The sequence below is a fragment of the Octopus sinensis genome, linkage group LG22, assembly GCF_006345805.1.
Source record: "Octopus sinensis linkage group LG22, ASM634580v1, whole genome shotgun sequence".
NCBI classification, from domain to species: Eukaryota; Metazoa; Mollusca; class Cephalopoda; order Octopoda; family Octopodidae; genus Octopus; species Octopus sinensis.
In genome coordinates this window covers 16,116,903-16,188,991 of record NC_043018.1, presented here as the reverse complement: position 1 = coordinate 16,188,991, position 72,089 = coordinate 16,116,903, and the positions used below count along the sequence as shown (strand labels likewise).

The following is a 72,089-nucleotide window of genomic DNA, read 5'->3' as shown; positions in this document are numbered from 1 at the left end:
ACTTAGATCATGTATTAGCGCTTTCTCCCATTCTAGTGGGGTTTTCAAATCAAACTAAGTTCCTGTGTGAGGAGTTTTGACCCTTTTATAGTGGTATTGAGTTTGTGGTGGTGGGGAGGAATATAAGACAGTACAAGAGGGTGTATATATATATATATATATATATATATACACACACACATACAATGGACTCCTTTCAGTTTCTGTCTACCAATTCCACTTACAAGGCTTTGGTTGGCTCAAGGCCATGGTAGAAGGCACTTGCCAAATGTGCCATGCAGTGGACTGAACCTGGAACCATATGGTTAGGATGCAAACTTCTTATGAAACAGCCACATCAATAATGAACACACACACACACACACACACACACACATATACACACATACATGTATGTATATATATATATACATACATGTGTATATATATATAGACACAAACACACACATATACATAAATGAAATCATTAAACTTAAGGAAAAATAATGGCAGAAATTTGAAGTTTGATTTTAATTGAAGCAGCAGCTCCCACTGCAGAGTCAAATCTCATACTACAGCTCAGCTACATCTAGCATCTCCGACTATTTGTTGTTTGTTCCTTCTCGAGCCACACCTGGCTCATAAGGGCCAGTGTTCCGGTTTCCTTAGTGTATTGGTTCTCCACCTGGACAGGACACCGGTCTGTCGCAGGTGAGCTACAAAATGCTGGAGGAAAGAGTGAGAGAAAGTTGTGGCAAAAGAGTCAGCAGAAGTTCACCGTTACCTTCTGCTGGATTCGCGTGGAGCTTAGGTGTTTTGCTCATAAACACACACATCGCCCGGTCTGAGATTCGAACCCGTGACCCCTCGACCACGAGTCCGCTGCTCCGACCACTATACCATGTGCCTCCACATCTCTGACTATCACTCACTCCCACTCCATTTGTCTCATCTCTCTCTTGCTATTGATTTTATTGTAACTTAGAATTTTCAAACAATTAGTAACACCTTCATTATCGACTCAGGTGTCAGCTAATTGCAATTATAACTGCCTTTTAATCTAATGTGTTCTTTTTACTAACTCTTATTTTTTTATTTCATATTTTCTAGGTGTTGCTCAAAGAACTTCCATCTTAAACTCACTCTAGTTCTTCACTCATTTGGAATGGTCACTTGAGACAGAAAGGAACCAAAATATGTATAAGAAAAAAATTAAGATATTAAATTCTTGTCTTTAAAATTATTCTTCAATTTAACGAAAATTTAAAACAAAAAAATGAACACAGCCATTGGAAGAAGAAAACGAAAAAAACCTCAAAATAGTTGAATTCCATTCTTAAAAAAAATAAATACATATATATATATATACTAAGTTGTTTTTAATCAAAGGAAGGAAAACATTCTCAAATATGGATGTTAAGAAGAAATGTTCCATGAAAACTCCACATTCTGAGAAGGATTCCTCAGCTGAAGATCATCTGCAAAAAACTCCAAAAAAATCTGTATCTTCCGAAGGATGTCGTTCTTCGGAACGAAGACGAAACAAGCCAGAATTTTCGATGCCAAAAAGGTCAGATGTCTGGGACAATATTAAAGATGTGCCGTTGAAAGGAATGGGTTCGCTTATTCCACGTAAAATTGTTAATGACTTTGTAGTTAATAATTATCGTTATAATCATGATCCTAATTACACCAGTGGAGAAGAGAGTCCTTTTGTTGAAAGCGCTGAAGAGAGTGACGGTTTTACAAAAGCCAAAACAAAACAACAAAAAGCAATAAAGAAACGAATAAAAAATTCTTCAAAAAGACAACAAAAGGGTTCTGATTCATCAGAATCCTTTGACAGTTCTGAGGAATCGGTAATGAAAGCAAAGAAACTTAATCTAAAAAGTATGTGCAAAAAGGTCCATACTAAGAATTCTGCTAAAAAGCCCTTAAGTGAATCACTAGAATCTTCAGACAATTCTGACAATGCCATTGTGAAATCTGCTCTCAGAATACGGAAGGTGATTAGTTCCGAGTCAGATTCTACAGAAAGCCAAGAGAAAATTTCAAAAGCTGCCCAAATTTCTCTGATTTCTAAACGGAAGAAAGCACCACAGGCACTCCAGAGTAGCAGCAGCAGTGTTTCCGACAGCGAGGTCGCTGGGGGGAGAGGGGATAAGTCTAAAATGGAAAGAGATGAGAAAGCGAAAAGGTTGTCTGTCATGAACAAATCAGTAAAACACAGCCATTTCAAATGGGGGTCCAGTGAAGAAGAGGAGAAGGAAAAGATTGTGAGTATCACAAAAAAGGCTAGAAACGCTGGAACCATTTCAAGCGAATGGAGTGGTTCTGTATCCGATGTTTGTGTGGAGGATTCTTCAGAAAACAGTGTATCTGACCGTGACTTTATTTGCAAAGATCTTCCATCTGCAGCCAGTTCCAGTAAAACCGTAGGCAAGAATTCAGACAAATAGACATTTGATCTCGACCGACTGTTTGGCAATGTTTTGCTCATTGGAAGGTTCGGACCTGATGCTTGTTGAACCAAAATAGAATCGGTTTTACTTGCATATTCTATTAATGTAAAAGTAAAGTCTGCAATTATTTGCAGAATAACAGTAAGACACTGGCAGTGCAAGACATTGATATGGTTTCAGTCTCTGATGGAAGCCATTTCACTTCACTTTTGTTTCTGGGAAATGGCATGAACACCACTACATTACATGACCTCCCAGTTTATAATCCAAGACATATTATCATCTTGCCAAGAACTTTCTATTGTCTTTGGAAATCATTTAGTTCTTGGTTTGCATTTTTTTTTTGTTATGCTTAGTCTAAGACGGAGAAGGGCAGAACCTTCTGTGACCATTTTTTTATATGACATTAAAGACTTGTAGAGATGAATGTTAGGTGGGATTCAATATTTTTGTCATGTTGTCCCCTAGTGTAGAAACCATGCCTCGTGGGCGTAAGCTCTAACCTAGGGGACAATATGCCAAAAACATTGAGTTAACATAAAATTGAACTCTTGATCTGAATGTTTGCAACAGAGTGAACCCAGCAAACGACACACCCAGGCGCCAGATTGTGGGGTACTATGGGTTTAGCCTTGCAAGGGATGAAGCTCACCACACAACCATCACATGATGCTGTAGCATTAAAAGCAGGTCCATAATCCGGTGGCAACATTGACTACTCCTATCACCAGACACACACACATACATAAAGATATATATATATATATTTTTTCATTTAGACATAGTAGGCCCCTTCATCTCACCATATAAAATTTTTTTATTTTAAATACCTACTAGGCGCAGGAGTGGCTGTGTGGTAAGTAGCTTGCTAACCAACCACATGGTTCCGGGTTCAGTCCCACTGCGTGGCATCTTGGGCAAGTGTCTTCTGCTATAGCCCCGGGCCGACCAATGCCTTGTGAGTGGATTTGGTAGACGGAAACTGAAAGAAGCCTGTCGTATATATGTATGTATGTGTATGTGTTTGTGTGTCTGTGTTTGTACCCCTAGCATTGCTTGACAACCGATGCTGGTGTGTTTACGTCCCCGTCACTTAGCGGTTCGGCAAAACAGACCGATAGAATAAGTACTGGGCTTACAAAGAATAAGTCCCGGGGTCGATTTGCTTGACTAAAGGCGGTGCTCCAGCATGGCTGCAGTCAAATGACTGAAACATGTAAAAGAGTAAAGAGTATAAAATAATTATAAAATAGTAGGTATTTAAAATAAAAATTCTTTTTTATATGGTGGGATGAAGGGGCCCTACTATCTCTAAATGAAAATATATATTTCTTCATTGAGAATAATTTGAACCCCTGTTATGCCGGAATTTTTATTCCCTAACAAATAAAATTAAATATATGGTAAGATCAACAAAAAGAGTACTCCATCTGGTGAAGGATATATTTTACCATAAATTTTTAACACTATATTTAATGTTAGATGCCTGTCACTATATATATATGTATATATGTATGTGTGAGTGTGTGTGTGTGTATTATATATATATATATATATATATACACATGTATGTGCACACAGTTAAAGGAATGAAAAGATATCAAGCCAATTGTAATTGTGTACATATATAAACATACTATTATATAATATATATATATGTACATACACATATGAGAGAGAATCCACTAAAGTGGATGCCCTTACGCTAGAGAGAGATCCGCATGAGTCTCAACCACTAAAAATTGTTCTCACAAAAAAAACTTAGCACACTATGAACGTAAGCGAGCAGGACAAATGAAAATAACAAAAATAGTAATATATATACATATATGTATATATATGTATAGTATATATATATAATATAGTATAGATATATATATATATACATATATGTATATATAGTGATAATATATAATATATATATAGATATATATTAATATATATTATATACACACATAATAGTGTAAATGGTGGGGGGCACATACCCCTGGCGCCAATTGAAGGGGTGGGGCACAGAATTGACCGTAATACGATAAGCTTGAACTCCATTTATAAAATTTATGAAAGTAAACATTCATAAAATAGAGTTTTTAATTAGAGGGCTGTACCAAACTGGCAGGTAAATGGACCCTGGTAAAGTATTTGTTTCTAGAATATTGCTTTAAAAAATTAATTACTTGTAAGAAATAAGTACTATATAATATCATGGATTTTGTAATTGGGCTGGGGGCACACTTTTGTAGCATGCCTTGGTTACGGTTTACCCTAGTTACATCACTATATATATATATATATATATATATATATTTATATTAAGGGCATCACTATACTTAAATGCCTCATGCATAAAGGGAATAATTAATAATTTTTCTCTTATGAGGCTTTTTACGCTGACTACTTGATAAATTCTTATAAAGATTTTATCCTATTTTTAAATTGTGTATATATATATATATATATATATGCATGTATATATATATATATATATATATAGGCGCAGGAGTGGCTGTGTGGTAAGTAGTTGTTTACCAACCACATGGTTCCGGGTTCAGTCCCACTGCGTAGCACCTGGGCAAGTGTCTTCTACATAGCTTCAGGCCGACCAAAGCCTTGTGAGGGATTGGTAGACGGAAACTGAAAGAAGCCCGTCGTATAATGTATATATGTGTTGTGTGTCTGTGTTTGTCCCCCTAGCATTGCTTGACAACCGATGCTGGTGTGTTTACGTCCTTGTTACTTAGTGGTTCGGCAAAAGAGACCGATAGAATAAGTACGGCGGGTCGAGTTGCTTGCTTTAAAGGCGTGCTCCAGCATGGCCGCAGTCAACTGACTGAAACAATTAAATGAGTAAAGAGGATAGTATATATCTATATATTATATAGATATAGATAGATATATTAGATTAATATAATAGGTATATTACAGCAATAGTACTACAATTGATCTTGTGCATATTTACTTTTTTTTTTTTGTGTATTTCCTTACAAATGCATTACACACGCATTCACAAACACACATATAACTATTTCCCACTACCACCACAAACCATCATCATGATCATCATCATCATCATCATCCTCATCGTTGCTTTTAATTCTTTTACCATGCTGGCATGGGTTGCACGAGACTTGTCAAAGACTGTATTCTATGGCTGGAGACCCTGCTTGCCTGTCCTCCCTCCCTCCCTCCCTCTTTCCTACTTCCCTAATGCCATCTTGGTTCGTACTTGTATTCTAAAAATAACGTACTTTATTCTGCTGGTCTTTGCGCATCATACCACCGAACTGTTTATATGGAACGTTGTTGACATCACTGAAAAGAAATGCGGAAACGAAGGCAAGCAGACACATATGAATACACACCCATGCTCTTCAGGCTCTGATGACACCGACCAAAGGCAGACATTATTCAGTCTTTAATGATAACAATATTTATTGCATTTTAAGGCAGCGAGCTGGCAGAAACGTTAGCACACCGGGTGAAATGCTTAGTGGTATTTTGTCTTGTCTTTACGTTCTGAGTTCAAATTCCGCCAAGGTCGACTTTGCCTTTCATCCTTTCGGGGTCGATAAATTAAGTACCAGTTGTGCACTGGAGTCGATTTAATTGACTGGCCCCTTTCCCCTAAAAATTTTGGGCCTTGTGCCTAGAGTAGAGAAGAATATTTATTGCATTTTTGGAGTTTCACTTACAAAACATTGGGTTTACTAATGTCATGTATTAACACACACACACACATACATACACAGGGTGTCCATAAATTATCTTTACAGAGTTGACTGGAAATCGTAGGCAAAGAAATAAAGTTTTATTAGATACATGAGAACATTTCCTCACGGATTCCATTGGTTGCAGGTAATGAAGTCCATAACAAATTGTGGAAGTTGTAAAGATAATTTATGAACACCCTGGACATACATACATACATACAGATATGAATTTCTATACATACGTATCTGTAAACCACACACACACACACACACACATACATACATACATACATATATATATATATATATTTATATTTATATGTATGTATGTATGGATGGATGTCTATGGATATACGTGTATATATAAATATATGTGTGTGTGTGTATAGATGTTGCAAATAAGAAAGAAATTGTGTTCATCAAAAATCAATCAATCATGTATTATACTTTGACTTTGATGCATTAAAAATTAGAATTTTTATAAAAAATAAATTTGGAATTTTCTTTTTTATTTCAATTACCATTTATACTTATAGACATTAGGCAGCACCTAACTGTTGTTTGTCCAAAGAAAACATCCCTAACACACACTCACACATTGTGTGTATGTATGTATATGTATACACACATACATATTTTAGACCACACACACCCAGTGTATAAGCACTATGCATGTTTGCCTGTAGGCTGTGGTGTAGCATGGTGGAGAGGACTCCTTCAAGGTGCTGGGTATAAGAATATTTGAAAATCGTGGACAGGTGAGACAACTCACCCCAAGTCCCATTCAGGAGTGATAGGCATCGATGTATTGCTATTTTTTTGTGGCTTATCAACATCACATTTTTGAGTCAAATCAGATGCAAACTGACTCACCTGTTTATGATTATACACAAATAAGGTAAAAGAAAAACATTTGCTGGTATGCCATGGTGATGTAGACATCATCATCATCATTTAATGTCTGTCTTCCATGCAGGCATGGATGGGACGGTTTGATGGAGCTGGCCTGATAGAAGACTACTGTAGGCCACTGTGTCTGTTTTCACATGGTTTTTACATCTGGATGCCCTTCCAAATGCCAACCACTTCACAGTGTGGACTAGGTGCTTTTTATGTGGCACCAGCACAGGTGAGATCAGTTTTGGCATGGCTTTTTATATCTGGATATATATATATGCCTATACCATCATCCCTCTCTACTCTACTTCTGCCAACCCCATCTTGAATACTGTTGCCAACTGCCCCCCCCCCCCTATATGAAGCAACTCATTATGAAAGTAGAAGCATTCCAGAAGTCAATAACAAGAAAGATAGATGGTATGAGAGGCATTGACTATGGGGTCAACTAAAAATAACTCAATCTCTACTCTCTCCAACGCCACCTGGAGCGCTACATCAGTTGTGTTATGTGGAAAATTTTCCATCAATATTGCACAAATGATGTTGGCATCAATTTTAAAATCCATCCAAGACTTGGCCTCCATGCTATCCGCCCACTACAAAAATTGAACTCCGTACACATAGCAACATTACGTCACAACTACTTTACCTCAACCGTTCCAGCTCTCTTTAATACCATACCAAAATACGTGAAAACGGAAACAGATCCCATAAAATTCAAATGTTCACTGGACAATTTCCTTCAAAGAATCCCAGACCAACCTCCTACACTTGGATGTGTCTCCAACAATAAAAACTCCTTGTTAGAGTAGGCTATGGTGCTCCATATATGACTAAAAGACTTCACCAGGTGGTGGTATTAAGTCAGATATAGCCTGGGCATATACTGGCCGAAACCTATCAAAGTTTTATATATATGTGTGTGTGTGTGTATATATATATATATATATATATCATCATCATCATCATCATCATTTAGCGTCCGCTTTCCATGCTAGCATGGGTTGGACGGTTCAACTGGGGTCTGTGAAGCTGGAAGGCTTCGTCAGGCCCAGTCAGATCTGGCAGTGTTTCTACGGCTGGATGCCCTTCCTAACGCCAACCACTCCGTGAATGTAGTGGGTGCTTTTTTACGTGCCACCTGCACAGGTGCCAGACGAGCTGGCAAACGCCACGAACGGATGGTGCTTTTACGTGTCACCAGCACGGGGCCAGGCGATGCTGGCAACGGACACGAACGGATGGTGCTTTTACGTGCCACCGACACGGGGCCAGACATACATATATATATATATATGTATATACACATACACACACACAACACACACATATATATATATAATATACACATACATGTATATATATATATATATATAAACGACGGGGTTCTTTCAGTTTCCGTCTACCAGATCCCCTCAAGGCTTTGGTCGGCCCGATGTTAAAGTAGAGGACATTTGCCTAAGGTGCCACGCTATGGGACTGAACCTAGAACCATGTAGTTAGGAAGCAATTATCAAATAAGGGAGATGCAGGAATCTGTCTGCTCTCGAATCACGTTTGTAAATTTCTCCCTATTTCAAATAATACATTATCCGTTATACTGGGTGCGGCAAAAAAAAAGTCAGATTCACCAGTCATATTAACTCTTCCAACAATAAACGCAAAATATGCAACAATCTAAAATATCATAGCCACTACTCCCAAAACAGTAAAACATTAGCTACACGACAGTACCAATACCATTTAGCTAACTTTATTAGCGCTGCTGTAACGTAGGTATAAAATGTGGAAGTTTTTTCTGCCGTATGCGGTGCAATTTCCGAGTCAACGTTCTGAGTTGAAATTAGCGAATTTCCTAGCCCAGGGGAGATAATTCTGATTGTCAATATAAATATAAGGAATTTAGTGATTGACAAATATTTTCTTTGATACTTTTTAAATTTTCAGAAAAGCCTGAACGTCAGAAATCTCATTTATTTTCCTTGAGGAAACGGTAGCCCTTTGTTTAAATGAGTTACCAATTTGTTAGGTCAAGATGGTAAAAGACCAGACTGAGATAGAATTAACTAAGTTTTGGTACTCTGGGTTTTGAACAAGCTCTATTTTCCTTGATGATGTGTTTTATCGCCCAGTGTGGGTGGGTGTGTATGTAGATCATGTGTGTGTTTGTACATGTTTTGTGTGTTTGTGGATATTTATATGTATGTGTGTACTTGTGCCTCTGTACTTGTGTATGTATGTGTGTCTCTGTACTTACCTATGTGTATGTGTGTGTGACTGGTACTCAGGATCTTATAATTAAATGCATGTTACAACTAACGTATTTTGCTGTGATTTGACTGGTGTAAATGAAAGAATTCGAAATTACAGGGGTTTTGGGCAATAAACAGTCATGAAATGAAAAAAAACACAAACAAACAAAAAAATCTGGTGACAATTTTTATCATTATAATAATAATAATAATCCTTTCTACAATAGGCTCAAAGTCTGACATTTTTGGGGAGGGGACCAGTTGATTACATCGACCCTAGTGTGTAATTGGTACTCAATTTATCGATCCCGAAAGGATGAAAGGTAAAGTCGATCCCTAAAGGATGAAAGGTAAAGTCGATCCCGGCGGTATTTGAACTCAGAACACGATGACAGACGAAATAGCGCAAAGCATTTCGTCCGGGTGGGTAACGATTTTGCCAGCTCATCGCCTTATATTATAATAACGATGATGATGATTTATTAAGGCGGCGAGCTGGCTTAATCATCAGGCAAAATGCTTGCCTTTCATCCTTTCGGAGTCGATAAAATAAGTATTAGTTGGGCATTGAGGTTGATGTAATCGACTTGCCTGCTCTCCAGAAATTGCTGGCTTCCCGCCAAAATTTAAACCATTATTATAGTTGTTGCTGTTCCTATTATTACTATTCTGATCCAAGCTTGCTGGATCAGAAATGATCTGGCGCGACAGCAACAACAATTAGCGACATACGAAGAACCCTCCATGTGGACAGTCAATCTGCTAGAAAGAGCTACAACCTCTGCATAATATTTAGGCTTTAATAGATTATTGCAGGCGTGGCTGAGTGGTAAGAAGCTTGCTTCCCAACCACATAGTTCGAGATTCAGTTTCACTGCGTGGACACTTGGGTAACCAAAGCCTTGTGAGTGAATTTGGTAGACAGACTGAAAGAAGCCGTCATAACCCAATACAACCTGTTGCACGGTCGGGTCGTGGGCGACTAAACTGGCAACCCCGTCAAGCTTGCTTGGTGAGGAGGGTGGTTGTTAGTTACCCAGCAGAAAGAAGAATAAGACCTGCTCATGAACAGTCAACGGCCACCCAACAATATGTGTACCTGTGTATGTTATGCGCGGGAATGTGAAAATACCAGCGTTAGTGTCAAGGCGCGCGGGTGGCCCGCTGCGAACGAGCAGTCCTTCTGTTGCTGTCACATCTCTCAGGAAAAGGGAAACCCCGAGAGAAAACCTGCGATACTAACAATATTCGACAATGTAGACTAGTTCTTCTTTTCGAGTTTATGTTGTCCATGTTCAAGGAGTGGGAATAGATTGGTGCAAATCCTTTCCCCACTGTAAAAAGATCATCATGCACAGGTATCGCTTGAAAAAATTACCTCTCACAAAAATGGCTGGTCGTAACCTTCGCATGTGTGGGACTTTCGATCAGGCGATGGCAATACTCGAACACGAGTCTGTAGCCATCGTTAATATATATATATTATATATATATATATTATATATATATATATACACAAGAAATAAGATAACAACTAATCCATTCTTGTTTATAATCACCCCACATTATTTTATGGTTAATACCATATAGATTTCTGGTGCATCTAAGTTAAGTACCGCATTCATGTGAATTCATCGGAACTCACTTGAATCTTAATTGCTTTTACTGAATATATATATATATATATATATATATATATATATATATATCATACAGGGCCGGATTAAGACCCTAAGCACTTAGAAGATTTTGGTGCCCCCATAAAAGATTATGTAATTCGAAATATAAGTAATAAAGCATAAAATAAATTTTTAGTTTTCAGAACGAACCAAAACAGAGGGAAAATAATGTTTATTTTTGTATCTTTCCACTTAATTTATATTTGAAAAGTTTCCTCCAACTTTTTTGAATTGCAAAGTCTTTGAATCAGATCCTCAAAATTAATCTTAGGTAACACATCTGCATCTTTACTTAGTAGAGACAAAGGCATCCCGAATATTATTTTAGCGAGTTTAAAGTGATTTTTTTCGTGCCGTAAACCATTTGCCATTTCTGTGGTGCCCCCCTTGATATCCTAAGCACGTGCTTATTTTGCTTAATGGTTAATCCATCTCTGTCTGTCTGTCTTTATGTATGTATGTATGTACGTACGTATTGCATGTATGAAGCGTATTTGTATGTTATGATTGTTGTAAATGAGTGTCAACGTTTCTAGTGTTCTGTAGAAACATGTCTTGCCATGGCGATATATTTTGCTTAGAAGCAGGTGAGGTTTGGCGACGGTAAGGTCATCCGGCCGTAGAATAGTTGCCTCCACTGCCCTTGACTACGTTTCAGATTCTCCCAGCTTCAACAGCCGAAAGGCGATGTTAACGTTTCAAAAGGGCGATGCAAAACCTGCAATTGTAATAGTTTCAAACAGGGAGAGGAAAAAATAACGAGAAATCAGAAATTACTTATTTTGCTCCCCAAATCCTAACCCTAACCCTAACTCTAACTCCTTCTTTCACAAATACATTCGCGACCATTCCAGTTTTTGTTATTTTCCTAAACTAATGCGTCTTAAAATATAGTAAGGTAGCAGAGATGGTCAAATTTGGAACGCGGGAAGGTTACGATTGGAATGATTAAAAACAACAAAAAAGATGGGATGGTGTCGCTCGAAAGCTTTTGAGAGACGGGATGATCACGTCTGGAACGCCTTTAAAAGGCCACATGTTTTCGCGTGTCTGCGTATACGACTGTTACACATGGCACAGAATCCAGACTGGTTCTTTCCAGCTTTGTAATTTTTTTTTTTTCGGTAAGCGGCACATTTTCAAAGGCATCCGGCTACTCGAGAAACGAAAAGATTTTGCGGCAAATATTTTAAAGAAATGATTTTTAAAATCTTGGTATTTGTGTAAAGATACGATATAATTATATACAACCTGTCTTATGTAATAAAAAAAAAATTTACACACACACACAACAAAAGAGAATATAATAATAATTAATTAATCGAAATCGTTAATAATAAAAGATAAGCACTATTTTATTTCCCGCGAATTTTCTTTATTTAAATGTCACATAATGAAACTAAATGAATATATTGTTAATCAAAGTAAAGAATAATTAGCTACGAATAAAAGATGTGAAAAACATCCAACCGTTTTAGGCGCTCCCGCCAGGTTTTTCGTGATACCTGAATATGCCATCCCATAATTATTTTTCTGCAAATCCATGTGCTTCAGTTTGCTGTCTTCTTTCAAAGACATCACATCTCGCTCTCTGATCGTCCACACAGACCACGCAAATAATTGCTTCACACTCACATATAACAAGGTAGAATCATCTTATTTATTTCTTACATTCCTTTATTTATTTATACTACTTTCTTTTAATACCATTCTTTCGTCCTTTCCCCCTATTTTAATTAATTTTTATACACATATTTTTTTGCGGTTGAGAATCTTCTTAGACGTTGGTGTTTAAAACGTGGTCCCAAGTACCACAGAATCTCTATCGTTATGGATATTGGGAAGAATGTTTGTTTGACTATTTGATATACTTGTACCGTTTCCAGACATAATTCCACACTTCGAGCATTCACAGCATGTTGGGCCAGATGGAAAATTAACCGGAAAAGCGAAATTTTCCATAAGCCGCTTCACTTGAGGAAAGATTCATTTCATTGTGCGGTGAATAAAATGGCGCGAAGTTGCCGTGGGATAGTTTAGTTCTGTTTCGTGTCGATTTCTATTGAAAATTATGAAAATTATGAACCTTTTGTAGAATAGTAGGGGGGAAACTATAATAACCAATTTAGTTAATTTAGTGGTGAATCGATTGAGATGCAATTAGGTAAGCTCTGTTCTGTGTAATGCTGTACGTAACGTGAAGATAATCGTTACGAAATAAATCCTACATTTACTTCACTTTGTTTTATTAGAAAAAGAATTTTAAGAGAAAAGAATTACTTCTATTAAAAATGGTTCTTAATTTTCCTTGTTAAATTAAAAATATATTTGAAGTTGAAAGATTTATTTTATCATTATTCATTCCGTCGCATCCACATACCACCAACCAACCATCAATGGTTGGCGGGGAAGAAAAAAGTCTTATTAATTCCTGCTTTCGATATGGAAACCTTTTGAATCTGTTAAAATATCGTATTTAGATATTTTTTCACTTTTGTTTAGGATTTCGGAAAAAAACTAAGGATCAATTATTATTTTAAGCAACAATGAATCGAATCAGTCGAAAAAGGTCGGTTCTTTTGGACCACGTGTCAATCGGTGATCTTCCTACACACTCACAAATGCTTCATAGAACTTGGTTAATGGCAAAAGGAATCATTTCTCATTCCTCTCTCGTTATCTTCTCAAACCATTGCAAGTTTCGCATCACTATTTTGTACTCTTGCATTATCTTTGGGGGGTAAAAATTGATCGGCACAGTAGTTGTGTAACGATTTTTTCAACTTTGACCCAATTCGTTCTTCTTTCTCACACTAATTTGATAATTTCGAAAAAAAGTGATAAATCTAAATTGTGGCAAAAATTAATAATTAATGTCTAGTTTCAATACTTTCGTCTCTTCCACTGCATGGTGCGCAATTATATCAGGAAGAGAGCCATTCAAGCAGATCGTGAAAAAAAGCTGTTGAGAAGATATTTAGGCTGATATTTTATTAATTTCATATGATTCTCTTTCATCTGACATAACCAAAAACGAAAGAAAGTCGTTATAATAAAAATTTCTGCAGCATTCCTGATCTAATTGCGGTGCATGAGTTTAAAAAAAATTTTTTTTTTACCAAATATAATTCTGCAGAATTGAAAAATTAAAATTTACCTTATCTCTGCCGTATCTAAATTTGCCTTTGATACATTCAGAGACAACGGAGATAATTACCTGAAATCGTTTTCAGGTTATATTAGTATTTTATTGTATTTTTAATGCATTTAGGGACAAGCATTTGCTTTACGGATGTAATTTTTGTAAAGATGTGAACATCTGTACAAAAGATATATATTTTATTTGCAGTAATATACTCCACCGATATATTTTTTCTCTCCATGCAATAAACCTTACTCTGCTCTCATACCCGTCTGTAATACATAATATATAAAATATCGGCATTCGCCACCAAAATATATTAAAGAAAAAGGTACTTGTATCGCAGAGGAGTAGTACCAAAGAAAAAAGACTAATTTAATATACATTTGTTAAAGATCTGTGTATATTATATTTCGGTTGAGTCGGTGCCTTGCCCCTCTTTCTGCCTTAGAATGCTGAAAGTCTTGAGGCAAGTTGATAGTATCGATTGCCTTCAGACAGTCGACACTAAACTTAGATATAGTCGATCGTCGGAATGGTAAGCTCGCCATATATAATGGTCTGGTTTGTACGTAACAGCCTCTTATAGAAATTAATGGCTTAATGCCAAACACAATGCTTGTATCTGATTAAGTGCCTCTTAACTGAATTAAAATCTTATCTGGTTTACTCTACTGCTTTTCTTTCTCCTCCCCTCTGAAGTCCTAGATGTGTATTAACCGTTGATGTTCCTTACTCTAAAATTATGGTCAATTAGTCCAAGAACGAAATAAAAATAATTAAAAGGTCCTCTGCTGAGACGCGAACTCTAATATCGCTTGCTTGCTAACGTTTTTGTGTTTAGTTTCGGTGGTGGTTGTCACCTTTGGCAGTTTTTTTAGAAATCAATTTAGTGGCAGAGTATTTGGAATAACTGTTTCGAAGTCTTGTACTTCACAAGGAAGAAAAAGACATGAAAATGTGATTAGAAGGGAAAAAAAATCTTTCCCTTTCGTCAGTCGTTAGATTGCGGCCATGCTGGAGCACTTACCTTGAACTTTATTATTATTATTTTTTTTTTAAAGCTTGGTATTTATTCTAGCGTTCACTTTATCCGAACTGCCAAATCAAGGGAACGTAAACACACCACCACCGATTGTCAAGCGAGAGTTGGGGTACCAGACACAAAGATACAATAAAACTCCTTTCAGCTCCCACCTATCAAATCCACTCCCAAGTCCTTGGTCGGCCCGAGGCAATAAGACACTTGCCGAAGGTTCCACGTAGTGGGTATAATAAACCCGGAACTATGCACACAGCCACACCTATGAAAAAAAATTTAATCTTTTTTTTTTTTTTTTCAAGGAAAACAAACAAGGTCTTTCAGAAATAGTATTTCTGTTGTATGGAACAGGAATATTAAAAAAAAAAATGCAAAACCCAAATTCTGCTATTTTTCTTTCCTGCGGAGATTTTGCAATCCCCCCAAAAACGGCATTTTAAAATTTTAATTCCTCACCAATTTTTCGATTTTAATTTTTTTCAGTAATTTTTTTTTTTTGCGAAATACGTAGGAAAAAACGAAGAGTGTGGTCCACATTCTTTACGTTTGCCAAAAGAAAATTTTTTCAAAAAAATTTATCAGCACAAGGAATCTACCCCATCGAAAGCTTTTCAGCTAATTAACCAAAAAAAAAAAGCCCTTACGCTCGAGATGCACTTAGGCACTTTTTAGTGTGTCAGTGTGTCCATGCTTTAAGATGGTACAGAGGACTGGTCTTGTTCTCTTAGTTTGCTACGAGATTCTCTTTTTTTCTCTTTCTCTTTTTCTTGTTTCAGTCATTTGACTGCGGCCATGCTGGAGCACCGCCTTTAGTCGAGCAAATCGACCCCGGGACTTATTCTTTGTAAGCCCAGTACTTATTCTATCGGTCTCTTTTTCCGAACCGCTAAGTGACGGGGACGTAAACACACCAGCATCGGTTGTCAAGCAATGATAGGGGGACAGACACAAACACACACACACATATATATATATATACATATATACGACAGGCTTCTTTCAGTTTCCGTCTACCAAATCCACTCACAAGGCATTGGTCGGCCCGGGGCTATAGCAGAAGACACTTGCCCAAGATGTCACGCAGTGGGACTGAACCCGGAACCATGTGGTTGGTTAGCAAGCTACTCACCACACAGCCACTCCTGCGCCTATAATGTTAAGCTTTTTTATTCGAAGAGGAGTCCTGCCCTATTCTAAAAGTGCGTGTTCTTTGAGAGAGAGTTCATTTGCCCTCAGCTGTGTGTGTTTTAATCCGAAGCAATGGGCTTATCTCTCTCTCTGCCGTTTATATAACAACAAACAAACAAAGCAGGCTGCTGGATTGCTAAACAACCCACATGTGGATCCATGTGTCTCTCGAGCACAATAACCCACCGACGTTGGCTGCGGTTACACAATAATTCGTGCTAGAAAAAAAAAACAAGTAATGTAGGTTGACAAAGATCCACCATTATATTATATATAATAGAACTTGAGCAATTAGAATGAAACGATTTGGATGTGTTCCGTTTCTTTTTTTCTTTTTAAACAATGGCCATATTTACTGTGTCCTTCCTATTATATCAGACTGGTGGTCGTTTGGTTTGATCTCCATTAAGTCTAAGCTTGCTTTTTTTTTAATTAATATCTTCCGCAATCTATATTTTAATTAAAGTTGCGCTTTCTCCCCCCCCCTCCACTCCTCTCCTTATGTATGTTTCTTCTCCACGCTTTTCTCTTCTTTTCTTTATCTCTCTCTTCTCTCTTCCTTCTCTCTTCTCTCTCTTCTCTCTTCTCTCTCCTCTCTCTGTCCTCTCTTCTCTCTCCTCTCTCTGTCCTCTCTTCTCTCTCCTCTCTCTGTCCTCTCTTCTCTCTCTCTCTCTCTTCTCTCTCCTCTCTCTCTCTTCTCTCTCTCTCTCTCTCTCTCTTCTCTCTCTCTTCTCTCTCTCTCTTCTCTCTCTCTTCTCTCTCTCTTCTCTCTCTTCTCTCTCTCTCTCTTCTCTCTCTCTTCTCTCTCTCTCTCTTTCTCTCTCTTCTCTCTCTCTTTCTCTCTCTTCTCTCTCTCTTTCTCTCTTTCTCTCTCTCTCCTCTCTCCTCTCTCTCGCCTGTTTCTTTCTCCCAGATTTCTGCTTCAGTGGATCAAATTGTTCAGTGTTTTGTGTGTTGAGCATGAACAATGCATTCTGCATAAATCCCAGACGCATCAGACATGCTCCAGTAGCGACCATCATGCCTTTTGTTCTTAATTTTTTTGTTTTCAAACTTGATATGTAGGTGTAGGGACAGGTAGAGTACTCAATTTACACAAGGCGTAAATATAGCTTTAGAAAAAATAATAAAAATGGCTGTGTTAAGCAAGTGTCTTCTGCTATAGCTTTCGACTGACCAAAGCTTTGTGAATGGATTTGGTTGATAGAATTTGAAAGAAGCCTGTCGTCTGTGTGTGTGTGTGTGTATTTGTCCCACCATCACTGCTTGACAGTCGGTGTTGGTGTGTTTGCATCCCTGTAACTTGGAAGTTTGTCGAAAAGAGACTGATAGAATAAGTACTAGGCTGAAGAAATAGTCTTGGGGTCGATTTGCCCGGCTAAAAACTCAAGGTGCTGCACCAGCATGGCCACAGTAACAAAAAAAAAAATGCATAAGATGTAAATTGTTTCACCATCATCACCTGTAATCGTATATGTCGTGGGATTGGCCTTAATCAGTCGGCACTTTTAGTTGCTGCTGTTGTTGTTACCTGTACCTGTGGCAATGCCATGTGATCACTGACTGCACCAATCAGCTGGGAACTGGTCAATTGGTGCATTCAATACTTTGGATGTGGAGAGATAAGAGTACTGAATACACTGTGTGTGTGTGTGTATTATATATATATATATATATATATATATATATACACACACACACCTTTCTTTCTTGGGACACAAAACTCTGCTTGTGAAGACCTGTTGAGGCAAGTGAAATCAAAATCGATCAAAAATCAATGGAAATTGTAGTTGTGATACCAGTGCCGGTGGCACGTAAAAAGCACCAACCGATCATGGCCGTTGCCAGCCTCGCCTGGCTCCTGTGCCAGTGGCACTTAAAAAGCACCCACTACACTCACGGAGTGGTTGGCGTTAGGAAGGGCATCCAGCCGTAGAAACACTGCCAGATCAGACTGGGCCTGGTGCAGCCTCCTGGCTTTCCAGACCCCGGTCCAACCCATGCTAGCATGGAAAGTGGACGTTAAATGATGATAGATAGGAACACAGACATGATGTATATGCAATATGTGTATATATAATATATATCATCATTTAACGTCTGCTTTCCATGCTAGCATGATATATATATATATATATATATACACACACATATATATATACACACATATATATATATACACATATATATCATTCAACTTTGGTAGTAGTTGAATATTAAGGCTGCAATTTACTCACGTGCAGCATCTTTCAGAGCTTGTCACTAATTCAGTTCTTAATCAAATGGAAAACCAGTATTTTTAAAGAGGACTGGTCCCTAGCTACATTTTGGTATGAAAAAATTGAGATTTGATCCTGTAGAAAAAAAAGTTTTCATTTCAGAAGATTTTGTAGCAAAGTAACGTCACCAATCAAGTTTAGATCTGAATAACTTTTTTCATTATAAAAGCAAAATTTATTTCTCTTAGCTTCAATGATAGAAGAAAGGATGAAGAATTTCATAGTTTTGGTTCCATGCAACAAAACTTTGTATCAAAAAAGTTGAGGTAAAATATCACGAAAAAAAAAGGCAAAATGTTGGATTTAAGTATGATTAACTTGTTTATTTTAAAAACAACTATATTTTAATTAAGCTTGAATGATGGATCTCAATTAGAAGAATTTCATACAATGAAGTTTTAAAAGGAAAGAGCTATGAATATTTGTTTCTCAAATTTGAGGGTGATAATATAGTTCTAGGGGACTTTTAATATCACTGAAATAAGGAAAAAATTAATAACACTGCTAATTGACACATTTTTAATTAACATCATCATCATTGTTTAACGTCCACTTTCCATGCTAGCATGGGTTGGAAGGTTCAACTGGGGTCTGGGAAGCCAGAAGGCTGCACCAGGCTCTAATCTTGATCTGGCAGTGTTTATACAGCTTGATGCCCTTCCTAACGCCAACCACTCCGTGAGTGTAGTGGGTTCTTTTTACATGCCACCGACACAGGTGCCAGACGAGGCTGGCGAACGGCCATGCTCGGATGGTGCTTTTTACATGCCACCGGCACGGAGGCCAGACGAAGCCTGGAAAAATCATGGATTACATGGTTAAATGTGAGCAAGGAAAATAATATTCTTCTAGAAAAGTACAGGACAAGTTATTACACTTGGAAAAGGGAGTTACCCACATGATGGCTATTTCATTGGATTAATAGGTGTGTGTGTGTATGTGTGTGCATTTATGTATGTAGATGTCTGTGTGGTGTTTGTATATGGAACATGTGTAAGAAAATATGGTTGTATTAGCTCTAGTTGTAAATGTAAACAGGCAGAAGCATTTGTGTACATGGCAGGTGTTACAAGGTAAATATGTGCTAATTAAACCCAGCTGTTGCACACGTATATACACACACACACTCATAATTTAATGGGTTGGAGGATTTGATTGGATCTGATATCCAAGAACTGGATTGTGTTTCAGCATCGTCTTTGGTATAGTTTTTTGCAACGGGAGGCCCTTCCTTAGTGTCACAAACCATTTTATAGTTCGGACTGGATGCTTTTTCTCGTTGCCACTTGCACTGTTGAGATTGGAATGCATGTTTTATCTTTAGAATGGCGTTGTTGGATAAGTGAGAGGTCCAATCTGGCTGCTTTGAACATAAAACGGGTAGAACATTTGGGTCAGATATGGCTAGTTTAAATACTAAACTGTGTGAAGTTTGCAGGATTCAATGGAGTGCCAGAAACTTGATTGACCATTTCCCCTTCATTTGATAGAATCTCAACACCATTTGGAGGCTCATTTTTGCCATCAGAATCCTGTTATTTCCTCTCACCATCTTCTCGGTTCTGTAGTCTCATGTTAATGGTAAGTTTGAGTTTCATAACTTTGTTTGAGAATGAAGAATGGGTCACTATAGCTGTGCTGCTGATTTTCTTTAACTCACAAAGTATTTCCTGAAAGTCACTTAGAAACACCATTGTCTTGCTCCCAAAATGGTAAATAATTCTACTTCAGGTACATGCATGGCAGTGTGGTTTAACCCTTTCGTTACCAACCCGGCCGAAACCGGCTCTGGTTCTGTAGTACAAATGTCTTGTTTTCATAACTTTTGAATTAAAATCTTCCACCAAACCTTAGTCACAATTTATGTTCCTAACACTAGCTGAATGATAACCAAGTTATTTTACTAAATTCTTTTTTATATTTAAACTAATTGAAAGAAACACAGAGCATCTCAAAATATAAAGTAACGAAAGGGTTAACATGAAATATTTCTCAAAATTAATTTAGAAATGTTGTAGTTTACTACCAAAAGGTAAATCGTTTTATATAAGGTGCATAAATAACTGTGTGGTTTAACCGTTTGCTGTTATTAATTAACCTAGTGTTGAAACTTAAATTAACATTTTTTGATTGAAGGTTTTAATTTAACCCCCTTATTACCATATCACCATACATTGGCTTTGTTTGAATTAATTGAGTAAATTAACTTTGTCATTAAGTTGGTGCTTGGAAGATAACCATGGATTTTTAATGGATGGTTTTAATTTAGAATACTTTAAAATGAAGTTTGTGTCATGGAACGAGGGGCTGTTTCAGGTGCTTTGGTATCAAAAGGGGTTAAAACAGAAAGCCTGTTTCATAGGGGCCAGGACAATTTTGGGCAGGTTAGTAACAAAATTCTCGAAGTGCTTCAAAACGAGGACGATTATAACATGTTAAAAGGGTTGACACAGGAAATATTTTTGGGAAACTGTTTAAAAGCACTGAACTTGTTTCCATAAGGTAAACCCTTTTATAAGAGCCCTTTTCTTACTAGATTTCCCTTGAAATGCAATACCGCATCATCATCATCATCATCGTTTAACGTCCGTTCTCCATGCTAGCATGGGTTGGACGGTTCGACCGGGATCTGGGAAGCCAGGAGGCTGCACCAGGCTCCAGTCTTATCTGGCAATGTTTCTACAGCTGGATGCCCTTCCTAACGCCAACCACTCCGTGAGTGTAGTGGGTGCTTTTTACGTGCCACCTGCACAGGTGCCAGGCGAGGCTGGCAACGGCCACGGTCGGATTGGTGTATTTTACGTGCCACCGGCACGGAAGCCAGTCGAGGCGGCGCTGGCATCGGCCACGAGTCGGATAGTGCTTTTTACGTACCACCTTTGTTTCAATTTGAAATTAACAAGGAATTTAATAAGTTTGTACCTTGAAAGGGTCATTATACCATATTTGTTTTTGGTTACCCTTGTGTGAAAGCTGGAAAATGAGCATCACTTCTGTGGAAATGGTATCATTTGTTCTCATCTTCTATGGAAATATATCTAGGCATTGGGGGAAGCTGTGAAAACAATGCATGGTTCATTCAAAATGGTGCGAATAAATAAGCTTTACATTCGACAGTGTGTGGCTTTAGTGGTTTGGATATTCAGTTCATGAGTTCAATTCCTGGCAAAGCGTTTTGTCCTTGAGCAAGACACTTTATTTCACATTGCTGCAGTCCACTCATCTGGCAAAAATGAGTAGTACCTGTATTTCAAAGGGCCAGCTTTGTCACGCTGAATCTCTCTGAGAACTGCATTAAGGGTATTGCATATCTGTGGAATACTCAGCCACTTGCACATTAATTTCATGAGCAGGCTGTTCTGTTAATGGGATCAGCTGGAATCCCTCATTGTTGTAACTGATGGAGTGCCCGTTTTATGTTCAAACTAGCCAGATCTGGCTTTTCACATCTACCCTACAAGGCCATTCTAAAAGTAATTAGACACAAATTTTGAAATCTTTGAACTTTGAAATAAATGCCTGATTAATTCAGAAAAAATATGGATAAATAAGCTTTACATTTGACAGAGGAATCTGAATGTTGAAGGATTTAAAATGATCTAAATTCAATTCTTCCAACAAATCTTAATAAGGACAAAAGTTATTCCACTGAATTCTTCATGATTCTCCCCCCCACCTATCTTCTATCCATTTACACTCTTGTAAACCCCCCCTTCTCACTCCCCCTGTCCATTAATCTGTACCATTCCACTTTAACCTCTTGTACCTTGAAGGTATGCTTTGGCACATCTTCACCTCCACCTTTCCTTTTGTTCTCTTTCTCTCTGTCTCTCTCTGTTCAGCAAAGATAGTCATATACCTACTCTGTAGTAAGACACCTGTCTATATCCCCTTATAGCTTAACTCCACATCACCTGGTACAAATTGACCCCTCTCAATATTACGCTTCCCCCAATCGAGGGGAAGCTTTATCTTTGTCTTGCATATTACTTGGTGACCTCACCAGTGCTGGTGCCACATAAAAAATCACCCACTACACTCTGTAAAGTGGTTGGCATTTAGGAAGGGCATCCAGTCATAAAAAAACCATATTGATGCCAAAGCAGACAGAACTTGGCACGGTCCTCTGACGAGCCAGTGAGGGAAATTGATGATGTTGATGAAAGGCAACAGTTACCAGAGCATCAATTAAAGTCAGTCAGAGCTATTTTTCTCTGTCTGGTTGTCTGCCCAATTACATATGCTATGGTAAGTTCAATTATTTTAGATCTGGTTTTAGGTTGCTCTGACCTCTATACAAACACTTCATAGTTTGTTCACCTGCTTTATCTATATAAATAATCAACCAACTCGTTTACAAGCTTCGTTTGTTTGTCTTCTCTTTTGACTTATTTGCATAATTTCGTGTTCAGTCTCATTGCATAAGGCCCCTTAGTCAAGTGTTCTCTGTGTATGCCTGCAGGTGTGTGTACAAACACATATACATATAATTATATATATATATATATATATATATATATATATATATATATATATATATTGTATTGGCATCCTTTCTGTCTCGGGAGGTTGTGCATGTTTTTTTTTTTTTTTGTAGTCTAGTCCGGCTTTTATATTTCATGTCCTAATACATTTCCTGCTGTGGCTGTGTAGTCCTATCCTGGACAAACACTCCCTCTGGCAGGTACCGCAAATGTAGCGAAGACTGTTCCTGGCTGGTTGTAGTGCCATAGTCTCTTGTTTACGTCTCTTCCTTTCTTTCCATTTCTCCTCTCTCCCTCTGTCACTCTTTTGTATTCCCTCTTTTACTGTACGTCACCATTCTCCACGGTTGCTGTCACTCTTTTGTATTCCCTCTTCTCCTGTACGTCACCATTCTCCACGGTTGCTGTCACTCTTTTGTATTCCCTCTTTTACTGTACGTCGCCATTCTCCACGGTTGCTGTCACTCTTTTGTATTCCCTCTTCTCCTGTACGTCACCATTCTCCACGGTTGCTGTCACTCTTTTGTATTCCCTCTTTTACTGTACGTCGCCATTCTCCACGGTTGCTGTCACTCTTTTGTATTCCCTCTTCTCCTGTACGTCACCATTCTCCACGGTTGCTGTCACTCTTTTGTATTCCTCTTTTACTGTACGTCACCATTCTCCACGGTTGCTGTCACTCTTTTGTATTCCCTCTTCTCCTGTACGTCACCATTCTCCACGGTTGCTGTCACTCTTTTGTATTCCCTCTTTTACTGTACGTCACCATTCTCCACGGTTGCTGTCACTCTTTTGTATTCCCTCTTTTACTGTACGTCGCCATTCTCCACGGTTGCTGTCACTCTTTTGTATTCCCTCTTCTCCTGTACGTCGCCATTCTCCACGGTTGCTGTCACTCTTTTGTATTCCCTCTTTTACTGTACGTCACCATTCTCCACGGTTGCTGTCACTCTTTTGTATTCCCTCTTCTCCTGTACGTCACCATTCTCCACGGTTGCTGTCACTCTTTTGTATTCCCTCTTTTACTGTACGTCACCATTCTCCACGGTTGCTGTCATTCTTTTGTATTCCCTCTTTTACTGTACGTCACCATTCTCCACGGTTGCTGTCACTCTTTTGTATTCCTCTTTTACTGTACGTCACCATTCTCCACGGTTGCTGTCACTCTTTTGTATTCCCTCTTTTACTGTACGTCACCATTTTCCACGGTTGCTGTCACTCTTTTGTATTCCCTCTTTTACTGTACGTCACCATTCTCCACGGTTGCTGTCACTCTTTTGTATTCCCTCTTTTACTGTACGTCACCATTCTCCACGGTTGCTGTCACTCTTTTGTATTCCCTCTTTTACTGTACGTCACCATTTTCCACGGTTGCTGTCACTCTTTTGTATTCCCTCTTTTACTGTACGTCACCATTCTCCACGGTTGCTGTCACTCTTTTGTATTCCCTCTTCTCCTGTACGTCACCATTCTCCACGGTTGCTGTCACTCTTTTGTATTCCCTCTTTTACTGTACGTCACCATTCTCACGGTTGCTGTCACTCTTTTGTATTCCCTCTTTTACTGTACGTCACCATTTTCCACGGTTGCTGTCACTCTTTTGTATTCCCTCTTTTACTGTACGTCCACCATTCTCCACGGTTGCTGTCACTCTTTTGTATTCCCTCTTTTACTGTACGTCACCATTCTCCACGGTTGCTGTCACTCTTTTGTATTCCTCTTTTACTGTACGTCACCATTTTCCACGGTTGCTGTCACTCTTTTGTATTCCCTCTTTTACTGTACGTCACCATTCTCCACGGTTGCTGTCACTCTTTTGTATTCCCTCTTCTCCTGTACGTCACCATTCTCCACGGTTGCTGTCACTCTTTTGTATTCCCTCTTTTACTGTACGTCACCATTCTCCACGGTTGCTGTCACTCTTTTGTATTCCCTCTTTTACTGTACGTCACCATTTTCCACGGTTGCTGTCACTCTTTTGTATTCCCTCTTTTACTGTACGTCACCATTCTCCACGGTTGCTGTCACTTTTTGTATTCCCTCTTCTCCTGTACGTCACCATTCTCCACGGTTGCTGTCACTCTTTTGTATTCCCTCTTTTACTGTACGTCACCATTTTCCACGGTTGCTGTCACTCTTTTGTATTCCCTCTTTTACTGTACATCGCCATTCTCCACGGTTGCCGGCAACTGCCTCCCAACCGCTAATATATATATATCTCTCTCTATATAAACGGCAGTTTGTCTGTGTGTGTTTCTGTGTGTCTGTTTGGTTGTACCCTCACCCTGACCACGGCTTTCAACCGATTCTGATGAAACTTGACACACACATAGCCCAATGTCATAATTCAAAACTAACGCAGCGAAAATTTTGAAAAGTTCCCCCAGTTCTGAAAAAAATCGATAAATTCGACATGGAGTCGAGAATCAGAAACCCAAACCACAGACCGTCTAGGGGACGCAACTCCACCTTTTTTAACTCTCAAAAAAATTTACCATCATTTTCCCCCCATTTTTTTGCTATTTTTTGGCTATCATCATCATCGTCGTTTAACGGCCGTTCTCCATGCTAGCATGGGATGGACGGTTCGACCGGGGTTCTGGGAAGCCAGAAGGCTGCACCAGGCTCCAGTCTAATCTGGCAATGTTTCTACAGCTGGATGCCCTTCCTAACGCCAACCACTCCGTGAGTGTAGTGGCTGCTTTTTACGTGCCACCTGCTATAACTCTCAAAAAATGCTTTATAGTTATTTCCCTTACAAACCTGAGCAACGCCGGGCGATACTGCTAGTATACATATATACACACAGTCTTTTACTCTTTTAGTTGTTTCAGTTGACTGCGGCCATGCTGGAGCACCGCCATGAAGGGTTTTAGTTGAACAAATCAACACCAGGACTTATTTATTAAAGCCTGGGTCTTATTTTATCAGTCCCTTTTGCCGAACTGCTAAGTTATGGGGATGTGAACACAATACTGGCTGTCAAGTGATGGGGGGTGGGGGTCAGACACAGACACACAGATAAATTGAACCTGAAAGTTTGTGATTGGGAACCAAACTGCTCAGCTACGCCACACATAGGTGCATGCATGGCTGTGTGATAATAAGCATGCTTTGCAACCTCATGGTACTGGGTTCAGTCCCACAATGTGGCACCTTGACGAAGTGTCTTATACTTATCTCCCCAGGCTGATCAAAGCCCGATATTGGAGTCGATCTGTTTGTCTAAACCAGTGGTTCTTAAACTTTTTCAGGCTGCATATATGTGTGTTTGTCTATGTGTGTTCTCGTGTGTGTGTACAGAATTTTAATCTGGTGCATGGAAATAGAATAAAAATAATTCCAAAACTTTTGTTCAGTTAATTCATTCGCCCCAATAGACTAATTAAACCATTTCTATAGAGGTGTCTTGTGACAATGATGATCTTTAATCAGTGAACGTATTCTGATTACTGAAGAAATGTTTTATTCTGAGTCACATGTTGTTAACTTCTATCTCTTACATTGTTTGTGTGTGCATGCGTGTGTGCTTTTGTGTTTGTGTGTATGAAGTGGTGCTAAGAAACTTGTGGTCTGAACGGCAGAAGGTTTTTCAAGGAAGAAACCCCACTCGGGCAAGTGTTTTGCCCCTTAACTCCTATGGTAAAACATCGAAGAGGTGTAATGCCTGATGCGTAATGTCTCTATTTGTTATGTAATCATTTTGACGTTTTGCCGAAATGAGTGTATGTCTTATGAATTTTTGACTACCGCATTTTCTACTTGTGTGTGTGTGTGGAACGGTATAGCTGACAACCACAGAGTTCAATCTCACTGTGTGGAATCTTGGGAAAATGTAATTTTCGATGCATACCCTGCGAATGAAATTGGGTGGATAGAAACTGTATTGAAGCTTGTCAGAATGATTGTGTGTGTAATTCAAAGGGTACATTGTTTTGTGCTACATGCATTAAAAAGGTTGTTACTTTTTTTGGCAAGACTTAAAGGTCCCCTCAACCCTATTATTTGAGCGTCCTTGGTGCATTTTATCATGGCTATTGCTAGCTCTGGAGAATGAGAGACAGCAAGCAGTGGATAAAAGGGAGGAGTGAATGATGCATGAATGTAGCAAATAGCTTGTGGCAAGTATAAATGATGTGAATGGAATACATGTGTGGTTGATATGGGCCCTTATGCATTTGTCATCAGAATAGGTGAGAACTAAGGTGATAAGGATGAGAGTTAGGCTCTCTGGAACACACCCAAAACCTATTAGCAGATTGTGAGGCTGAGTGCTCAGTACTGCATTGGTTGGTAGATGTTCTTCATTTGTGGATTTTCAAGGCAACCAATTGTTTCATGTAGAAGAGATTGCCACAATTGTTCAAGCTTGTCACGTCGGAGTCTTCGTACTCATTTCGATTTTGGATGAGGTTATTCAGATCTCTTCCACATGAAACTATTGATTACCTTCTTAATCCATAAATAATTTATACATATTGTTACGAACCACCTGCCGTCGCTCAAACTCTTCGGAAAACCCGGGACCCTACCAAGTCGAGCGACGACGATTTACCGGCCTGATCGATCGGCGCACTCGCCACGGACTCGGGGAGAGAGAGAATTCGGTGGGGGAAGGCGGCAGCGAACCCGGCGACCGGAGATAGCAACAACAACAGGAAGAGATACAGAAGAAGGCAGTAGCTTACATTTAAGAACAGTTTATACAATTATTACAACATAAAATGAAATGTGATTCATAGCAGGTACATTAAAGAAAATACAAGCAACAAAATCAAAGCATTTAAACAGTTCACGTCGTTCTGTTACAATCAAAGGCATGCACAATACAGACCGTCAAAGCCATCAAAACATAATGTTCACATTAACGATACAGTTAACGATACAGTTCACATTAACGATACATTAGTCTCTCTCCTTCCTTTCTTTCTTTTCAACAACTCTTTTCACAATGGCTTTACAATTTTATTTCTTTTTCTCTTTAGCACTGTTCTTTCTGTTTCCTCTTTCCTTCTTTCTCTTTTTTTTTTAACACATCAAAATACAACAACCAAAAGACACAAACAAAACTTTACCGAATGTTCTTTCCAGTCTGCAACAATTTCAGAAACTACTACCGCAATGGCCATGCCCTCTCGCCGCAATCTCTCCCAGTTCCTTCTCAGCTCCTTAATCCTCTCTGCCTGTCTGCCTCTTTCACATTCACTGTCTCCGGCAGAACCACCTGTCACTAACTCGCTCTGTCCCCAACTGTGTAACAGACTCATATCTCCTGCTTTTTAAAGGGGTGCTTCCTCAAACTTTCTTTCACCTGAAAAGGGTCGAAGGTCTCCCCAAAAGCCATCACTCTCTCCAGAATCTGACGGGACAAAGGATTTACTCGCCTGCTTGACGCCAGCTCACAAAAAGTCGGTTGCAAGCACTGTCCTTGAATTGACCTACTCATAACAATATATATATATCATCATCGTTTAACATCTGATTTCCATGGGCTGAACAGTTCGACTGGGGTCTGGGAAGCCAGGAGGCTGCACCAGGCTATTAGACTGCGGCTATGCTGGGGCACTGCCTTAACCCTTTAGTATTTAAACCGGCCATATCCGGCCAAAATAGTTAATCTGTTTTATGTTCAAACTGACCAGATCCAGGCCCTCACACCTACCCTACAATGTTATTCTACATTAAGTAATTACACCATCAAGATCTTGAAGATATGAGATAATGCATGATGAATTCAAATCAATGGGAATCAATAAGCATTATGTTTGATTGAATAATCTGAACACTAAATAAAGGGTTAAACTTTTAGTCGAATGAATTGACTCCATTATTTTTGAAGCCTGCTAATTATTATAGTTAATTTGATCTGAAACAGGTAGAATATTTTCTCCAAATTTGGCCAGTTTAAATGCTAAAAATTAAAATAATGATGATAGTTGTATATTTTCATGTACAATATTTTATTTTTTCTTCCTTTTTCTTTTCCATCTCCAGAACATCAGACATTGTGTTAGGCCAAATCACATTATGAAGTACATTCTTGTGACAGGCGGTGTGATTAGTGGTCTTGGTAAAGGGGTCATTGCCAGCAGCATCGGAACTCTGTTGAAGGCATGCAATATAAAAGTGACATCGATTAAGATTGATCCTTACATTAACATTGATGCCGGAACTTTCTCTCCTTATGAACACGGTACGTAACTATTCTGATTATTATGTTTTAACCTTTTAAGCATTCGTATCACTCAAACGAAACGCTTATTTAATTAAATTGTTCTCAATTAATTATGCATTATCTTGTACCTACGAGATTTCAGTGATGTGGTTACTCTTTACTCTCTTACTTGTTTCAGTCATTTGACTGCGGCCATGCTGGAGCACCGCCTTTAGTCGAGCAAATCGACCCCGGGACTTATTCTTTTTGAAAGCCCAGTACTTATTCTATCGGTCTCTTTTGCCGATCTGCTAAGTGACGGGGACGTAAACACACCAGCATCAGTTGTCAAGCAATGCTACGGGGACAAACAGACACACACACACACAAACATATATACGACAGGCTTCTTTCAGTTTCCGTCTACCAAATCCACTCACAAGGCATTGGTCGGCCTAGGGCTATAGCAGAAGACACTTGCCCAAGATGCCACGCAGTGGGACTGAACCCGGAACCATGTGGTTGGTTAGCAAGCTACTTACCACACAGTCACTCCTGCACCTATTGTTTATTTTTGGAATAACATCGCAGTATGGGTGTCAGCCCAGATCTGGTTGGTTTGAACATTTTAAACAGGTACGATGTTTGGACTGGTTATGGCTGGTTTAACCCTTTAGCATTCAGTAATCTGTGTCAAATCTAATACTTATTTATTCACATTGTTTTGAATTAATCCTGCATTATCCCATAGCTACGAGATTTCAATGATGTGATTGATTAGTTTTAGAATGACATGGCTGGATGGGTGTGAGAGGCTAGACCTGGTCAGTTTGATCATAAAACAGGTAGAGTATTTTGGCCAGATATGGCTAGTTTAAATGCTGATAGGTGAACCCTTTAGCATTCAGTAATCTGTCAAATCTAATGCTTCTTTATTCACATTGTTTTGAATTAATCCAGTATTATCTCGTAGCTTTTGAGATTTGGTGCGAAAGACTGGATCTGGCTGGGTTGAACACAAAACAAGCTGAACATTTAGACTGGATACAACCAGTTGAAATTCTAGAGTTTCAGATGCCGAAGTGGAAACCCCTTTTGGTGTTGGGGATTTCCACTTCGGCATCTGAAACTCAAAACTCCACTGGGCTCCAGCAGGGGTTGGTGGTGAACCCTGCTGTACTCTTTCACCACAACTTTGTTTCACTCTTTCTTCCTGTTTCTGTTGTACCTGTATTTCAAAGGGCCTGCTTTGTCACTTTCTGTCATGCTGAAGACTATTGAGTAATTGTAACATATTATTTTATAGATATAATATATATATATATAATATATATTGGCCCTTAAATACCTGGAAGCTAGCTTTATATACTGGCCCTTAATGAGTGGAAACTCGTTATGGCCACCATTAGTTTGTTGCTAATTTGACCCCCATCTGCTGCGGTTGCTAACTAAACATATATCACAGGTTATCAATCAAGGCAGATCTTGCATTGACCATGGGTTTAAATACCGATGGCCATTGCTGAAGAAACGTCTGGCCGTGATCTGACCTTGACCTGGCCAGTCGAAGCTCTGTTAAACGATGCCAGTCCATTGATACTGCAACTTCAGCAGCCATCCAATAAAGCTGACTTTGTCTCTCCAGCCTAAAAGCGAAAGCTGTCTGTTTTTGTCTGGCCATCTGTTTAACAGCTTGATGCTTTTGTATTGGTACCGTTATGGTACTGCCTTCTTGGCAGTGGTACTCCAACTATCTGCATTGTTCTAAAAAAATCAATATACTATTTACGCATTACTGTGTAAACAGAGGGACTTGACTGGATAATCTAGTTGACATGTGTCTGAGATTACAGGCAGATGCAGCTAAAGATATATGTTGGAATATTTTAGCAGCAGCCAAGTTTGTGTGTGTCTGTGTAGCTAGAAATAAGAGCTAAACTGCTCTAATGCTGTAGTTAATGCACATGAATCAAAACATACCCTAACAGGGATTATAATCGTCCGAAGGGTGCTGCAATCGGCACTTTGAATGATTATGGTCCCAGTTAGGGGATAGGTTTTCATTCATGTGCATTAAACTACAACATTAGAGTGGTTTAGCTCTTATTTCTAGCAATGTAGGTGTTTCCTGACACCCTAATCACATTTAGCGACATTTGTAATTCTCCTTTTTTTGGTGAAACCTTGCAAGCTGCTATTTATTTTATATATATTATATAATATCAGATGTAATATATAATAGTTGTGTATAAATATTGGTCTATATATATACTAGCTGTTTATAATTGCTATATAATTGTAATTAAACTAACAAATTTACTCTTGTACATACATATATACATATATATACATACACACACACACAACGTTATATATATATATGAGTGGCTGTGTGGTAAGTAGCTTGCTTACCAACCACATGGTTCCGGGTTCAGTCCCACTACGTGGCACCTTGGGCAAGTGTCTTCTACTATAACCCCGGGCCGACCAATGCCTTGTGAGTGGATTTGGTTGATGGAAACTGAAAGAAGCCTGTTGTATATATGTGTGTGTGTGTATATATATATATATATATATATATGTGTGTGTATATGTTTGTGTGTGTCTGTGCTTGTCCCCCTAGCATTGCTTGACAACCGATGCTGGTGTGTTTACGTCCCCGTTACTTAGCGGTTCAGCAAAAAGAGACTGATAGAATAAGTACTGGGCTTTACAAAGAATAAGTCCCGGGGTCGATTTGCTCGACTAAAGGCGGTGCTCCAGCATGGCCGCAGTCAAATGACTGAAACAAGTAAAAGATATATATATGTATGTCCAGGAGGGTATGCTAAAAGTTTAAAAATGCCGTAGATGCAACTGAAGCCGGCATCATTTGTCCATAAATTGCAATCAGGCTTTGACTTTTGGCCCACTGTGTGTGTGTGTGTATGTATGTATGTATATATAAATATATAACTACACTCACGGAGTGGTTGGCGTTAGGAAGGGCATCCAGCTGTAGAAACACTGCCAGATTTGACTGGGCCTGGTAAAGCCTTCTGGCTTCACAGACCCCAGTAGAACCGTCTAACCCATGCTAGCATGGAAAACGGACGCTAAACGATGATGATGATGATGATATATATATTTCTTTACTACCCACAAGGGGCTAAACACAGGGGACAAACAAGGACAGACAAACGGATTAAGTCGATTACATCGACCCAAGTGCGTAACTGGTACTTAATTTATCGACCCCGAAAGGATGAAAAGCAAAGTGGACATCGGCAGACGAAATACTGCTAAGCATTTCGCCCGGCATGCTAACGTTTCTGCCAGCTCGTCGCCAAATATATATATGTGTGTGTGTGTGTGTGTGTGTATATATATGTATATATGACTGGCTCCTTTCAGTTTCCATCTACCAAATCCACACTCGCAAGCCTTCGGTTGACCCTGAGGCTATTGTGGAGAACACCTGTCCAAGGTGCTACGCAGTAGGACTGAACCCAAAATCTTGATGTAGGGAAGCAAGCTTCTTCCTACACACCCATGCCTATACATATATATATATATTTGTCTGCCTTCCTGGCTGTGTTTGCCCCCCCCCCCCCCGTCAACCTGGCGACAGGTGTTAGTTTTGTTTTACGACCTTGTAACCTGAAGAGGTGAGGCAAAAAAAAAACAAAATATGTCCCAGACTTTGAAATTGATTTTTATTTGACTAAAAATTTTGCAAGGCAATGCCCCAGCATGGCCGCGCTCTGATGGCTGGGACAAGTAAATTAGAATAGAGAAGAAAAAAAACAAGATTCGATCGATGAAATGGTTGGCAAGATAAAGGTCGTTGTGGGAGGCACAATTAACATGGGTTATCAGACAGCTGTTGTTGTGATCAGGTTCGTTATTGTGTGTGTGTGTGTGTGTGTGTATATAATGCATGTGCCTGTGTGTGTATTTGTGTGCAGGTGTCTGTATGTAGTAGTACTTCTGTAACCTGTGTGTGTGTGTTGTAGAATCTTTATCTGATCTTTTGGTTTTTATGTTTGTGTGTGTGTTGGTGTATGCATATATATTTGTGTGCACGTGCTTACATGTGTATTGGTGGATGTGTGCACATGTATGTGTTGGTGTAGGTGTGAATTTGTGCGTGCCTATGTGTTTTGGTGTATGTGTAGATGTGTGTATTTGTGTGCATGTATATGAGTGTCATTGTGTGTGTGTGTGAGTATTTGTGTATATCGCCGCCTTGACTGGCTTCTGTGCTGGTGGCAAAGTAAAAAGCACCAACCGATCGTGGCCGCTGCCAGCCTCCCCTGGCACGTAAAAAGCACCCACTACACTCATGGAGTGGTTGGTATTAGGAAGGGCATCCAGCTGTAGAAACACTGCAAGATCAGACTGGAACCTGTTGCAGCCTCCTGGCTTCCCAGACCCCGGTTGAACCGTCCAACCCATGCTAGCACGGAAAACAGACGTTAAACAATGATGATGACGATAACTGCTATTTAATTATGTAACCTTTGTTGATTTTCCTTAACCATGTTTTGCTCTTCGTCTAAGACAAATTCTCTCCCTACTGCCAAGGAGGCATGGGGTATCTATAAGGCTTTAGGGGGTGCCGTGAAGTTGCATAACCCACTAAATTTTACCTATAATAGTGGTAATATTACACATGGTCAAACTAGTAAAGGATATTATAATAAAATGGAAGATAGGCACAGGAGTGGCTGTGTGGTAAAGTAGCTTGCTAACCAACCACATGGTTCCGGGTTCAGTCCCACTGTGTGGCATCTTGGGCAAGTGTCTTCTGCTATAGCCCCGGGCCAACCAATGCCTTGTGAGTGGATTTGGTAGACGGAAACTGAAAAGAAGCCTGTCGTATATATATGTGTGTGTGTGTGTGTATATATATATATATATATATATGTTTGTGTGTCTGTGTTTGTCCCCCTAGCGTTGCTTGACAACCAATGCTGGTGTGTTTACGTCCCCGTCACTTAGCAGTTCGGCAAAAGAAACCGATAGAATAAGTACTGGGCTTACAAAGAATAAGTCCTGAGGGCCGATTCGCTCGACTAAAGGCAGTGCTCCAGCATGGCCGCAGTCAAAATGACTGAAACAAGTAAAAGAGTAAAGAGTATGAGTAAATATTGTGCTTAAAAACATGTTTGGACAAGAACAATTAATTTTTAATGTTATATTTTCGGTTTAAATAGTATTTTTTTTAGATGTGCAGTCTTGTTTTCCTATATTTTGATGTCCATTTTGTTTAGTGATGTAATTATATCCGATTGTTGTCTGTCATCCTTTTAAAAATTTAGAACAAGTGGGGAAAATAAAGTGCTTTCAGTTCTCGTGAATACTTGAAATGTAGATTTATTCCATCTCTGAATAACGAGCAATTGCCATTCTGATTAATTTTTTTTTGTCATTGTTTTGCATAACTGCTATTTAATTATGTAACCTTTGTTGATTTTCCTTAACCATGTTTTGCTCTTCGTCTAAGACAAATTCTCTCCCTACTGCCAAGGAGGCATGGGGTGTCTATAAGGCTTTAGGGGGTGCCGTGAAGTCGCATAACCCACTAAATTTTACCTATAATAGTGGTAATATTACACATGGTCAAACTAGTAAAGGATATTATAATAAAATGGAAGATAGGCACAGGAGTGGCTGTGTGGTAAAGTAGCTTGCTAACCAACCACATGGTTCCGGGTTCAGTCCCACTGCGTGGCATCTTGGGCAAGTGTCTTCTGCTATAGCCCCGGGCCAACCAATGCCTTGTGAGTGGATTTGGTAGACGGAAACTGAAAAGAAGCCTGTCGTATATATATGTGTGTGTGTGTGTGTATATATATATATATATATATATATATATATATATATATGTTTGTGTGTCTGTGTTTGTCCCCCTAGCGTTGCTTGACAACCAATGCTGGTGTGTTTACGTCCCCGTCACTTAGCAGTTCGGCAAAAGAAACCGATAGAATAAGTACTGGGCTTACAAAGAATAAGTCCTGGGGGCCGATTCGCTCGACTAAAGGCAGTGCTCCAGCATGGCTGCAGTCAAAATGACTGAAACAAGTAAAAGAGTAAAGAGTATGAGTAAATATTGTGCTTAAAAACATGTTTGGACAAGAACAATTAATTTTTAATGTTATATTTTCGGTTTAAATAGTATTTTTTTTAGATGTGCAGTCTTGTTTTCCTATATTTTGATGTCCATTTTGTTTAGTGATGTAATTATATCCGATTGTTGTCTGTCATCCTTTTAAAAATTTAGAACAAGTGGGGAAAATAAAGTGCTTTCAGTTCTCGTGAATACTTGAAATGTAGATTTATTCCATCTCTGAATAACGAGCAATTGCCATTCTGATTAATTTTTTTTTGTCATTGTTTTGCATAATTGTGCGTTATCTTGTAGCTTCAGTGTTTTTGATGATCATCATCATCGTTTAACGTCCATTCTCCATGGGTTGGACGGTTCGACTGGGCATCTGGGAAGCCAGAAGGCTGCACCAGGCTCCAGTCTTATCTGGCAATGTTTCTACAGCTGGATGCCCTTCCTAACGCCAACCACTCCGTGAGTGTAGTGGGTGCTTTTTACATGCCACCTGCACAGGTGCCAGGCGAGGCTGGCAACGGCCACGGTCGGATTGGTGTATTTTATGTGCTACCGGCACGGAAGCCAGTCGAGGCGGCGCTGGCATCGGCCACGAGTTGGATAGTGCTTTTTATGTACCACCAGACCAGGGATCCTGGCTGGTTCAATTCGATTTCGATGATATGATTGGATATTTTTAGAATGGCAATGTAGGGTAGGTGTGAGAGGTAGGATCTAGCTGATTTGAGTATAAAACTGGGGAGAATATTTGGGCAGGATGTGGTCGGTTTAAATGCTAAAGGGTTAACTTGTGGAAAAAATGGTTAGCAAATGGTACAAGCATGGCTGTGTGGTAAGAAGTTTGCTTCCCAACCACATGGTTCTGGGTTCAATCCCATTGTGTGGTAACTTGGGCAAGTGCCTTCTACTCTAGCTTCAGGCCGATCAAAGTGAGTAGATATGGTAGATGGAAACTGAAAGAAGCCCATCATACATAAATACATATATATCTGTGTGTGTCTGTCTTTGTGTCTCTGTTTATTCCCCCACCCCCATCACTACCTGACAACTGGTGTTGGTGTGTTTATGTCCCTGTAACTTAGCAGTTTGGCAAAGGCGACTGACAGAATAAGTACCAGGCTTTAAAATTATAAGTCCTGGCGGGGTTGATTCCTTTGACTAAAAATTCTTCAAGGCGGTGCCCCAACATGGACGCAGTCCGCTGACTGAAACAGGTGAACAATAAGAAGAAAGGTAAAGTTGAAGTACTCAATACAGAAGTACAGTGTAATGATTCTCTGTTGTAGTTTTACTTCTGTGATTAGGTTTTGTGAATGCTACCAATCGTATCTCTGAAGAGCAGATAAAAATGCTTGAGGTTTAGTGACGTTGGTGATAAGCCTGGCTGTTTATTGATAACAGGAGAGAAATACAGACAGCCATTGAAATTGCTAACAAAAGCATTTAAGGTACCAAACAATAGGGAACAAAGAAAAATAGGCATTGAAGTAGATTGTGTCATTAGAATTTAGAAACCGAAGAGATAGGAAAATAAATTGGAGTTTTGAAGTAGATAAACGTATAATAGCTTGTGGAATATTGGGCTAAACCCTCTTGTTTACTAACCTGTTTGAGGCTATCTCTGGTTCTCGACACAAATGGTCTCATTTTAACCCATTTGTTGCCATATTTCTGTTGAAAAACTCTCCTTGTTTCAATTAATTTTGGAAGGTTCTCGACACAAATGGTCTCATTTTAACCCATTTGTTGCCATATTTCTGTTGAAAAACTCTCCTTGTTTCAATTAATTTTGGAAGGTTCTCGACACAAATGGTCTCATTTTAACCCATTTGTTGCCATATTTCTGTTGAAAAACTCTCCTTGTTTCAATTAATTTTGGAAGGTTCTCGACACAAATGTCTCATTTTAACCCATTTGTTGCCATATTTCTGTTGAAAAACTCCTTGTTTCAATTAATTTTGAAGGTTCTCGACACAAATGGTCTCATTTTAACCCATTGTTGCCATATTTCTGTTGAAAAACTCTCCTTGTTTCAATTAATTTTGGAAGGTTCTCGACACAAATGGTCTCATTTTAACCATTGTTGCCATATTTCTGTTGAAAAACTCTCCTTGTTCAATTAATTTTGGAAGGTTCTCGACACAAATGGTCTCATTTTAACCATTGTTGCCATATTTCTGTTGAAAAACTCTCCTTGTTTCAATTAATTTTGGAAGGTTCTCGACACAAATGGTCTCATTTTAACCCATTTGTTGCCATATTTCTGTTGAAAAACTCTCCTTGTTTCAATTAATTTTGGAAATAACGAAGAATTATTGAAATAACTTTGTCCTAATAGAATTAGTACTAGGCTTTAAGAAAAAAAAAAAAGTCCTGGGGTTGATTAGTATGGCTGAAACCCTTAATCCTTTACCCTGTCAAATGTAATGCTTATTTATTCATAACATTTTGAATGAGTCGGGCATTATCTCATAGCTTTGTGATTGTATATTTATAGAATGACATTGTAGGATAGGTGTGAGAGGTTGGATCTGGCCAGTTTGAACCTAAAACAGATAATATATTATTAGCTTGATATGACTGGTTTAAAAACTCAAGGGTTAAAGCAGGAAGTTTGTATTATAGAACCAAAGGTCTCGTTCAGGTGTGTTTTAAAAGGGTTTAAGCTCTGATTGCAAAATGTCTCATGACAACTGATAAGATAACGAGGTCAATGCCCATTAATTTCAATGATATCTTGTCACTTCACCTATTTTATTGGCCTTTCTGTTAGGTTGCCATGGAAATTTGTTGTTAACCAATTAAAAAAAACCTTTCATGATTATCCATAATTTGCGATGTACATACATCTATGCTGAGCTTCATTCAGTTTCCGTCTACCGCATCCACTCACAAGGCTTTGATTGGCTTGAGGCTATAGTAGATACTTGCCCAAGGTGTCACGGAGTGGGACTGAACCTGGAACCATGTGGTTGAAAAGCAAGCTTCTTGCCACACGGCCACTCTTTTTTTTCGTTTTTTTTTTCCTTAACAGTTAGCCAGTACCGCATTGACTGGCCTCCGTGCTGAGGGCACGTAACAAACACCATCCGAGCGTGGCCGTTCGCCAGCCTCGTCTGGCACCTGTGTCGGTGGCACATAAAAAACACCATCCGTCTGCCAGCCTCGCCTGGCACCTGTGTCAGTGGCACATAAAAGCACCCACTACACTCTTAGAGTGGTTGGCGTTAGGAAGGGCATCCAGCTGTAGAAACACTGCCAGATCTGACTGGCCTGGTGCAGCCTTCGAGCTTGCCAGACCCCAGTTGAACCGTCCAACCCATGCTAGCATGGAAAGCGGATGTTAAACGATGATGATGAGTATATGTCATCAACTTCATTATTGATTAATGTAGTTGATGAGTAAGCAGACTCGTTAGCATGCTGGACAAAATTCTTTGTGTCAATGTTTCTGACTCTTTCTATTCTGAGTTCAAATTTTGTCGAGAAAAGCTTTGCCTCTCATCCTTTTTAGGGATCAATAAATTAATCAGTCAAGTACTGGGGTCCATTCTAGCCCCTTTCGCTCAATTTCTAGCCTTGTGTCTAAAGGAGATTAATTTTTAAATGGATTAGTGTTGATCTTTTAGTGTATACTAGCAGTATCGCCCGGCGTTGCTCGGGTTTGTAAGGGAAATAACTATAAAGCATTTTTAGAGAGTTATAGCCAAAAAAATGGTTAAATTTTTTTGAGAGTTAAAAAGGTGGGGTTGCGTCCCCTAGACAGTCTGTGGTTTGTGTTTCTGATTCTCGACCCCATGTCGAATTAATCGATTTTTTTCAGAACTGGGGGAACTTTTCAAAATTTTCGTTGCGTTAGTTTTGAATTATGACATTGGGCTATGTGTGTGTCAAGTTTCATCAGAATCGGTTGAAAGCCGTGGTCAGGGTGAGGGTACAACCTAACAGACACACAGAAACACACACAGACAAACTGCCGTTTATATAGAGAGAGATTACATCTTTTTTTTTTTTAGAAAAAAGATATGGAGTGATATCTTTTTTCTAAAAAAACAAAAAAATGTGATATATGACAGGGGTTTGAATTGCTTTCTTTGAAAGCCGGTAAGCACCAAACATTTGTCTTGTATCTGAACAACACTGTCTGTTTCTTCCCATTTCACAGAACATAATAAATGCAACAATGCCATAATGACCTTTCTTAATTCTCTGTTTTTTTTTTCTTAATTCAGGTGAAGTGTTTGTCTTGGACGATGGCGGTGAGGTTGATCTTGACTTGGGCAACTATGAACGATTCCTCAACATCACCCTTCACAGGGACAACAACATAACGACTGGAAAGATATACCAGCAAGTTATAAACAGAGAACGCACTGGAGATTATTTAGGGAAAACTGTGCAAGGTAGAAACCGGTTGATTGTTTAATCAATGTATGCAATTGAAATGGACGGCTTGGTCTTTACCTGTCGCTACACTGCCAGTAAAAATATTTGTTAATCATGCATGTACATTGTTTCTACAGACTGTTATATGGTGAAAGTATAAATAGTTACTATGGTGACAACACTACCTATCTTTCACTCATACACACACACACACACACACACACACTCTATCTCTCTTGGAATTTTTCTCTCAGCTACAACAGCAGCTCCCTATAATTATTGTGAAAGTCTTTTTTAAAGCTTGTGTTACCTTGTCTCTGTGTTGAAAGACATACGCACACACAAATGACAAAACAATAAACTATATTGTATAATGGTTTTTTTTTTTTAAAGCTATGTTGCATTGTGTTGACAGAGTTGCACTTAAAACTCCCCTGTTTTTATTTTTTATCAATATTTCTGCTGTGTGTCTCTAGCAGGAACCAGAGACGTGATGTGACAGTGATGACTTTATACCAGTGAACGTATTCTGATATCTGAAGACAAATTTGTACTGAGTCACATCATATGGCAGACATATCTGATAGAATCATTTAACAGGCCACATCCAGCTCAAATATTCTGTCTTATATTCAATCTGGCCAGATCTGACCTTTCACACCTACTTGACAATGTTATTCAAATCCTAAACAATCACATTTTAACAACCAAAATTACATAAAGATATCTTGAAATACTAAAGAGTAAATTTATTCAATAAAATTACCTTTGGCTTTAACTGCACCTTCCACACTACTTCGGAATCTCTTGCAACTCTTTTGGACGGTCTCCTTGTTTAAGTTTGGTTTAAGTTGCTGCCATAATCATTGCCTTCAGTTCATCTTTGGTGTTACAAGGAGTTTTCGTGGTCTCTCGCTCAACTACTCCCCACACATAATAATCAAGGGGCTTGCAGTCTGGGAAGTTAGGTGGCCAGATGTTAAGGGTAGCGTGTTTGCAGAAATTACCAAACAGCCATGACTGGGTTCTCCAGCTTGTGTTGCATGATGCAGAGTCCTGTTGCCAGACATAAGGTCTTCCAGCAGTCACCCTCTTCGCCAGGGCAGCACTACCTCCTCCAGGCACTTGATTTAGGCCTCTGTTGTGTCTGAGTTTGTTCGGTTGTTTCGTATTTGAAATCTCAAAGCATTGAGATAATGCATGATTAATTCGAAACAACATGGATAAGCATCGCACTTGACAGAATAATCTGAATGCTAGACAGTTAAACCGTTAGCACTCGGACCAACCATATCTGGCCAAAATATTGTGTTTTATGTTCAAACCGGCCAGACCCAGCCTCTTACATCTACCCTAGTGTCCTAAAAACTGAACGGTTACATCAGATCTGAGATAATGCAGGATGTCTTTAGCATTGAAACCTGCCTTATCTAGCCCAAAATGTTCAAACCTGCCAAGTCTGACCTTTCACACCTACCTGACAATGTCATTCACATCAGAAACAGTCATCGGAATCTCGCAAGCTGTGAGCTATCTGCATAGTTAATTGAAAACAATGTGAATGAATATGCAGAGCATTTGACAGTAATCTGAATGTTAAAGGGTCAAATCTGTGATTGTCATTTGGGTTACATCGGTTGAAGATCGATCTTTAGTTCATGTTGGGTTACCTCAGGCCTCCGAACCCCACCCCACAATTGCTCCTGGTTCCCTGGTTCAAACTTCCAGTTTTGAAGTAGTCTCAAGGAAAAACCTTTAACTAAAGAAATGGAGTGATAGTTAAACCCCCTCCAAAAAAACCCCTATTTATGTAAGTGCAAGTATGGCCATGTGATTTAGAGGTTCACATTGTAACTATGTTGTCTGAAGGGTGTGTGGATGCATGTGTGTAGTCTGAAGTGTGTGTGGACAGTGGAAATGAGTAGGTGAGTAAAACGTATGGGTCTGTGTGCACGTGTATGAGTGTGTGTGTGTGTATGTCTATTTTTGTGTCGTTCTGTTGCTTTGTGTGTGGTGGAGTGGGGGTGGGGGCAGAGTGAGAATGTGTGTGCACATGTATGGACGTGGGTGTGTGTCTGTGTGTCATTCTGTCATTCTCTCTCTATGAATTGTGTGTGTGTACGTGAATTGCTATGTTACAGGAACATAACACCGGTTGTCAAGCTATGGTGAGAGACAAGCTATAGTGGGGGGGTATACCAACATTGGTTGTCAAGCTATGGTGGGGGGGACAAACACACACACACACACCTATGTATATACGACTGGCTTCATTCAGTTTCCGTCTACCAAATCCACTAACAAGGTTTGGTCAACCTGAAGCTATAGCAGAAGACACTTGCCCAAGGTGCCATGCAGTGGGACTGAACCCAGAACCATGTGGTTGGGAAGCAAGCTTCTTACTGCACAGCTATGCCTCTATTCACATGGTTTTGAATTAATCCTGCATTATCTCACAGCTTTGTGGCTTCGATGATGTGATTGCTTAGTTTTAGAATGGCATTGTATGTTATGCATGAGAGGCAGGATGCGGTCAGTTTGACTGTAAAGCCTCCACGACCATCATCAGGGTGATGAATTAACTAAGAATCTTTAGAACCTTGGAAAAAATGCCTTACTATATTTGATGTTCTTAGTTCAGGTCTAATTTCACATATGTCTTCGTCCTTCTGGGGTTAATAGGTAAAAATACCAGTCAAGTACTCAAATTGATGCTATCAACTAAATGTCCCTCTCTAATTCTTCGCTGTCCTTCCTTTTGTGAATCTCTTGTTTGTTCTGCCACCATTTTTCTGAACTTCCTTTTCTTTTTTTTCCCCCCCAACATCTGGTCTTCTTAAGTCTGTGAATTCTGTCTTACTCTTTCAGTTGTCCCCCACATAACAGATGCCATCCAAGAATGGGTTGAAAGAGTTGCCAAAATTCCTGTCAGTGAAGACAAAGCAGAACCTGATGTTTGTATTATCGAGGTATGTTGTTATTGCTTTTCTGCCTGCCTGTGCTCCCCACCTCTCTCATTTTGCTGCATCTTGGGCAACTGTTGGCCAAAGCCTTGTGAGTTGGGCTTGATAGGAAGAAACTGAAGGAAGCCTCTCTGTGTGAGAGAGTGTGTGTGTGCACATGCATGTGTCTCAAGAATATTGGGAATTGAATCACACTGCTTGCATAACGATGGCACTTGTTTACAACTATCATGCCACGTGGAGACAAGACACACACACACACACACACACAGAAGTTTTCTTCTGTTTCTTTCTATCAAACCCGCTTACAAAGCTTTGGTCAATAGTTGCCTGAGGTGCTGTGAAATAGGACTGAACCTGAAACCATGTGGTCGGGAGGTAAACTTCTTAACCACACGACCACCCCATCGGAACATCATCATCAACATCTAACATCCGTTTTGCATACTGACATAGTTTGGACAGCTTTGACAGGGATTGGCAAGGCCTGGGGCCACACCAAGTTCCATGGCTTGGCCTGGCTTGGTTTACTCTTCTACTTGTTTCAGTCGTTTGACTGTGGCCATGCTGGAGCACTGCCTTTAATCGAGCAACTCGACCCCGGGACTTATTCGTTTTGTAAGCCCAGTACTTATTCTATCGGTCCCTTTTGCCGAACCGCTAAGTTACGGGGACATAAACACGCCAGCATCGGTTGTCAAGCAATGCTAGGGGGACAACACACACACATATATATATATATATATATATATATATATATATACATATATACGACAGGCTTCTTTCAGTTTCCGTCTACCAAATCCACTCACAAGGCTTTGGTCGGCCTGAGGCTATAGACACTTGCCCAAGGTGCCACGCAGTGGGACTGAACCTGGAACCATGTGGTTGGTAAACAAGCTACTTACCACACAGCCACTCCTGCGCCTCTACAGCTGGATGTTATTTAATGCCAACCATTTTATTTAGAAAAAAAAAAACCCCAAAAAGAATCAAGGTTGAAGTTGGTGTTTTGCAATATTTAACAATGTTCTCCTAATTGTGCAGTTCCTGAGGGTCAAGAGGTTTGCTTCCTCATCACATGACTCTGTGTTCAGTGTCACAAGGTTCACAGACAACAGGTGGATCCATGTAGTGGCCAAGTGGTGCCCAAGAGATTAGCAAAGGGCCACTTGGAAGGCCTCCATGGCATTGGGAAGATAATTTGGATCAAGATGGTAAAGAATGGTTGCAAACAAGTCAAAACTGGAAGCGCATTGTGCTCAGCAGTGTATAACGGCACCTGATGGCTTGATCGATACTGTAATTGATTGATTGGAGGCGCAATGGCCCAATGGTTTGGGCAGCGGACTTGCGGTCGTAGGATCGCGGTTTCGATTTCCAGACCGGGCGTTGTGAGTGTTTATTGAGCGAAAACACCTAAAAGCTCCACGAGGCTCCGGCAGGGGATGGTGGTGATCCCTGCTGTACTCTTTCACCACAACTTTCTCTCACTCTTTCTTCCTGTTTCTGTTGTACCTGTATTTCAAAGGGCCAGCCTTGTTACTCTCTGTGTCACGCTAAATATCCCTGAGAACTACGTTAAGGGTGCACGTGTCTGTGGAGTGCTCAGCCACTTACACGTTAATTTCACGAGCAGGCTGTTCCGTTGATCGGATCAACCGGAACCCTCGTCGTCGTAACCGACGGAGTGCTTTCATCCAATTGATTGATTAATTATGAAAATATTATCAGTTGCTGTGAATGTTAAATTGTGCTCCTTGGTATTGCAAGAATTAAACTTTTGATTCGATATGCTTGTTTTTCTTTTTTCCCCTGAAGCTTGGTGGAACCATTGGTGACATTGAAGGTATGCCATTTGTTGAAGCTTTCCGCCAGTTCCAGTTCCGAGTGAAAAGAGAGAACTTCTGCAGTGTCCATGTCAGTTTGATTCCACAGGTAAGTTCTACCCAAACCTATTTTTACCATTTCCTGCCCCTACCATCTTCATAAAGTTTTATCATCATCATTTATCATCCTTCTTCCATGCTGGCATGGGTTGGATGGTTTGACAGGAGCTGGCCAGACAGGGGCCTACACCAGACTTCTTGTTTTGGTATGGTTTTTACAGCTCTTTGCCCTTCCTAAAACCAACCACCCAGCAGAGTGGAATGAGTGCATTTAACGTGGCACAAGCACAGGTGAGGTCAGTTCCTACAGTTGATTTTTTTTTTCTTATTATTTTTATTGTCCTAAAATTTTCGTTGCGTCTTGCAACCTTTTCAATAGTTTTGACTCCATTTTCAAAGCTATTGAAAAGGTTGCAAGTCGCAACGAAAATTTTAGGACAATAAAAATAAAAAAAAAAGTGGAAATTTTACCGGTGAGTGTGTTACATAATAAGGCACAAAAAGGAAATGGTTCTCCCCAGACACAACAGAATATGCTTCAACACAAGAACTCATATAAAGAATCTTTCAAACCAAATCCCAAAACGAAATATCCTACTGCTGGATTCCCTTCCAAATGCCAACCCACATTAGTGTGGACTGGATGCTTTTTACGTGACATCTGCACTGGCAGGGTTGCCAAGCAACTTGCAACACTCTTTAGCATTCAGTTCATTCTCTCAAATTTATTGCTTATTTAACAACATTGTTTTGAATAAATCCTGCATTGTTTCATAACAATGAAATTCCAATGATGTGATTGTTTTATTTTTGGAGTAACATTGTACGGTAGATGTGAGGAGGGCCAGATCTAGCTGATTTGAAAATTAACTCCTTAGATGCCAACCTGCCTGAAACCACCCCTGGTTCTGGCAGGCAGCCCTCTGGTTTTAAAGTAACTTAGGTTTTAAAGTAACTTAAGTTAAAATCTTAAGATTTCAGATTAATTTGTGTTCTAACCACCTGTTTAATAGTGGAGGCGCAATGGCCCAGTGGTTAGGGCAGCGGACTCGCGGTCATAGGATCGCGGTTTCGATTCCCCGACCGGGCGTTGTGAGTGTTTATTGAGCGAAAACACCTAAAAGCTCCACGAGGCTCCGGCAGGGGATGGTGGTGATCCCTGCTGTACTCTTTCACCACAACTTTCTCTCTTACTTCCTGTTTCTGTTGTACCTGTATTTCAAGGGGCCAGCCTTGTCACTCTCTGTGTCACGCTGAATATCCCTGAGAACTACGTTAAGGGTACACGTGTCTGTGGAGTGCTCAGCCACTTACACGTCAATTTCACGAGCAGGCTGTTCCGTTGATTCGGATCAACCGGAACCCTCGTCGTCGTAACCGACGGAGTGCTTCCTCCTCCTTAATAGTGATAGTTATTAGTGTAAATTATTCATTATTTTAAAAATTAATCAAAGCAAAGTTGTTTTATTTCAACACAAATATGGTAATGAATGGGTTTTGATGCAGCTGGTATTAATTGCTAAGGAGTTAAACGGTAATGAGCAAGATATTTTTAGCTTGTTTTGCTTTACCAATTTAAATTTAAAAAGAAGGGGAACAAAGATTGATATTATTTAACCTTTTAGCGTTTAAACAGGTCATATCCGGCCCAAATATTCTTCCCGTTTTATTTTCAAGCTGGCCTAATCTGGCCCCGTACCTTATAAAAAAATAAACTATAGGCGCAGGAGTGGCTGTGTGGTAAGTAGCTTGCTAACCAACCACATGGTTCTGGGTTCAATCCCACTGCGTGGCATCTTGGGCAAGTGTCTTCTGCTATAGCCCCGAGCCGACCAATGCCTTGTGAGTGGATTTGTTAGACAGAAACTGAAAGAAGCCTGTCGTATATATGTATATATATATATATATATATATATATATATATATATATATATATATATATATATATATATATGTGTCTGTGTTTGTCCCCCTAGCATTGCTTGACAACCGATGCTGGTGTGTGTTTACGTCCCCGTCACTTAGCGGTTCGGCAAAAAGAGACCGATAGCATAAGTACTGGGCTTACAAAGAATAAGTCCCGGGGTCGATTTGCTCGACTAAAGGCAGTGCTCCAGCATGGCCGCAGTCAAATGACTGAAACGAGTAAAAGAGAGTATCACATCATCAGAATCTTGAAGCTACGTAATAATCTTAATTTGAAACAATGTGAAAAAAATAAGCATTTCATTTGACAGAATAATCTGAATGCTGACGAGCTTTAAGCCTTTTTTTTTCTTTCCGTTTGTAAGTTTCCTGACGCATTTCTATAAAGCCTGTTGCTATGTTATCAGGAAGTTTAATCTTGTTTGTAACTGTTACTAGGTTAACAGCTTTAAACCCACAACTTACTTGCTGGGATCTTTTAAGATCCTGTTAAACTTTGCAGTAAATGAAATAGTTGTTCGTTTATTTTGTTTTCAAATTTTTGGAAAGGGAAGTAAAAACGAAAACCTGTCTGTCTTATCTAATCTAATATATAAAATAGAGATGTGTGTGTGTTCGCCTTTCACGTGGAAACTGCTTCACTAATTACTTCCATACTTGTGATGCACGAATAATTTGACCTCAGACACATAATTGGGTCTTCATTTGATTTGCAATGTTCTCTCACTCACTCACTCACTCTCTCACTCTCTCTCACAGTCACTCTCGATCACTTGCTCACACTCACTCTCTCACGCTCACTCACTCTCACACTCTTGCTCACTCTCACTCACTCACTCTCACACTCACTCACTCACTCTCACACTCACTCTTGCTCACTCACTCACTCTCACACTCACTCACACACTCTCCCACTCACTCACTCACTCTCTTTCACATACACACTCACACACCAGGTTTGATTTCGTTCTAAGCTCGCACACTTCGTTAATTTCTGTAAAAAAAATTTCATTTTCTTTTCGCGAGCAGTGTTCAGCTCTATGTATTTGTAGTCAGTCACACACACATACACACACAGGGGTTTTTGTATGTACGTTTGTATACATTTAAGTATGTGTGTGTGTATGTCAGTGGAGGGGTGTGTTGTCATGAATAATACATTCATACATAAATACATATGCATTCATCTATTTTTATGTATGTGAGAGAGTGTGATGTCTCAAAGATAATGAAGAGGTAAAATTATTTTGTTCATTTATTTTCTTTTTTAGCCTCATGCTACAGGAGAACAGAAAACCAAGCCAACCCAGGCCAGTGTCAGGGAACTTCGTGGACTAGGACTGTCCCCAGATTTGGTAAGTAAAAAGGGATCAGCATTTTATCATGTGTGATATTGTTTTTTGAAAATGTCTGCTCTAAATTTTGGAATAAAAACTAGTTCAAGACATTAGAAAAGTTTTGAATGGCCATTCCTGACACATGCCTGGCTGGGTGGTTTAGAAGCTTGCTTCCCAACCGTGGGTTCAGTCCTGCTTCGTGCCAACCAAAATCTTGTATGTGGATTTTGGAAACTGCTAAATATGCCTGATGTGTGTGTGTGTGTGTGTAGACATGATGTGATGATTGTGAAGTAGTGCCGCTGTCATGTAAGCAGTGTAATCCATTTTCCAAATATTATGGAAACCTGCCTTCGAGCATATTTGATTTTGGCCAGAGAGAAGTGAAAAGCAATAACCCATCTCAGTAATACATACCGTGTGTGTGTATGTATATATATATATATATAATATAAAATCCTCATAATTTAATGTCTGCTTTCCATGCTAGCATGGGTTGGACGATTTGACTGAGGGCTGGCGAACCAGATGGCTGCACCAGGCTCCAATCTGATCTGGCAGAGTTTCTACAGCTGGATGCCCTTCGTAACGCCAACCATTCCGAGAGTGTAGCGGGTGCTTTTACGTGCCACCGGCACGAGGGCCAATCAGGTGACACTGGCAACGGCTACGCTCAAATGTTTTTTACGTGCCACCTGCACAGGAGCCAATCCAGTGGCACTGGTGACGACCTCGCTCGAGTGGTGCTTTTTACCTGCCACCATAAAAAGCATCATGTCACTACTGGGCGACTAAAGGGTCCAGGTAATACCTGTATTGCTAGAAATGAGTTAGAAAATCCTTAGAGCCACAAGAAAGCACACATTTTCATGTACTGACAGGGGAAGTAACTCCTGTCAGTCTATATATCAAGATGTGCTTTTTTGTGACTCAAATGGCTTTTAACTCTTTATTTGTAGTAACATAGGTGCTGTCTGGTACAATTAGTAACAATTGAATTTTTCCTTTTTTATATTGCTTTCAGCTGCCTTCGTTATTTTATAATTGTCACACATACTCTTTCACACCTGTTTTTTTCAGTCTATGGAGGAATGGTTAAATTTGCTTTGATTGTATGCCTGTTGTGTAGGTTTACATATATCGTACCTTGATACTGTATGGACTGAGATCCCCATCGGATAGGCAGCTGATATTAAAGTGATAAACACTTGTATGCAAAGCAGTTGCTCCACTTCTCTGTAGCCACAGGTTTATGCTGTGTACATGAACAGACGAATTTCTCTGGGATTCATCAAGTGATGTAGATAGCTTATCGGAGCCCAACAGGGTTTGAAAACCAATTAAGGCTGCTAGTTTTTTTCTTTCAGTCTATTGAGGAATAGTTGAATTTGCCTTGTTTGTATGGCTGTTTCATAGGTTTACCATAGATTTTTAAAAATGACGCAGTAGGATGAGAAAGGAACATATGGAAAAATTGCACCCAAGACGCGGGGTATACTTTCTTTGTCAGAATCTGTCCTGAAGTCATCACAGTTTCATGCCTTTAAAAAGATTGTCCATTTTGGTGGTGTCAGCAGCAAAAAGCTGCTGCAAATGAATGAGTGAACGTGGAGTCAGTGACTAATGAGTGAATGTAACGAATGATAAACGATGACAGAACAAGATAACAGGAACTGATAAACAGAAAATAACACCAGTAGTTGGTACATATATAATATACTAGCAGCATAGCCCGGCATTGCCCGGGTATGTAAGAGCCCCTGGAGCAGACATAATGCTCGCTGTGAATTTAAAAAAAATTCCTGCCAATTTGTGAAAGATATTGTTGAAAATATGTCCTCTTGAATTTGAACGCGATTTCCCAAAATGGCATGATTTTTTCTGATGGTAAGGTATTGCATGGAAAACTAACGTCAGAATTAAGTTTCTTAGGGTAACATTAAGCTTCACCTTGAGTTTGGTGAAAATCGATTGAAAGTTGCTAAAACTATAACAGAAAATGTGTTGCAAATAAAAAGCTTAGATTCTCGACCCCATGCCGAATTTATCAATTTTTTTCAGAACTGGGGGAACTTTTCAAAATTTTTGCTGCGTTAGTTTTGAATTATGACATTGGGCTATGTGTGTGTCAAGTTTCATCAGAATCGGTTGAAAGCCGTGGTCAGGGTGAGGGTACAACCTGACAGACACACAGACAAACTTCCGTTTATATAGAGAGAGATACACAAAGGCTTTATGGCTTTGAGACAATATTTGAGATGTGACGTGTATAAGCAAGGCTAATCGAAAATGATATCCAAAGTAACGAGATATTAAGAAAGGTGGAGGGAAAGCGAGAGAGAGAGAGAGAGAGAGAGCAAGGGAAAGACCCTTGTCTGGACATCGTGGGATGGTTGTAAATGAGCGACATCGTATGAGCAATGTTTATTTGCAATATTTCGTTCGGAGCGCAAAATCGGTTTTAAAGGAACACAAGTTAGTGACGAATGAAATATGCTTCAAAAGATGTCTTAGAAAAATAATTTGGAACAACAAAAAACAATTTATTCTTGTACTTGTTTCAGTCATTTGACTGTGGCCATGCTGGAGCACCACCTTAAAAGAATTGGGGAAGAAAGATTTTAGAATTTTATATATATACTCGCTACTTAGGCGCAGGAGTGAGTGGCTGTGTGGTAAGTAGCTTGTCTACCAACCACATGGTTCCGGGTTCAGTCCCACTGCGTGGCACCTTGGGCAAGTGTCTTCTACTATAGCCTCGGGCCGACCAAAGCCTTGTGAGTGGATTTGGTAGACGGAAACTGAAAGAAGCCCGTCGTATATATGTATATATATATATATATATATTATATATATATATATATGCGTGTGTGTGTTTGTGTGTCTGTATGTCCCCTAGCATTGCTTGACAACCGATGCTGGTGTGTTTATGTCCCCGTTACTTAGCGGTTCGGCAAAACAGACCGATAGAATAAGTACTGGGCTTACAAAAGAATAAGTCCTGGCGTCGAGTTGCTCGATTAAAGGCGGTGCTCCAGCATGGCCGCAGTCAAACGACTGAAACAAGTAAAAGAGTAAGAGTATACTGCATTGTATGTATTGTTTTTTGTTTTGTTTTTGTGGCTTTTAAAATTTTTCTCTGTTTTTCTTCTAGATTGTTTGCCGAAGTGAAAGGAAGATCCCTGCTTCCGTCCGTGAAAAAATTTCCTTATTTTGCCATGTTCTACCAGACCAGGTGAGTCCTGTCCTTGAAAATCTTTGTTGGTCTTAATATTACTTTTCTGTTAGCTTAGGGCTGACTGCGAGATCTTGTGTCAGATCATACACACGTTTGTTTGCGCACACGTGTGTGTGTGTGTGTGTGTGTGGCTGCTTTGACGGATATATGTCCTCGTCTTGTTTGTTGTTAACACAACGTTTTGGCTGATATACCCTCCAGTCTTCATCAGGTGTCTTGGGGAAATTTCTAACCTGGATTCTCATTCCTAAGGTATTTTTCAATGTTATTATTATTCAGGTCACTGCCTGGAATAATAATAATAATGATATCAAAAAATACTTTAGGAATGAGAACGCAGGTTCGAAAATACCCCAAGACACCTGATGAAGGCTGGAGGGTATATCAGCCAAAATTTTGTGTTAACAACAAACGAGATGAGGACAAATATTCGTCAAATGTAAATAATGTATGTAATTCCTCATCTCTTAAATATAGAATTGTACTGTAACCAGGGCGGGGGTGGGGTGTCACAGGTGAGTTGAAAATAAAAAAGGCTGAAACTACCTGAAGACTGCTTCTATATTTTGCATGTTAATCTCTTCAACTTGATTTTTAATTCCAAATAATTTCCAAAGTAATTATGTCCTGTGGAACACGATTGTCGTTCGTGGCATTTGAATTAATATACGTTGACATGGTTCTGTTTAGGTAATCGGTGTACATGATGTGACTTCTGTCTATCGAGTGCCTCTCTTGTTACAAGAAGAAAAAGTGGTGGAGTTCTTTCAGAAGCGCTTAAATCTAGAAATGCCACAATGTCAACACAAGTATCTGTTGTCAAACTGGAGGAATTTGGCTGACAGGTGAGTGAGGATAATTCTACGAAGTCTCTCTTTGTTTTGATTAATGAATTATTTTGTGGATTAAGCTTTCTTAATGGATGTGGCTGCATGGGGAAGAAGCTTTTAGGTTCAGTCCCACTGCATGGCACTTTCGGGGTAAGGATCTTCTAAAATCCTGAGGTTAACTAGAACCTTGTGAATGGGTTTGGTAGACAAAGCTGAAAGAAGCCTGTTGTGCATATGTATGTATGGGTGTGTGTGTAATATATGTGTATGTATATATATGTGTATATGTGTGAATATATGTATGTGTATGTATATATGTGTACGTGTGTGTATGTGTATGTATATTGCGTGTGTGTATATTGTGTTTGTGTGTGTATATATATATATATATATATATATATATACACATATATATGTACACACACACAGATTTAGTAAAATAACTTATTTGGAGTTTGTGTTTGGAATTTAATTTAACATGAAATTTCGATGGAAGGTTTTTATTTAAAATCACTTTATATCAAAGAACCAAGGGTGATCTCCAATCGGTTGGCAAAAAATAAAACAGAAAAATAGAAGATAATGTAGTGTTGGATATTAAAGTACTAAGTGATGGTCATGGTTAGAATGCCTTTGATTGTTCCCCCTTCACAATCCTGTCTAACCTGAAGTTAAAACATGGAGTAATATTGTTTCTTTCTTGTCGTACTGGAATTGATGCAACTTTTATTCATTTCCTACCAATTCCTGGTTCTTTGCCAACGCAGAAAAAAAAAAAAAACCCAATTTGGTATTAACCTAATTTGTCTGAATTAACGTTTTTTATATAGCACTGATGGACCGTTCCATATTGATTACAACACCTCGTTTATTTCTGCCAATTACCGTTTTTGGAAAGCTGTAGCATCATGTCTTGTCTTGTGATATTGTTGAGGCAGCAAGCTGGCAGAACCGTTAGCACGCCAGGCGAAATGCGTAGCCGTATTTCGTCTGCCGTTACGTTCTGAGTTCAAATTCCGCCGAGGTCGACTTTGCCTTTCATACTTTCGGGGTCGATAAATTAAGTACCAATTACGCACTGGGGTCGATGTAATCGACTTAATCCGTTTGTCTGTCCTTGTTCGTCCCCTCTGTGTTTAGCCCCTTGTGGGCAATAAAGAAATAGGTATTGCTGATCTTGGTTGTAGATTTTCATCTGCGTCTAACAAGTAAGTTTCTGTAGAGTGAATATAGAGATAACTGACATTGTCGTCGTCGCCATCATCACCTTTAACCCTTTCACATATCTGGCCTGCACATGCTACTCATTTTATGTTCCAACCAGCCAAATCCACTCACAATGCTTTGGTCAGCCCGAGGCTATAGTAGAAGACACTTGCCCCCAAGATGCTGTGCAGTGGGATTGAACCTGGAACCTATGCCAGTATGGGAGGCGGATGATGACGATGGTGACAATATTACTTTCGTTATGTATTGCTGTGTTGTTTATGTTGCAGATGTGACCGTTGTTACATTGGTTGACTGTTTATGTTACAGGTATGACCGTTTATTGAAGGACGTCACCATAGCTTTGGTTGGTAAATACACACAACTAGAAGACGCTTACGCTTCGGTCATAAAAGCCTTGAAGCATTCTTCCCTTGCTGTCAACCATCGTCTCAATTTAAGGGTAAGCACTGCGAATGTTTTTGTATTTCATTAATAGTAATAACACAGTAATTTATGTTACATAGTAACTTAAATCACGGTAGCTAGGTAGGTAGGAAGGTATGACATTAATAAATGTACCTACCTAGCTACTGTGAAATTGTGGTTTATGGGGTGGGTGTTGGTTATCATATTTCTTTTAAAACATGCATCATCATCATCATCATTTAGCGTCCGCTTTCCATGCTAGCATGGGTTGGACGGGTCAACTGGGGTCCGTGAAGCTGGAAGGCTTCGTCAGGCCCAGTCAGATCTGGCAGTGTTTCTATGGCTGGATGCCCTTCCTAACGCCAACCACTCCGCGAGTGTAGTGGGTGTTTTTTTACGTGCCACCTGCACAGGTGCCAGACAGAGCTGGCAAACGGCCACGAACGGATGGTGCTTTTACGTGTCACCGGCACGGGGCCAGGCGAGGCTGGCAACGGACACGAACGGATGGTGCTTTTACGTGTCACCGGCACGGGGCCAGGCGATGCTGGCAACGGACGCGAACGGATGGTGCTTTTACGTGCCCTTTGTTTCAATTAAATTTGAAAATATAAAGAATTTAGTACAGGTCTTCGCAAGCAGAGTTTTATTTCATGTATTTCAATGAATTTTGAAAATAATGAAAATAATTAAATGGATGTTGGGAAATAGAACTGAATGAAATGCTTTAAATATAAACACTTTCAAATAGAGTTTAAAAAAAATTTTTTTATGGTGAGATGGTCTTTGATGGATTGGTATCAAAAATGTTAATAATGATGGTGGTGATAATGATTCTGTTTTTATTGCAGTACATAGAAGCAGATGATCTGGAACTGGAGACCCAGAAAGAGAATCCAAGTAAATATCATGAGGCTTGGCACCAATTGGTTGGATCCAAGTGAGTAGTCTCTTGCAATTTGTGAGGATATCATCATCATCATCGTTTAACATCCGTTTTCCATGCTAGCATGGGTTGGACGGTTCGACCAGGGTCTGGGAAACCAGGAGGCTGCACCAGGCTCCAGTCTGATCTGGCAGTGTTTCTACAGCTGGATGCCCTTCCTAACGCCAACCACTCCGTGAGTGTCATGGATACTTTTTACATGCAAGGGGAGGCTGGCAATGGCCACGATCGGTTGGTGCTTTTTACGTGCCATGGGGCGGGGTCTTGAAAAGTTCCTGGTTTTAGGGACATTGCCAAATGCCTCGTTGGAGGGCTTTGAAAAACTGAAAGACCCCTGCAATAGATGTGTAAATCTGAGAGGGGAATACATTAAATAAAATCACAGTTAACTGATCCTCCTGTATCTTCTTTTACCCCAAACCAGGAACTTTTCAGCACTCCCTCGCGCGCGTGTGCATGCACACACATTTAATGAATGTGTGCATTTGTGTGTATGAAGCTATCCGTACATACATAAATATATTACAAAATCTCTCTCGTTGATGGTATGTGTTCAGCGAGGACAGGAAAAAAAATCTACCAAATAGACGATCAACAACATATTCACATTAATGAATTTGTATTTGTGTGGTGTGTGTGTGTGTGTATGTATGATGGATGTACATATATATATATATATATATATAAATATATATATATCACGTGACCGACCAGACCATCAGATGTTGTTACACATTGCTGGTCACAATGCGTTCGCATTGTTTTAGCCTTCGAATGATGCCACCTTGCTGGCTAAGCGAGCAGGCCAACAGAAGAAAGAGTGGTGAAAGAGTACAACAGGGATCACCACTCCCTGCCGAACCTCGTGGAGCTTTTAGGTGTTTTTCGCTCAATAAACACTCACAACGCCCGGTCTGGGAATCAAAACCGCGATCCTGCGACCGCGAGTCCGCTGCCCTAACCACTGGGCCATTGCGCCTCCACCATATATATATATATATATATATATATATATATATATATATATATATTTTGAAAAGCATTTGTTGTTGTTACACATTATTGTAACAGATGAAGAAACACTTTGTTGTGACTAAAGGAATTTATTGAATGTAACTGAAGTTTCACACACACACACACATTGTCGCTCTCTCTCCCCTCCCCCATTTAGTCTTGTTGGTAACCTGTTATTTCACAAAACAGCTCCAGGACTCTGTTTTGCCAATTACTTCTCAGAGATGGTTGATAAGGTCTAAATAAGTTTGAAAACTCTCTGAGGTGGATTCGAAGTTTTCTTTCCCTTAGAATGGAAAGTCTCTGCCATTTGTTGATTCTTAATGTTTTGCTATGTTGTTATTTTCACCTTATCGCTATTCCTAACATTTACTAAATTTCAGGAGTTTAGTTCCTGGGAAAGTCAATTAAGAGGTGGGGGAATTCTCGGATCCAGCCAATTATCCATTTTGTTACCATATTTCTTTTAAATTGCACTGCCTCTGTTTTAATTAATTTTGAAGATAATTTTAGTCAACTGCTATTCTTAATATGGAGTTTGGAACATAAATTAAGGTAGATTTTAATTTAGATCGTTTTGAAACACGGAAATTTGTATCATGGAACCATAGGCAATCTTGGACAAGTTGGTATCAAAAAGGTCAAAATATAAGATTTTCCCACTGTGACTCTGAGCTGCTGACCTCAGTGTTACAAGTTCTAATCTTTTTAGCAGCCTTCACAGTGTACAGAAAATTTTCATGTCTTTTGTTCTTAAATCAGGCATCTTTTGACCAATAGTACCATCCATCTTTCTATGACAATTTTCTCATTGAATTGGCACGAGTATATTACAGGTACCAGTATTCATTGAGCTCTTAATTACAGAATGCAAACTGTATAAAGGTGGCTTGGTGCTTTATGCTCTTCAATTTCTGATTCTCTAAGAATCCAAGACAATCACTTAATCAGGCAGTTCCACCATTTTCTGACAAATCTCTGACTATTAAACCAAACAAGTGCTCCTCTCTATCCTTCTGGTTTTCCCCCCTCTACCCTTTCCTCCCTCCTGTGTGTTTCAGTAGTATTGTAGATTAATTAGTATAATAATTATCAGCTGGTAATTAGAGTAAATGTCGTTATTTTTACATTGCAGTGGAATTCTAGTCCCTGGAGGCTTTGGCATCCGTGGAACAAATGGCAAAATCCAGGCCGCTAAATGGGCTCGAACGAACAAAATTCCATATTTGGGTATGTAAATCATCTTAGGTTATTCTACTACTCCCCACCTTCCAGCCTCCTCTCTCTGCATTTTGCTCTCTGGTTGTCTCCTCTTGCCACCTCTCACTCTCAGGTCGTCTCCACCCACCACCTCTTGCTCTCAGTTGTCTCCTCCCACTGGGTTTTCTCAGGTTATCTCCCTCTGCCTCTCGCTCTCAGGTTGTCTCCTCCCTCTGCCTCTTGCACTGTTTGTCTCCTCCCTCAGCCTCTCTTTCTCTGGTCATGTCTTCCCACCCTGGTCATCTCCCATCTCCTTTCCATCAGATTGTCTCCTGCTGCCTCTTGCTCTCCAGTCCTCTCCTCCTTCCTCCTTTCTGTCAGATTGTTTCCTCCCACTGAGTCTTACTCTCTAGTTGTCTCCCCTGCTGTCCTTTCTCGGGTTGTATATGTGTATATACGTGGAAAACCCGTGGCTTAATGTTTGGTGGACATTTGGTTCATGATCATAAGATTGAGATTTATTCCCAACAGCGTGGTGTGTCCTTGAGCAAGACACTTTATTTCACGTTGCTCCAGTCCACTCATCTGACAAAAATGAGTAGTAATTCAGATGGGCCAACCATGTCAAATTCAATGTCAGGTAGAATCTTCCTGAGAACTACATTGAGTACATGCACCAGTGTGAGCAAGTGTCTTCTACAGCCTTGTAAGTGGATTTGGTAGATGGAATCTGAAAGAAGCCCATCGTGTGTATGTGTGTGTGTATATATATATATTTGTATGTGTTTGTTCCCCAATACCATTGCTTGGTAACTGATGTTGGTGTGTTTATGACCCCAAAGCTTAGCAGTTGGACAAACGAGATTGATAAAATAAGTACTAAGCTTACAAAGAATAAGTCTTGGGGGCCCAATTTCTTCGACTAAAGGCTGTGCTCCAGCATGGCCACAGTCAAATGACTGGAACATGTAAAAGAGTGTGTGTTTGTGGGAGCCCATGTAGCAATGAAGTAAAAACCTTAACTTTGGAATAAAGGAACAGAATGCATTTTTGCCCATGCATATACATGTATGGACCCAATTGTGTAAGTGTTGTGATGAGAAAACCGTTTTGTGTTGAGCAAATGCAGAATGTTAATATTTTATTCATCTCCTCAATTTCATTTCAGGAATTTGTCTCGGCCTGCAGTGTGCTGTTGTTGAATTTGCTCGCAATGTTCTTGGAATGGAAGATGCCAGTTCTACTGAATTTAACCCTGACACAACATCCCCTGTGGTAGGTTGACTCCCCAAATTACTTCACATTACAGTTTCTTTTTACGCATACCCCACAGCCAGTCTTACACATACCCTACAAATCTCAGCTGGTCCTTTTTTTTTTTTTTTTTTTTTTTTATCAACCCCAGAAAGATAAAAGGTGGCATTTGAACCCTGCGAAAACAGGTGAGATGCCACAGAGCATTTTGCCCCGCATGGCAGCTTGCTGCCTTCACCTTTCTATTAATATTAATAACCCTTTCTACTAAAGGTTCAAGACCTGAAATTTGGTGCGAAGGGTCTTGTCAATTTCATTGACCTCAGTGTTTCACTGGTACTTAATTTATCGACCCAGAAAGGACGAAAAGCAAAACTGACCTCAATGGAATTTTGAACCTCAAACGCAGCGATGGGCGAAATACTGTTAAGCATTTCGTCCAGCATGGTAAAGATTCTGCCAGTTCGCTGCCTTAATAATAATAATAATAATCCTTTTTACTAAAGGCTCTAGGCCTGAAATATGGGGGAGGGCACTAGTTGACTATATAAACCCCACTGTTTCACTGGTACTTCATTTATTGACCCCAAAGTGATGAAAGTCAAAGTTGACCTTAGTGGAATTTGAACTCTGAATGCAGTGACAGGCGAAATACTGCTAAGGATTTCGTCCAGCGTGCTAACAATTCTGCCATTTCACTGCCTTAATAATAATAATAATAATAATAATAATAAGAAAAGAATATTGTCTATTTGGTACAAGCGTTTGGCATCAACTCCAGGAAGACCAAAATTCTGTGAGAGGTGTGTGGAGTAGAATTGATCAAATAAGCTCTAGTTTGTTCCTGATATTTCTATGGAAGGTTAAATGGCAACATTGACTCTTCTGGTGTAATTTCATTTTGATGAACATTGGGGGACGTAAGAAACAAAAATGGTACATTGTCGATGCTTTTCACCATCTCTGACACCATATTCCCCCTTGTTTATTATTATTTGATAATGACACCTTGTAATTCTTTGTTGTTTGGTAATGATGGCATAGAATTCTTTGGAAGTTATTTTGTTAATGATGCTATATAATTCTTTGGTGCATAAAATTCTTTGTTTAAGAACATGAACATGAACATCGAAATAAATATCAATGGAAATAGTAGTTGTGATACCTGTGCTGGTGGCACATAAAAATCACCATCCGAACGTGGCCGTTGTTGGCTCCCGTGCTGGTGGCACGTTAAAAGCTCCAACCGATCGTGGCCGATGCCGGACCCTCCTGGCACCTGTGCAGGTGGCACGTAAAAAGCACCCACTACACTCGCGGAGTGGTTGGCGTTAGGAAGGGCATCCAGCTGTAGAAAATCTGCCAGATCAGACTGGAGCCTGGTGCAGCCTTCTGGCTTCCCAGACCCCGGTCGAACCATCCAACCCGTGCTAGCGTGGAGAACGGATGTTAAACGATGATGATGATGATTATTGGGTAATGATGCCATAAAATTCTTTGATCATTTAGTAATGATGCTGAGTTCTTAAACCTTTTAGCATTAAGAATTTTCTGTCAAATGTATTGCTTATTATTTATTCATATTGCCTTGAATTAATCATGCATTATCTTGTAGCATTAACACTTCAATGGTTTTGTTTTAGTTTTAGGACATTTTAGGGGTAGGTCTAAGAGGCTGGGTAAGGTCAGTTTGAACATAAAACAGCTGGAACATAGGGGCCGGATGTGGCCAGTTTAACCCTTTAGTGTTCGCATTATTCTGCCAAAATTGATCCTTTTTTATCCACAATGTTTTGAACTAATCATGCATTATCTTGTAGCTATGAGATTTTGATGAGGTAGCTGTTAATTTTTAAGATGAGATTGTAGGGTTGGTGTGAGAGACCAGATATGGCCAGTTTGAACATAAAACAGGCAGAATACTTTTGGCCGGATATGGCCGGTTTAAATGCTAAAGGGTTAAACACTAATGGGTTGATCATTATTTAGTAATGATGTCCTACAGTTTGTTACCATATGATTCTTTATCTTATTTAAGGTTATTGAAATGCCGGAGCACAATCCTGGTAAATTAGGAGGAACAATGCGACTGGGGAAAAGGAAAACGATCTTCAGAAGCAATAAATCAATCACAAGTAAGTTGACTTTTTTCTGTTTTGTTGTTGTTAATCAGTTCTACAATCAATCATTGGTCAGGACCAATGGAAATGAAGAATCTTGACCAGCATGTGTTGTTATTGGTGATTAAGTAGCGTTAAAGGTTATTGGGCGATACATTATAGCAGAAACTCTGCCAGATCAAGACTGGAGCCTGGTGCAGTTATCTGGTTCGCCAGCCCTCAGTGAAACCGTCCAACCCATGCTAGCATGGAAAGCGGACGTTAAACGATGATGATGGTGATGGTACGGCAAGCTGGCAGAAACGTTAGCACGCCGGGCGAAATGCGCAGCCATATTTCGTCGTTACGTTGTGAGTTCAAATTCTGCCATGGTCGACTTTGCCTTTCATCCTTTCGGGGTCGATAAATTAAGTACCAGTTACGCACTGGAGTCAATGTAATTGACTTAATACCTATGTCTGTCCTTGTTTAGCCCCTTGTGGGTAATAAAGAAATTGGTATTTTTTAATTCAACTGTAGCCTCAAAATAGCATTCGGGTGGCAGACTATTCGTGTATGTTTAGATTTTGTAGAAGCTTCAATACACACACACACACACACACACACACACACACACACACACACACACACACTTCCCAGCCTTGTGGTTCTGGGTTCAGTCCTACTGTATGGCACCTTGAGCAAGAAGTGTCTTTTACAATAGTCTCGGGATGACCAAAGTCTTCTGAGTTGATGGAAACTGACTGAACAAAGGCTGCCGCTTGTGCGAGTATTTGAACGTGTGTGTCCCAGCCTCACCACACTGCTTGACAACCGGTGTTGGTGTGTTTGCACCCACCCACCCACCCCCTCAGCGTAGTGATTCGGCAAAAGAGACCAATGGGATAAGTACCAGGTTTGAAACGTGTGGGTGTGTGTGTTGTTGTCGCGGTGTGAATAAATAGGCTTTACATTTGATAGTAATTTGGATGCTAAAGTGTAAAGTGTAAACTTCCATCAAAATAAACACTTGTTATTGGGTTGGCGTTAGGAAGGGCATCCAGCTGTAGAAACTGCCAGATCAGACTGGAGCCTGGTGCAGCCTTCTGGCTTCCCAGATCCCCCGGTCGAACCGTCCAACCCATGCTACTAGCATGGAGAACGGACGTTAAACGATGATGATGATTCTGCTTAATTCTTCTTCATTTTCAAATTTAATTTAAATAACGACTGTATTTCATCAGAAACATAACGAAAGAGCTATGACTCCAGCAGATGATAATGTTTAATAATCTCTCTTTTTCTTCAGAGAAATTATATGGAGATGTTGATTTTGTTGAAGAACGTCACCGGCATCGCTATGAAGTAAGTACCATTTGAACCTTCAACCTTTTGAAAATCAGTGTAAACTGAAACCGGTTAAATCTCTCTCTATATAAACGGCAGTTTGTCTGTGTGTGTTTCTGTGTGTCTGTCAGGTTGTACCCTCACCCTGACCACGGCTTTCAACCGATTCTGATGAAACTTGACACACACACACACACAGCCCAATGTCATAATTCAAAACTAACGCAGCGAAAATTTTGAAAAGTTCCCCCAGTTCTGAAAAAAATCGATTAATTCGACATGGGGTCGAGAATCAGAAACACAAACCACAGACTGTTTAGGGGACGCAACTCGACCTTTTTAACTAAAAAAAAAAATTTACCATAATTTTTTTTCCATTTTTTGGCTATAACTCTCTAAAAATGCTTTATAGTTATTTCCCTTACAAACCCGAGCAACGCCGGGCGATACTGCTAGTCTTATATAATTTTAACTATTCTCAATGCATTTTCAACTTCCATTTTTCCTATATTTCTACCTGTGTGGAATAAAATAACATTATTTTCTTCACGCACACACATATACACTGTGTGTGTGTGTGTGTGTGTATATTGTTTTAATGTGCATTTCTCTATCCTAGCACGAGTCAGGTGACACTCATGTTCACAAGCACCTGTCTGTTTTCCATGCTGTCATAGATTGCATGATTTGACCAGAGCTGACCTGCCAGAAGACTGCGCTGAGCTCTGCTGTGCTGTATTCTTAGGAATGGTTTTTTTACAGCCGGACGCTCTTTATAATGCTTACCACATCACAGTGCACTGGGTACTTTTTATGTCGCACCTGTGAGGTCACCTGGTAACTGGCAAGACAAAGATACTCTCAAATGAGAGAAGGGGTCTAGTATTGGGGGGGGGGGAAGTGATTTGTGTCAAGTGATGAGAGGTTAAGCTATGAGAAACGGTCAGAAATCAAGTGTCTTGCTGTGGAGAAGATGCAGGGCTGCCCCCACACATAATGTTTTCATTATTTTAACGTCCACTTTTCCACACCTTTCAAACATTCTCTCTCTCTCTCTCTCTCTCTCTCTCTCACACACTTGCATACATGTTCTCAATCTTGCATACACGTTCTCACTCACTCACCTACATGTTCGCACTCGCTTGCATACATGATGGGCTTCCACACAGTCTCTATGTGCCAAATTCCCTTACTGGGTTCACATTGGTGGGCCTGGGGCAATGGAAGACACTGGGACTGAAGCTGTAGAACCATGTGCTTGCAAAGTGAAATATTTAACTGCATACCCATACCTACACACACACACACACACACACACGATCTGCTTCAGAACAGTCTCCTTCTACAAATATTTTCACATTTTCTTCATGTCTTTTCCAGGTTAACCCAGATTACGTTGAAGAATTAGAGAAACATGGAATGATGTTCTGGGGTCGGAGCGAAGATGGAAAGAGAATGGAAGTAATGGAACTGGAAGGTCAGTCTCTCTCCTTACCATTTTAGGAATTGACCTGGTGGTGGTGGCAGCACAGGCAATTGTAAGGGTAGTAGTGGTGGTGAGGCTTGATATAGTTGGGGGAAGAATAGCAGCATTAATCCTCTGGCATTTAAATTCATGTAAAAAAAAAAGTAAAAGCATTTATTTTTTCATGTTTGAAATTAAGGATTTCAAAATTATAGTCTGAAAGAAATCAATATAAAATTATTGAAGTGTACAAATAAATTATTAAGCATGCAAAATTACGTCTAAAAACTCTACGAAAATAACACCTCAAAAATCAAATTTGAAAAAATTTTTCCGAAGAATTGGACAGAATTTTCTGAACAACCTAATATATATATATATATATATATATATATATATATATATATATATATATATATATACATACATATGACGGACTCTCCCGTCGTTAGATGACATGAGGGTATGACAGTTTCTTACCGAGCAACAACACATGATTTGTTTGTAGTGATCAAATGTTTGTGTAGAGATAAGCTCACTCCTGCCATCAGATCGATATTACCTGTACAGGTGCCACATGTCAGGTGTCAAAATAATCGCAATGTGAAATGAAGTGCTTTGCCCAAGAATACAATGCAATACCCGGTCTGGGAATCGAACCCACGATCTTACAGTCATGAGTGCAGCACCTTAACCACTAAACCATGCATATGTAACATATACATGTATCACTATGATCACCGTGACCGACCAGGCTATCAGATGTTGCTACACATTGCTGGTCACAATGTGCTTTGCATTGTTTTAGCCTTCAAATGACGCCACCCCGCTGGCTAGGCGAGCAGGCCAACAGAAGAGAGAGTGAGAGAAAGTTGTGGCGAAAGAGTACAGCTGGGATCGCCACCCCCTGCTGGAGCCTCATGGAGCTTTAGCTGTCTTCACTCAATAAACACTCACAATTCCTGGTCTGGGAATGGAAACCGCGATCCTACAACCACGTGTGCACTGCCCTAACCACTGGGCCATTGCGCCTCCACACATACATATATGTGTATGTACATATACATATGTGTATGTATGTATACATATATGTATATATACATGTGTGTCCATGTATACACACACACAACAGGCTTCCACACAGTTTCCATCTACCAAATTCATTCTCAAGGTATTGGTTGTCCTGAAAGCACAGTAGGCTGTTTCCTCAAAGTGCTGCTTATTTGGAATGAACTACAAATCCTTTGGTTGGAAGTCCAGCTTCTTAACCACACAGCCATGCTTATATAAAGTTTCGTTTAGAAATCTGAAGTTGGTCGGGGGAAGACTTCAACCCCGTCAGATCTGGCCTTGGGGGTCAGTTTGTCTGATAGGTCATGCAGTAATTGTCTAATACCATTGACTTGTTCTTGTTGCAGATCATCCATACTATGTGGCGGTGCAGTACCATCCCGAGTACATCTCGCGTCCTCTGAAACCATCACCTCCCTATCTCGGTCTGTTGCTAGCGGCGACGGGCAAGCTGAAGAACTTCTGTAAACACGGCAACCTGTTGTCTTCGCAGATGTCTTACGCCGATGAATTCGAAGATGAACTGTGCGAGTCTGTGAGGGGGAAAATTAACATGAAACAGAATGGAATCATCAGAGGGAATGGAATTATCAAAGAAAATGGTATTATCAAAGAGAATGGAATCCCGACAGAGAATGGAATTATCAAAGAGAATGGAATTTTAACAAATGGTGCTATGAATGGTTGGACTGACAGTGAATTATAATAACAATAATATTAATAATAATAATGTTAATAATAATAATTAATAATAATTCTGTTTTTATATAAACCTGTATATATGTATATTCTTCCTTTTGAAAATTATTTTTATCCCAAGGTGAGAAACTGGCAGAACCCTTAGAATGTGAGATAAATGCCTTGTGGCATAATTTTTGGCTCTTTGAAATTTGCGAGTTGAAATTCTGTTGAGGACAGCTCCACCTTTCATCGTTAAGGGGGTTGACAAAGTTAGTACCAGTTGGGTACTGTAATTGACTGCCCCCCCTCCTCCTTCCCAACCCCCCTTTCCATCAAAATTCCAGGTCCTCTGCCTATGGTGGAAAGAATTTCTATTATTATTATTATTATTGGCACTGATGGAGAGTGGGGGGTAGAGGTGCCTCTCAGGGAAGGAGGAAGAGGAAAGAAAAGTGTAAGAGGAAGGGAGCGGTAAATGTTTTTTTGTTTTTTTAATTTTGTAAGTACTGGTAATGTGCTTGGGTGGCTCCAATCAACTTCCCCCACCCCTCCCTCTTCATCTCTCCTCCCTTCTAACCCCTTTTAACAATTTAGCCTGCTTTTGCTAAATGAATTAATTAATTAATCACAGTTGTTATTAACCCATCTCCCTCTGTGTCTATTAATGAATTTTAATTGATTCAGGCTTCACTCAGTTTCTATTGGTGTGTGTGTGGTTGCTGTAGAAAACACCTGAGTTATTCACTAAAGAAACATTGAGAAAGATGATGAAGAAAAATAGATAATTACTTGCAGGTGTCATGACCACAACTGTCGTGATTGGCTGGATGTAGAGGTAGCTTGATTAGATGTGGATACAGGTGTGGTGATCAGCTGGATTTAGAGGTAGCATGGTTAGGTGTGGATACAGGTGTTATCAGAGAGAATGAAATTATCAAAGAAGATGGTATCATCAAAGATAGGATGAATTAGCTGCACATACAGGTGTTATGATGAGCTTGATTTTACAGGTGTTGTGACCAGCCGGACATACAGGTAGCATGGTTAGCTGGGCACATAGGTGCTGTGATCACCTCACCAACATGAGTATACCAGTCACCTGGACATACATGTGATAGTAATTATTAGAAAGAATGGCAATCAGGAAGTTCACTGTTCTTATTTACCTTTTAAGCTCTTAGGAACTGGCAGAAATAACTTTTGAATTGGTCATGAGAGGAGTCAAGTTGTCCACTGAAAAATATTTTATCTAATATACATTATTTGTTAAGTTCTTGAAGAAAAATTTTGTTTTAGAGATAGTTAGTTAGTTAGTTAATTTGGCTCAAAAGCAAATAGCAAGGCCATGTAGGGGGACATGGAGTTAAGTACAGGGTGGTGTTCATGTAAAGAGTTCAGGCCACTTGAGGTCAAGGGAGTCTTTGAACAAAGCGGTCGTCGGCATCTTCACCATCTCGTCTGGCAGCTTGTTCCACGGATCCGCAACCCGGACGGAGAAAGCTCCTCTCCTTCGATTGAGATGAAATCGTCGCAGGTAGAGCTTTTCGGAATGACCCCGCAGCCGACGCTCTGGAGCAGGAGTGAAGAACAGCTCTTTCGAGAGGTTACACTTTCCGCTTATGATCTTGTGGGCGAGAATGAGATCATGTACATGGTGCTCCAGTGTGGCCACAGTCAAATGACTGAAACAAAATGTACATATATGATTATACACACACACACACACACACACACACACACCGTTATTCAGACTGAATGAACTGATGACATTACGCAATATTTTAATAAGGAAAAGCAATAGAGAACTCCAGCGAAGTCACAAGTATTTACTCACAATCAACTTTTATTTCCTGTCTTACAAGTGTTCAATGTGGCCACCACCACCTGCAGCATGGGCAACAATCATTGCGATAAAAGAATTCCTCCCAGACACATACCAGCATATCCACGATCCACTGAGTTGATACTGCTGTTATTTGATGTTTAACCCTTTAGTGTTCACATTATTCTGCCAAAATTAATGCTTTTTTATCCACATTGCTTTGAACTAATCATGCCTTATCTTGTAGCTATGAGATTTTGATGCGGTAGCTGTTCATTTTTAAGATGATATTGTAGGGTTGGTGTGAGAGACCAGATCTGGCTAGTTTGAACATAAAACAGGCAGAATACTTTTGGCCGGATATGGCCGGTTTAAATGCTAAAGGGTTAAGGCCATCGAGGTTAATGGGTGGCGGTGGAACATTAACACAATTTTTTACACATCCCCACAATAAAAAAGAATCCTACAACAGCGAATGACTCAGTGGATTGTGATCTGCTGATTGAAATCGGTTCATTCTTTTTGAATAACCCTACACACACACACACACACTAACTAGTGGGACCCATCAATATTTCATGGAATTAATGGTAAACTTATGGGGTTATGTAGTAAAGATTGTTTGCCAGCATAACATGGCAGTCCAGATTTAGGACGAATGTTGCTGTAATTTAGCCCCAGAAGACGTCGTCTCCAGTTGGCTATACGACACAATCTACGTCCTTAAATTTTCGAACAAGGGAAAAAAGAAAGACATGGATTGTGTCGTGTAGCCAGCTGGAGACGATGTCTCCTGCGGCTAAATTACAGCAACATTAGTCCTAAACCAGGACTGCCACGTTATGTTGGCAAACAATCTTTACTACAAAGTACTGTTGCTGAATATCTCTCGTTGCGAGATTTTAAAAATAGTAATTTTCTAATTTATTGGGTTATTTTCTGAAAACTTTATCAAAAGAACCTGAAAGCGTAGCCTGTGTTGTCTGTATGGAAAGGTAGTTGCTCATCTGCTACTAATTGAAAAGTGAAGGAAACTGGAATATGATAATTGCTTGACCCTTTCATTACTATATTTCTGACCAAAATACACACCCCTCATGAGTTTCAGTTAAATTCTAAAATAATCATGAATTTAGACTAGTTTCATTAAACAACTGTAACTTTTTTACTTATCAACATATTAATGTGATATTTGGAACATAATTAAAGAAAGGACTCTTAATCAATTCTATTGCATAACTTTTGTCCCAAAGTGACTTTAATTACAGGTAAATCCAGGTAAACTGACCAAAAGGTAAAATTATTAAAATTTTGTTTAAACATCACCATAGAAAATGAATCATCAGCTAATATTCATTTGGGCATGCAACAAAATTTTGATATAGAAAAAATTGTACACATCACTAGATCATCAGTTGAATTTAATGCACAACAGAACAGGTGTATCATAAAGGTGAAATAAACTGAAATACTGGAATCCACCGCAAATTTGACCAACTAAAGAAATCGGTCAAAAAATAATATACGGCCCTGTTTATGGTATGGAAGTGATAAATTCCAGACCACATCGTACCCTAGGCCATGTTGACTAACATTATTTTCCCTGCATAGAAACTAAATCCACAACAGTACCCAGTATTCGCTTCACAAATTTTCCAAACTTTGATCCCCCATTTTGGGTTTGTTTACATTCTGCGTAACAGTTTGTTTCCGCAGTGTTTGCTTCAAACAAGCTTACTGAAAAAAAGTCTAATGGTTTCGCTTCCTAAGAAAGACTATGGATAGACTCTGTCTCAGAAAAATTGCTAATAAAATCATTTTTGAAGTTTTTACTTCATTCTGATGTAAAATCATCTTTGCTGTTGCTATTTACGATTTGTTTCTTCGGGATCGCTGCTTTCGGTTTTGGATAAAGAAATATCCTATTCATTATTTTGTACACCACGTGCTTTTGTACCTCATTCATTCTTTTTCTCGATATCTCCCTATTTTCCGTTGAAAAAGCTTTAAATTCGAAATCAATACTTGATAACATGAAACTCCTATTCATTTTCTAAGTTGAAGAAAAATCGATGCCGAAAAAATGTGGGAAAAAAAAATCTTCCCAAATTCACTGGGTTCAGATATCACGTCAAGCAATGTCGGATACTATAACTGAACTATTTACAAAGTGAAATCACGTATTTTCACAAATGTACCAACGAGATACGTGCTTAAATTCACATTTAAATAACAATGGGTACTCTCGGCCTGCTACGGCCGGGTTGGTCCTATGAACCAAAAACTTTTTCGGCTGGGTTAGTCTCAAAAGGGTCAATGCACTTTATATACTTTATGCACAATTTTATCGACTTAATACACATCATTCTCTCTTTCTCTCTCATTTTGCTTTACCCTCTTTTTCTCTTTTTTTTCTCTTTCCCTTTCTCTCTTTGTTTCACTCACTACCCCCACTCCTTTTCAATTAATTAATCATGTGAAAGCATTACAGATGGGCTAAATAGTGGAGGAACAAACAGAACTATTTCAAGATAAATATAACAAAATATGTATAGAGAAAATTATAAAACACTAATGGGGTTGGTGTGAGGAAAAACCTTGCCTAAGCAGGCAGTGAAGCCTGGAGCAGTCTTCTGCCTACCCAGCTCCTCCCAAATCGTCCAACCCATGCCAGCATGGAAAGCAGATGCTAAATGATGATGAAAATGTGCGTAGACCAATGTAGCTATATTCTTTACCTTTTTGATGCCAATCTACCAGAGACCTGTTCCAGGACCTGTGATTCTTGCTTCCTATTGTTAAGGTATTTTAAATTTATATCCTTCCATCAAAATTTCTTAATTTATAACCCCAAACACTAGCTTGATATCTTCAAAGTTATTTTATAAAATTTTTTTTTGTCATTTTTCAAAATTGAAACAATGGCAACAGATTCCAACTGAAATCTGACAACAAAAAGATTAATTAAACCTTTCTTCCCCCTCACCTCTCTTTTTCTTTTTTTTTTTATACTTGTTTAAGTCATTTGACTGTGGCCATGCTGGAGCACCGCCTTTAGTCGAGCAAATCGACCCCGGGACTTATTCTTTGTAAGCCCAGTACTTATTCTATCGGTCTCTTTTTGCCGAACCACTAAGTGACGGGGACGTAAACACACCAGCATCGGTTGTCAAGCAATGCTAGGAGGACAAACACATACATATAAATATATATCTATACATGTATACGACAGGTTTCTTTCAGTTTCCAACTACCAAATCCACTCACAAGGCTTTGGTCGGCCCGAGGCTATAGCAGAAGACACTTGCCCAAGATGCCACGCAGTGGGACTGAACCCAGAACCATGTGGTTGGTTAGCAAGCTACTTACCACGGAGCCACTCCTGCGCCTCGATGTTATTTTTTTTTGTTGCTAATTTACATTTTTAATCATAAAAAATAACGATGTCATCATATTAGCAAAAACAACACTAATAATAATAAGAGGAATTTTTTTTTTAATGCCAACCAATGTAATTTGGTTTTGTCTTCTAAATGCCATTAATTGCACCTGAAAAGTTACTCTGACGATCCTACCTCTGATAAGGTAACTGTACACCTTGATCTCTGTACAGTCACTGTCAACGTTTCTACATGTTGCTCCATGTGATTCTAAACTTGGTGAGTAAGCTTGGATGGATGTGTGTGTGTGTGGGAGTGTTTAGTGGGTGTTTTGCTTCATGTGAAGTTGATCTGACCTGTTGTAGCTCTGCATTTTGCTTTTTTTTTTGTTTTTACTGAATCCCATCCTTGCCCACCCTTCAAAAAGCAAACTAAATTTGAATTTTGCTTTCTAATTTTTACTAACATGCCTGGTATATATACACACACAAACATATATGCACTCAAAGATATAATATGCTTATACTAATATTGGTATATACTAGGGCTTTGGAGTCAAAACAAACTTTGACTCTTCTACTATTGATACCTCCGACTTCTCTCTATGTAATTAAGTGATTGTAGCCTACACATCTCATATAGCATATGCATACACTTGTACTTTGAGTAGGCCGATATGTTATAACTGGTTTATATTAAAGAATAAAGATAGGAGTCGGAGTCAATATGGTTTTTCCGACTCCACAGCTCTGGTATATATATATACACATACTTATATAGGTGTATGTACTAATATTGAACATGACTGATGTATATAGATACATAAGATATACATTTACATTGTGCAAATTTTAAATAAATAATTTGTATGGTTTAGATGAAGGGCAGCTTTTAGGGGTCACCTTGACTGATGTTGGGAGCTGGTGCAATTCTCTTTTAGGGAAACTTGATCTGAAAGCTTTATAGTAGAGTGGACCCTACTTACAACACCTTTAAGGGCCAGTAGTGAGTTTAATTTGGATGGTGTGTGAGACTCGACCACTGCACCTAGTATATCCCTGAGGGTCAGATCATGGTGTTGAACCCGAGAAAAATATCAAATCTACCACTTTTGAAATTCTTTTAATTGAAAACAAATAAAAAGGGACATAGTGGTTATTTAATCTGGTTAGTTTTTAAACCAGTAAATCTAGCATTCTGGCCCCTTTTTTTTTATGATGTATTTCTTTACTCAAATCTGTCTCCTGAGGGCACATTGTAAACCTTGAAATTTTAAGATTTGTCTGACGGCATTGGTCGCTAACTCACTTCAGCTGCTGCATAAAACGATAGTGTATAAATTTCTGACATTTTTCAACATTTTTTCCCCTGAAAATAAAGGAAAAAAATATATAAAATATTAAAAAACAAAAATCTTTGTGAGTTGTTCACCCTTGTACATTAATTAATATAATTAAAAATGAAAGTTGAAAAAAAAAAAACATTGGTGTTCTCTTTTTTTTTTTTTTTAATGTTTGATTTTTACCAGTGTGAAAGTTTTGGTTACATTAACAACTGACGTGGGCAGGATATTATCAAGATTGCATCAAGTTCAACCAAATGGTTATATTAAATTTGGAGCTGCCATCCGGGTTGCTCACGTAAGTATCGACAGATGTTGAGAATAATAATGGGGTAGAAAGGGGCTCCTTAGCCGTAGAGAAGGCAATCTGTCTAGGGAGATAACTTTACAATAAATCACTCGGTCCGTAGCTTAGAAATACTGGGTTGACGTCCAGCGGGAACAGCTTTGTTTCATGGAGGAGGAAAGATCTTCTTTAGTACTTGGCTGTACAATGCTTTCCAATGTGTGTAGTAGTGGCGCGCGCACACATTATTAGCCATTGGAAAAGACTATGGAATTTAGTCTCGACCACGGTCGAACAATGATGATGATGCGTGGCTAAAAAAAGAACAAAGCAACAGCTGGCGGCGACACGCCCTCATTTCTGGGCTAGGCTGTTGGGGCGAACGCAATACTTAAATGAACGGGTAACAGCCGCACGAGGCAGAGCGCTGATAGGTCTATGATGCCCTTAGTGTGCCCGTCTCTCCTGGCCTTAGAGGGTCGAGGAACTTTGAACCCTTCTCGTCCTGGAAATTGTAAAGGCAAAGAGAATGAATATTACAGGTGTTGTGCCAATCATAGGTGGAAGCATGGTTGTGTGGTAAGAAGCTTGTTTACCAACC

General features: G+C 39.4%; 2 protein-coding genes across 4 annotated transcripts in view; both read left to right on the top strand.

Annotated features, from left to right (window-relative positions):
* The window catches only part of LOC115223220 (dentin sialophosphoprotein-like), an 11,097-nt gene extending 7,813 nt beyond the window's left edge, over window positions 1–3,284 (top strand). The window contains exon 2 of the mRNA XM_029793700.2: window positions 1,090–3,284. Coding sequence (XP_029649560.1) covers window positions 1,389–2,438 — 1,050 coding nt within the window. The 5' untranslated portion in view covers window positions 1,090–1,388 and the 3' untranslated portion in view covers window positions 2,439–3,284. The remainder of the gene's footprint in view (window positions 1–1,089) is intronic.
* A 9,194-nt stretch (window positions 3,285–12,478) lies between these two features.
* On the top strand, window positions 12,479–65,303 carry LOC115223177 (CTP synthase 1). Of its 3 annotated transcripts, XM_029793623.2 has the most exons (17): window positions 12,511–12,624; window positions 20,122–20,214; window positions 29,112–29,310; window positions 39,610–39,780; window positions 42,632–42,732; window positions 44,548–44,664; window positions 47,813–47,896; window positions 51,033–51,113; window positions 51,807–51,961; window positions 53,483–53,615; window positions 54,433–54,521; window positions 56,677–56,771; window positions 57,910–58,016; window positions 60,034–60,130; window positions 61,404–61,459; window positions 62,822–62,918; window positions 64,325–65,303. In XM_029793623.2, the coding sequence occupies exons 1-17, from the start codon at window positions 12,526–12,528 to the stop codon at window positions 64,681–64,683; spliced, it is 2,133 nt and encodes a 710-aa protein (XP_029649483.2). In that variant the 5' UTR covers window positions 12,511–12,525; the 3' UTR covers window positions 64,684–65,303. The 3 variants fall into 3 exon arrangements, with proteins under 3 accessions (XP_029649482.1, XP_029649483.2, XP_036368131.1); XM_029793622.2 differs by lacking the exon at window positions 20,122–20,214 and having other exon boundaries at window positions 12,479–12,627; XM_036512238.1 differs by lacking the exon at window positions 20,122–20,214 and having other exon boundaries at window positions 12,530–12,623; window positions 29,109–29,310.
* The last annotated feature ends 6,786 nt before the right edge of the window (window positions 65,304–72,089 follow it).

Coding starts and splice junctions, on each gene's coding strand:
- LOC115223177 (XM_029793623.2), top strand. CDS start 12,526: ATGTGCTTCAGTTTGCTGTCTTCTTTCAAAGACATCACATCTCGCTCT. Junction 20,215..29,111: donor TCTGTAGTCTCATGTTAATG/GTAAGTTTGAGT, acceptor TTCCATCTCCAG/AACATCAGACATTGTGTTAG. Junction 51,962..53,482: donor TGGAGGAATTTGGCTGACAG/GTGAGTGAGGAT, acceptor TTTATGTTACAG/GTATGACCGTTTATTGAAGG.